This window comes from Rhododendron vialii, chromosome 13a, assembly GCF_030253575.1.
Source record: "Rhododendron vialii isolate Sample 1 chromosome 13a, ASM3025357v1".
Classification (NCBI taxonomy): Eukaryota; Viridiplantae; Streptophyta; class Magnoliopsida; order Ericales; family Ericaceae; genus Rhododendron; species Rhododendron vialii.
The window spans coordinates 20,435,418-20,496,365 of NC_080569.1; the positions used below are offsets into that span (position 1 = coordinate 20,435,418).

General features: G+C 38.0%; 6 protein-coding genes across 11 annotated transcripts; 3 read left to right on the plus strand and 3 right to left on the minus strand.

The window, feature by feature from the left end:
- Positions 1–8,704: 8,704 nt before the first annotated feature.
- LOC131313780 (nudix hydrolase 2) lies at positions 8,705–14,263 on the plus strand. Of its 4 annotated transcripts, none has more exons than XM_058342289.1 (9): positions 8,705–8,952; positions 9,060–9,262; positions 11,427–11,492; positions 11,658–11,795; positions 12,032–12,109; positions 12,199–12,249; positions 12,358–12,392; positions 13,129–13,237; positions 13,898–14,263. In XM_058342289.1, exons 1-9 carry the CDS (start codon positions 8,853–8,855, stop codon positions 14,087–14,089), a joined length of 972 nt encoding a protein of 323 aa, XP_058198272.1. In that variant the 5' UTR covers positions 8,705–8,852; the 3' UTR covers positions 14,090–14,263. The 4 variants fall into 4 exon arrangements, with proteins under 4 accessions (XP_058198272.1, XP_058198270.1, XP_058198271.1 ...); XM_058342290.1 differs by having other exon boundaries at positions 8,813–8,952; positions 9,032–9,262; XM_058342287.1 differs by having other exon boundaries at positions 8,726–8,952; positions 12,199–12,392.
- Positions 14,264–18,588: 4,325 nt separating this feature from the next.
- Positions 18,589–19,877, minus strand: LOC131313970 (uncharacterized). The gene is made up of 3 exons (XM_058342466.1): positions 19,869–19,877; positions 19,537–19,691; positions 18,589–19,381 (listed from the first exon to the last, which is right to left on the minus strand). Exons 1-3 carry the CDS (start codon positions 19,875–19,877, stop codon positions 18,589–18,591), a joined length of 957 nt encoding a protein of 318 aa, XP_058198449.1.
- A 10,807-nt stretch (positions 19,878–30,684) lies between these two features.
- Positions 30,685–32,430, plus strand: LOC131314439 (uncharacterized). The gene is made up of 2 exons (XM_058343062.1): positions 30,685–31,022; positions 31,820–32,430. The coding sequence occupies exons 1-2, from the start codon at positions 30,752–30,754 to the stop codon at positions 32,167–32,169; spliced, it is 621 nt and encodes a 206-aa protein (XP_058199045.1). The 5' UTR covers positions 30,685–30,751; the 3' UTR covers positions 32,170–32,430.
- Positions 32,316–35,109, minus strand: LOC131314440 (acyl carrier protein 3, mitochondrial). 3 transcript variants are annotated; one of them, XM_058343063.1, is made up of 3 exons: positions 34,976–35,109; positions 32,932–33,125; positions 32,316–32,716 (listed from the first exon to the last, which is right to left on the minus strand). In XM_058343063.1, the coding sequence occupies exons 1-3, from the start codon at positions 35,007–35,009 to the stop codon at positions 32,525–32,527; spliced, it is 420 nt and encodes a 139-aa protein (XP_058199046.1). In that variant the 5' UTR covers positions 35,010–35,109; the 3' UTR covers positions 32,316–32,524. The 3 variants fall into 3 exon arrangements, with proteins under 3 accessions (XP_058199046.1, XP_058199049.1, XP_058199048.1); XM_058343066.1 differs by having other exon boundaries at positions 34,956–35,095; XM_058343065.1 differs by lacking the exon at positions 34,976–35,109 and adding an exon at positions 34,748–34,937.
- Positions 35,110–37,435: 2,326 nt separating this feature from the next.
- LOC131312848 (SNF1-related protein kinase regulatory subunit beta-2) lies at positions 37,436–43,203 on the plus strand. Its single transcript, XM_058340843.1, has 4 exons — positions 37,436–37,847; positions 39,017–39,195; positions 39,286–39,448; positions 42,693–43,203. The coding sequence occupies exons 1-4, from the start codon at positions 37,653–37,655 to the stop codon at positions 43,017–43,019; spliced, it is 864 nt and encodes a 287-aa protein (XP_058196826.1). The 5' UTR covers positions 37,436–37,652; the 3' UTR covers positions 43,020–43,203.
- Positions 43,204–44,275: 1,072 nt separating this feature from the next.
- LOC131312847 (oligopeptide transporter 3) lies at positions 44,276–50,294 on the minus strand. Its single transcript, XM_058340842.1, has 6 exons — positions 49,589–50,294; positions 48,093–48,190; positions 46,527–47,096; positions 45,825–46,080; positions 45,517–45,699; positions 44,276–45,212 (listed from the first exon to the last, which is right to left on the minus strand). The coding sequence occupies exons 1-6, from the start codon at positions 50,114–50,116 to the stop codon at positions 44,595–44,597; spliced, it is 2,253 nt and encodes a 750-aa protein (XP_058196825.1). The 5' UTR covers positions 50,117–50,294; the 3' UTR covers positions 44,276–44,594.
- Between the last annotated feature and the right edge of the window lie 10,654 nt (positions 50,295–60,948).

Genomic DNA, 60,948 nt, shown 5'->3' on the forward strand with positions numbered 1-60,948 from the left:
TCCTTTCCTTTCACAACATAACCTTCTGGCTGATGCATATAGATGTCCTTTTCCAAGTCCCCATGAAGGAAAACAGTTTTGACATCTAACTATTCTAAGTGCGAGTTCTCAACAGCCACAATATTAAGAACACATCTAATAGTACAAATCTTCACAACAGGCAAAAAAATTTCAGTGAAGTCGATACCTCGTTTTTGCTCAAAACCCTTCACTACCAACCTTGCCTTGAACCGTTTGCTACCATCAGATTCTTCCTTAATCCTGTAAACTCACTTGTTGTGCAAAGCTCTCTTTTCCTTGGGCAACTGAACTAATTCCCAAGTCTGGTTTGATGAGAGAGAATCCATCTCATCATCCATGGCGTGCTCCCACTCCTCCTTGGTCTCAACCTGCAATGCTTCTTTAAAATATTTTGGTTCACCACTATTTGTTAGCAACAAATAATGTAAAGATGAAAAATAACGTATTGGAGGTTTAGCAACACGTGTAGACCTCCTGGGAGGGGGAGTCTATGGATTTTCCTATGGAATGGATTCGGTATTAATATCCTGAGGCTGCAGGATTTTGCTGTCTGGGATCCCTTTAAACTCTACCAAGTCTAAATTTTCCTCAGCCTCCTCGGGTTGACTGTTCCTATTTCTATACAGAGCAGATTCATTAAATACCACATCCACACTCCTGCATGTTTTCTGATTTTCAAAATCATACAGCCTATAACCATAGCTATCAGTACCATAACCTATGAACATGCACTTACGAGACTTAACATCAAGTTTACCCCTTTCTGCCAGTTCTATATGCATATAAGCAATGCAACCAAAAACTCATAAATGAGATAAATTTACCTTTTTACCTATCCAAACCTCTTCTGGTAATCCACGATTCAAAGGAACTGAAAGTTCCCTGTTGATCAAGTATACGGTCGTATTTACTGCATGAGCCCAAAACTGCTTAGGCAATCCAGCATGTAACCTTATGCTTCTCGCACGCTCTAGGATCGTCCTATTCATGCGTTCAGCAACTCCATTCTGCCTTGGCTTTCTTGGGACCGTTTTTATCCTACGAATCCCTTCCGCAGCGCAATGAGCCTCAAACTCATTGCTACAATACTCGCCACCGTTATCTGATTTCAGGCATTTCAATTTCTTTCCTGTTTCATTCTCAACTAGTGCTCTCCAATTCTTAAAGACACTAAACACATCAGACTTATGTTTAAGAAAATAAACCCATAATTTTCTAGTAGCGTCATCAATGAAAGTAACAAAATAATTAGCACCACCATGAGAGGTTATCTTAAAAGGACCCCACACATCGGTGTGCACAAGCTCCAGCTTCTCTATTTTCAGGATCCTAGCCACCTTCGTAAAGCTGACTTTCCTCTATTTCCCGAGAACACAGTCCTCACAAAACTCCAAGTCCAGCGACTTACAACCTGTGTAGACACCCCAATCTGGGCTTCCAGATTAGTTTACTTTCAATTTTTGATTCTCCGATGATGAAACGGATCAAGAACATCCTGGGAATGATAAGTGCTTGAGCTTTGAGTGTTTGAAAAATCCTTGAACCTAACCTAATCCTAAGCCACTTCAAAAAAGCTAAAAACCCTATTGGCACGCTTTGGTTGAGAGCCCGCGTGCACAGATCAACTTGACAGGTGTTGGTCAATGGTTAAAGCTTGATCGTTAACCAACGCGTGAGTAGGTGGTACACGCGCGCGTTGCTCTCAAACCTGCACGCGCTGGTCAAGCGGACGGGTGGTGGTCAACAGTCAAAGTTTGACCATTGACCCTCGCGCGCCAGGGCTTAACCCTCGCGTGCCAGACTGACTCCATCGCGTGCCGGAGCACAATGCCTGTTCCCACCAACTTTTCTTGAGGTGAAAACTTGGCCACCCATGCAACCTCAGCCAGCCTCGTGGACTGGCTGAATTCCTCTCTTTGCAGCCCATATCTACCTCCTTCTCTCCCTATAAATATCCCATTTGTTCATCCATTTGAAGGGGTTCAAGTTCTTCAAAGGGTTACAAATTTAAAGGTTTTAAAAGGTTCCAAAAATATTCAAAAGATTACACCTTCGGTTACAAAAATTCAAAGGAGTAAGCACAAGTTCTCGTGTTTTTCATCCAATTTCACATTCCTCAAAATACTCAAACAAACACCTCAATCAAGCCTTCAATCATCAAAGCTCAAACACGTTTCAAACTTAATCTAGGTATAGCATACCTACTGTTTTCTGTTCTGATCCTTGAGGGGGGTTGGCAGGGCCAAGGCTGGTAAGCAATATCAGTCCTGGTCCTAAAGCTAGTAGGGTTTTAAAAACCGTTGAGGTTGGAACCAGCGCGCGTCGGTCCCAGTCTCGCGCGTGACACTCTGCAGCCGCGCGCGCAGGATCACGTGGGGATTGATTTCCTACTATTGTACGTCTTTTTGTTTATATAGATCACTCTGCAAGCATGATAATAACCAATTTACTGCTATCATTTGTTAGAAATGCTAGTTTGTAGTTAATTTGCATTTCTGCTGTTATGGAGTACCCATGGGATCATTCTAGACTTGTTTCAGAACCCAGAAATATGTAAACCAAACACTGGTTAAATGGTTCAGACCCTCGTGGGCCAGGGCGCAACCCTCGCGCGCCAGAGCATCTCTGACCAGTGGCTGGTCTTGCACGGATAGCTTGGCTTTAGGCCATTATTTTGTCCCCACATTGTTTATGGGGTGTGTTGTTAAATTGTAGGGCTTTTCAGCCTTTAAAGTGCTTAGAACTGTGTATATTCACTGCCTATAAACTGTTTGGTTTGTCTTGGGTGTGCACTGGTCCTTCCAGAGCTCAGAAGGGGATAAAATACAACCTGTTGGAAGGATATCAACTTGCGCACAATTGTATGGGTTTGTCGCGCGATGGTGGGCTTGCGTGCACGTAGATACATGCATGCAAGTTGGCCACTGCTTGTGTCAAATTCATACAAAGGCACTGTTTTGATATTTTGTCACAGTGTTGGATTTTATCCCATTTTATTTTTCAATATTTCATCCATCCATGTCATTTTAATCACATCCTACAAATTGTTACAGCTTTAATCCCCATTAAACTGTTCCCCCGCCCTAAATGGCTAAAGAATTGATTAATCAAACAGAATCGCAAATGTTTTCGCAAATGCCTAAGTAGATACCGATCTCCAGATTGGGCGAGAAGGGTGCTTTAAAACCCTTCCTCTCGTAACTTGGCTCCTGAACCTAGATATGGTTATGACGAATTGGTGCCTTCACCTTTTTCAAATAAACAGCACAACGAGCGTTTCAAGTTTGGTTCCTTGGGTGTTGAACCTTCAAACCCAAGTGGCGACTCTGAATTGAGCGCTCGTCTGCCAAAAAAGCGTGCTCATCGATCCGCCCTTTTTTCCAGGCACGCTGCCCACAACCCAGTAACTTTTCCTTCGACAACATTACTTTCATCCCCTTTTCGCTCATGTGACCCAGTCTACGATGCCACGTAGTGCAATCAATCTCTTTTGCTGCCACCGCGATGCTACTATATGTACCTGTAGATACATAGAGGGTTCCATCTTTCTTACCACGAGCAAGAGTCAAGGCCCCCTTACTCATCTTCCATGCGTCTGAAGTAAATGATGTAACAATTCCACCCTCTGACAACTGACCCACTGAAATAAGATTCTGTGTTAGACTAGGCACATGTCTAACATTCTTTAATTTCAAAACTGTCCCGTCTGTCTGAGTAATCTATACATCTCCTTTCTCAACTATGCTGCAAGTTTCATCATCGCCCAAATACACTTTGCCGAAATTTCCTTGCACATAATTTTGTAACACATCCATGCGTGTAGTAGCATGGAATGAGGCTTCAGAGTCTACAATCCAAGACTCACTGCGAGAATCCAGCGAACAAATCAAGCAATCATTATCAGACTTATCAGATACATAGGCAGTGTTCTTACCCCTTGATTTTTTTCGTTTTGCTATTTTGCCGGTGCCTTACAATCTCGCCTCCAGTGCCCTTTCTGACCACAGTTAAAGCACTCCTCAGTCTTCGTATCTCCTCCCCGAGATTTATTACGGCCCTTGTTCTTTGAAGCCGCTCTGCCCTTATTTTTGTTCTTGTTGTTTCCCCTATTCGCAGACCTGCTCCTATCCTCTGTACTCAACGTTGAATCCGAAGCAGTATTCTCACCCAATACCCTCCTTCGAGCCTCTTCGCCTAATATCAAACCAGCAACATCCTCCTGTTTTATCTTTTCAGACCCGGAAGAATTGCTTACAGTCATGACAAGTCCGTTCCAACTTTCTGACAAACTTGATAATAAAACAAGAGCTCTAATTTCATCATCGAAATTAATACCCACGAATTCTAGCTGATTCGTGACCGTATTAAATTCGTTGAGATGTTCAGCAACATTAGAATTTTCAGGCATCTTTAGGTTAAACAACTTTTTCATAAGATATACCTTATTCACCGCTGAAGGCTTTTCGTACATCTTTTCTAAGGCTTTGAACAAATCTGATGTAGTCTTTTCTTTGGCAATATTTGACGCGACCGACAATGCGAGAGTTAATTGCACAGTCCCCAAAGCTTTGCGATCCAAAATATCCCAATTTGCTTGTTTTATGCTTTCTGGCTTAACGCCGCTGATCGGATGATATAGATCCTTCTGATATAAAATATCCTCCATCAGCATTTTCCAGAAAGCATAGTTCGTACCACTGAACTTCTCGATCTTGACTTTGTCTTCTGTCTTTGTGTGAAACCCTAAATCTCCTAACCCGGAGCTCTGATACCAGTTGTTGGGAATTCGAGCGCGCAAACCCACAATCAACACACACACAATTGAAGAACAAACCAACGAAGAGAAAACAATCACAAACAGAGAGAAAAGAGACATAGAGATTTTTACGTGGTTCCGACTTGAGCGATGAATTCAATCGTACATCCACGGAGTGCTGGGGTGTTTCACTATGAATGTTTGAATGTTACAGTAGAATGGGGGCTGCCCTTTTGCTTTTATATCATAAGCATGCAATAGACTGAAACCCTAAAAAGGCTGGCCCGCGCGCATCTTGGTTCGCGCTCAGCTTAAATAGATTTCATCCTAACAATTATTGGGAGTCTGATCCGCTTGAGGTCTTCCGTGTGCGCGCAGGCCCAATCCGTTGGGGAGTATCTACAAAGTCCACACCACATCGCCTGAACCCAATATACATTGAATGACCTATATCCACTTAAAAGGCTAAGCCTTGTAAGTGGTGAGTCATCCAATTGTATATTAAGGTCCAACTATTTTTCTATTTATCCAATATGGGACTCAATCTTTCACACATGTCCCAACATATATGCCTTCATTTTATTTTTATTTTTTTTGCCAATATTGTATACATCAGCGGGGATTAGTGGAGTGTTAGTGTGTTAGTTCACAAAGGGTTCAAAGGTTGTTCATAACCCTAAAACCCAACTCCACCTCTTGTGGGGCTCGAACTCCTGCCTCCATTGAAGGAGGAGGTGAACTTTCCACCTATGCTAGCGTGGAAGTTCTATGCCTTCATTTCGTACCCTGCCTTTTCGTACAGGATGCTTCAACAATTACTTGTTGGCATGACAATTGAGAGCAATCTCCAGTTTCCTAGAGTACGGGACCATGGGGTCTAATGCTATTCCTGGTAATTTGGTTAGCAATCTATTATAATCTCAGTATCTGTGAATTCAAATATGACATTTCACCTTTTCAGAAACACTTTTGAAACTCTGCCTAATAAAACCAGTTAATGTGACTTCTCTCGAGTTGAATTTGGTAGTCCATGCAATTCCATCCATCCAAAAGTATTTTTAATTGTTCAAATTTGTTAAAACTCTTATGATGAGTGTTTATTTTTACCGGTAAGAGTCCTTTGTAAAAATTTCTAGAAATAATTATGGACCCAACATACCTTTCTATTGTTGTTGGAATTCACACAAGGCACTGAAGGCAGTATAATTTTGCATGTATAGGGGGAGCGGGAAGTACAGCCATATAGGTGCAACTGATTTTTTGTAATTAGAGAACTATCCCCGTAGTTTTTACATTTCATCCAATGGAACAGTTTAACGAAATTTCCCACCTCTATAACAACCAATAACAACATAATGACCTGCTTTCAATCTTTTGATTACTGTGACATAGCCTTCCATTAATGTCACATTACGAACCCTAACAATGAGCTCTTCCCGTGTAGAAAAATCTTCGTCTAATAATGATTTTAAGCCATTAGACTTAACATTGTCCACTTTGGGCGTTTGTTTTCCACAAAGTTATTATTAAATATTAGAGTACTAATCCTACCATGCAATTAAGGAAGTCACAAGCAAGTACAATATAATATCAATGTGGGTCATGATAGTTTATACTTCCTCCGTCCCAATTTAATACTAGTTTTTTTTATAGTTGTCATTTTTCAATTGATTATATCTTATAGTTTATAATGTTTTATGTGCTTTTAAAAATATTATATTATAGAATACAGTAAATCGAGATCTATCAAATAAGATCTATATTAGATATAAAATTAGAATAGAACGAGTGATTACTAAATTGGGACGCGGGGAATATATAATATCGACCAAATCAAATTAATCCAAAACCAAATCAATAGGCCTACAAGGAGAGCAAACTAGTCTAAAGAAAGTTTTTTTTTTTTTTTTCTAAAGAAAGGTTCATCACAGTACTGTTGGGTGTATAAGGGAAATGACGAGAAGAAATACTCCTATTTTAGAATAAAAATGCTCTAGATTTAGAATTTCAAGCATAAATGGAAGGAAATTACCAGAATCATTTGTATAGTTGAATGACTTGTACAGTTTTGAAATTCCTTCAATATTGCTTGTGGCTGTGAGATTTATTAATTACTATATCATTCAGCTCAGATAAATCTTTATATGTAAATCTCAAAGTTGGTTGCAAGTTATTGTCTTCACCATCATCATCCATGGTAAACTTGTATATAAAAAAGTGTTTTGGAAAGACTTGACAATAAAAATGGGTGGGGATGATGAAGGAAGATTGTGAGAGAGACAAAAATAGGTATAGAAGATGAAAACGAAAGGACTGGTAGAAGTGGAAAATAAAGAACTCTCTCTCTCCCCCCTTGCATGTACACAGGGAAATTTTAGAAGCGAAAAATTTCCTTTTCCCCCGGGCTGAATATGTGAGGTTAGTTCAGTTATTTTGAAATAAGAGAAAAGTGCAGTTGTAAAGTACTTTAGTAACTTCACCTAATAAGAACAAAAAAAAAAAAAAAGGAGTGTACGTAGGTGTAAGAATAGAGAATGCAGAAATTAATTGTATTTTAAATTAATCATTCTTTTAAACGAGAAGAGTCTAAAAAGTAGTAAAATTTTGTAATCAAAATATTCTTTTTCAGAAAGTCTAAAGGTACAGATGAAATATTTGTACCAGTGGGTACAAACCCCTTTCTGGGCCCATTTTGGGTCTAAAAAAATGATCAAAGTCGTTTATTTTGTTTGAAATACTTTGCTTATGGTCCCTACAAAAAATAAACTCAATCCAGTATCAGTAAGAACATTTACGAAATATCCAAACTTTGCTTTAGAATTAGGCTTGATTTCTGGGACAAAGTTGGACGTTTTGTAGGTGTTTTAACTGATATCGAATTGAGCTTATTTTTTACAAGAGCCATAAATAAAGTATTTTAAACAAAATGAGCGGTTCAGATCATTTTTTTAAGACCCAAAACCGGACAAAAATGAGATTTGTACACACTGGTACAGATTTAGCACCACTCTTTTCTTTTTTTTTACTTGTACAAAAGAAGAAAAAGGTTGCACATACTTGTTTTTTTTTTTTTTTGTTTTAGTGTTGTACAATGTCAACCATTTTCAATTTCAATCCAAATTTTTTAAACTTTTCCGCTCGACGAATAATTAAGCCCCGTTCCATAAGGTTCTTATTTTTAGTACGAGACATGCCATCCTCCCATAATACATCACATTTAATTCAAAAAATAAGTACTTATTTAAAAAATATTTATTTATTTTAGCTAGCAGAACCCGGCCTTCATCTAAAAAATAATGATGAAAAATGAAACAGTAAATTATAATAAGTAAATGATATCGGGAAAAAAAAATACTCCCTCCGTCCCATAATTTTTTTTCCGGTCTGCGAAACGAGGATTAAAAAATAATATATTTTTTCTCGAAAAATTTCTAACTTTTTCATAAATTCATGAATATCTAGTAAACTGTTGATTTTATTTTTTGAATTTGTCTTACAAAAATTGTACTCCCTATGTCCTTATTTAATTGTCCACTACGATTTTGCGTTCATTTTCAACGGCTTATATCTCTCAACGTATATTGCTAAAAATATATAATATAGATCTTGTTTGATAGAATTCAATTTTTTTCATAAGACAATGATTTAAAAAATATAAAACATAATATACATGTTGAGAGATATAAGCTGTTGAAAATGAACGCAAAATTGTAATAAACAATTAAATAGGGACAAAAAAAAGTATATTTTTTTCAACAGTGTTACTTGTACATATTTTTGTGCAAGTATTGTGCACATATATTTTTGTCTTACTTCTTCGTTTCGTTTCGTTTTGTTTTGCGGATTGAACAAATGGGAGGAGGAAATGAGTAAACGTAACCAAAAACTTCCTATTCAAGGTAGGAGTAGAAGAAAATTAATCAGTGAAAACAATCGAAAGTAGGGAGAGCTTCTGTGTTGCGTCTCTCTCTCTCTCTCTCTCTCTCTCTCTCTCCACCACAGAAATCCAAACCGGTAAATGTTTTGAATTCCACATACTATACTGTGACTATAGTAGTAATTTGAAGAAAGAAACATGATCCGATCTCTTTCTAAACCTCACTTGCGCTGTTCTACAGCTAGAAGAAGTCATTTCTCTAAACGCCCTTCTCTTCCCTCAAAATCTCTCTCTACAGGTACTAATAACACAACTAGGCCCGCAATCGAATCGATAACATTTGTTAGTTATGCAGAGCTCCTTCACCTTCAATTCAGCTGTACATGTTTCGTAATTTATGTACAGGGGTAAGCAGAATCACGGTTCGATTCGGGAGTGGATTCGGTACAAGATCGATGTCGACCTCTTCGTCGCGTTCGGTGGACCAACTACTGAGTGGTAAGAATGACGACCACGGAGGTGTTATTGTGGAAATGAGCACCGAGCCAGTGGACGCCGTCGTCTACGGTTCTTTACTCAGAGCTTCAATTTTGCATTGGAGGCAAGAGGTAAACATAACAATAACATGTTCCAATTCAACTCCGATTTCTCTACTTTCTAGTGGATGCTTATGTGATTGCAAGTAAAATCCTTACTTGCTCCAGGTCAATTGGGTATGGGCATTGGTAAGAAACAGGTGGAGCTCGTTCCACCGATGAATTAAAGACGACTCGTATTGTATCCAAATGTGTCACCATTAGGGACGTAAGTGGTTCTGTTTTTGTGGAAAAATAAACTGAACCGATTTAATTGATTTTTAATTATTGGGTACTGAAACCGACTGATACTACCAACAAACCACACCGAACCGCATTGTACTGAAGAGGTTTGGTTCGGTGCTGTTTATGGTTTGGACTTTACATAATGGGCCCAATTCCTCAAGTAACTTAACACACTGAAGTAGGGTTTTTATGTTTGCAATCCTTTATATTGTGAGAGTTTTGCATAGAAAGGAGAAACTAAGTTGTTATGTGTAATCGGAAGAGGGGAAGTCAGAAATTGGGAAACTAATTTGGACTGGGAAACTAAACGGAAGAGGGAAAGTCAGAGAGGGAGGCGGTGATTCCGTTGGAATGTAGGGTACTCCCTCCATCCCAAAGTGGGACCTGGGGACCCTGCCAAGCAGGGGTGCTTGGCAAGGGTGCCGAGCACCTCTCGGCCGTCCAAAAGTGTTTTGGACGGCCCAGATGTAAAGGTATCGAACAGATTTAAAAAAAAAAAAAAGGAAAAGGAAAAAGATGTTTTGATCCGGGCCGTTGATTCCGAGATGAACAGCCGGATTGGCCGCTTGGCAGGGTCCCCAGGTCCCCCAAAGTGTTAAGACTTTTTTGGGATAGCATGCCATTTTCAATTGCCAATATCTTTCAATGTGAATTTTAAAAAATATGCAAAATGGATATTGTTTGATAGATTTTAATTAGTTCTATTAGCGGATGAATGGAGGGTTCTTGCTGTGCCCGCTTTAGGCCCTTTTATTGAAGTCTTTGAGGGGGATGGCATTAGATGCTTCAAACGAAGGATTTGGATAGAGGAAACTTGTCATAGAATTGATGTTTCGATTGAGGCTATAAAGATGGAATCAGTGAAGGGGTAGCCTGGTCAACCAGGCAAGACGGAAGAACTTCCTATATGACAGGAAGTTCATTATTTAGTGGTGGGGTGTTCATAGGAAAGAAGGCACCGGATATGGGATCGATCCCTTCCACCATTCCTCCAACAGATGCGGATGAATTAGCTGCTGTTATTCTTTCAACATTTGCAGAGCTAACCCCTGAAGTGACTTCATTCCGTCCAGTCACCTTGGCAGACGAATGATCCAGATAAGGTATCAATTTGAGCACATCAGCCTTTACTTTATCCTAGACCAACCTTCTGGTCTGAATCAACGAATTCGGATGACCAGGCCACTTGTCGAACTCATGGTTAGGGTTCCCATCCCATCGACCTAACTCAGTGAGTCCTTCGACAGGAAAGTCGTTTCGATCCAATCCATTCTTGCTTCATTTTGCTCATTCATGGAGTTGTATTTAGTACCTCTAAGAAATATGATTATCCACCGTTATGAATGTGGGTTGGCTTGGATTACTTAGTGTTGCGTGCCTAGGAGGGCAGCGCGCTTTGGGATGCGGAGGAGAAACAGAGTTTTCAAAATCACATAAAACTTTATAAATCGTAAGATAAGCAATCTAAAATGGTATTTGGGACGGAGGGAGTATTTCATTCTATATGTAGGGATGTTCGGTTGGTTTTTATGGAAAAAATAAACCGAACCATTTTGATTGGTTTTTAATTATTGGGTAGCGAAATCAACCGATACCACCAACAAACCGGTCAAAATCCATTGGTAATTGTAATGGTTTAATTAGTATTTCCTTCATCCCTAGTCACCGTAGTATTGCTGTAGAGTTCTGATTCTGCTCATTGTGGCATCTGGACTATATGCTTCCCCATGAGGTGCTTGATCCAGCATAGCACGTTTTTGTTTGCATTGCAACCTTATTAGGTGGCACTGCTTTGCGGCATCATTGTAATGTTGCTAACGAACCACTTTTTGTAAGGTGCATATGAAACTAAGTTTCCACAACCATATATACACTACCTGCAATGTCTCCTTATGAGTTGTCTGTGTTCACAGTAATGATCAATTCAATAATAGGTGGTGTTGTTTTGCAGGGTAAGAAAGGGGTTTGGATTAAAGTGCCAATAGAGCTTGTAAGCCTTGTTGAACCTGCTGTTAAGGTCAGTGTTTTTGCCTTGCTTCAGTCTTCTTGTCAGTATTCTGTAGAAGTTTGAAATTCATGTTGGATAAATAATGTGGTATATGTTACGGTTATGTATTTGACCCTTAATGTTTACCTGAGATTCTACTGCAGCTTTGGAATGTTATTTCATGCTTCCTTGCAGGAGGGGTTTTATTTCCACCATGCAGAGCCAAAATACTTGATGCTTGTGTACTGGATTCCTGAAACTCCTAGTACTATTCCTGTGAATGCCACTCATCGTGTGGGTATTGGTGGATTTGTCATGAATGAAAAGAAAGAGGTACTTCCTGCCGTTAATTACGTCTGGGTTAAGAATATTGTGGAAGGAGGGGGGGGGGGGGGGTGGGGTGGGGGGTTTGCGTATTGTGACTAATTGGTCTTGTGTAGTGCTGATGTTGCTTGTTTGGAGCCAAAGCAGCATTACTGTGCTGCTATGATCTTCACTTATTTTATTTATTGGGGCCCATGTGACAATGGATTGACCAATTTTAGTTTGCAACTTTTTGTTTTTGTTAGGTGCTAGTTGTCCAAGAAAAGAATGGAATTTTACGTGGAACAGGAGTGTGGAAGTTTCCTACTGGAGTTGTTGAAGAGGTATGTTCAAATGGCAAGTTCTTAATCATTATATAAATGGTGCGTTCTGAAGTTTTCATTTACTAAGCCTTTTCTTTGTTTATCAACAGGGTGAAGATATCTGTGATGCCGCAGTAAGAGAAGTAAAAGAAGAAACGGGAGTGAGTAACAAGATTTTGATTTTGGTTCGCCTAAATTTTGCAATTACACTTCTAGTATGGAAGCACCCATCTATGGTTTTCGTGACTACTGAATTTTGGCTGCTGCAGATTGACACAAAGTTTGTGGAAATATTGGCATTCAGGTGTGAAGTTTGTCTATAATTATGCATTCCCTATTCATTCAAATTGCACTTCTTCGTTCTTCCCTATTTGAGGCTGTACATGTTGTCAGACTGCTTTTCACCATCTCTCCTAAAACCAATTGGTGTTAGGGAGGGCTTGAATTAGGTCTTTTATGGCATTCATTGCACCCGCAAGTATGTTTTTAGAGCAGTCGCAAGGAGTAGCATTGTGTAACCAAATCCATGGGGGCACTCTAGGCCCAACAATCCCTCGCTCACGATGACGCTCCCGCGACTCGAACACATGACTTCTTGGCTCTAATACCACTTGTCAGACCGCTTTTCACCATCTCTCCTAAAACCAATTGGTGTTAGGGAGGGCTTCAATTAAGTCTTATGGCATTCAACATCGTACCCGCAAGTCTGTTTTTAAAGCAATTGCATTGTGTAACCGAATCCACGGGGGCACTCCGGTCCCTACTCATGTCAAATTTCGTATCTGGGATCTTAGTTCAGTTATCACAAAGTCGAAAGTGTGAGTCTCAGATGCAATAATCCGCAAAGGTAAAATATAGTTTTCTTTCCTTGCATCTTAAATTTACCCTGCAGTTGGTTCGTACATGTCCTTGACATGGCATATTGAAGAACTAGGGCACATTTCTCATCCTTATTTCTCTCAAATGCCCTGTGTGGATCCAACTACTTCAAGATTTATTTGTTTCCTTTGTTTTAAACTCTTAATTCACTTGATTCACAGACAGAGCCACAAATCATTCTTTGAGAAGTCAGATTTATTCTTTGTCTGCCTGCTGCAACCCCTTTCCTTCAACATTCAACCGCAGGAGTCAGAGATAGAGGCAGCACAGGTGAATATCAGTCAAATTCGAGGTTTTTGAGGTTACTCATTCAATTTTCTGTGAATAATACCGATGTTTTATCTACAATGATAAATCGAAAGCCTTGTAGCTATATTTATGTGATGAGAATCACACTGCTATCCAACTGCCAAACCAGTTTACTTTTTTCTCTCCCTGGTTGATGTGTATGGTTTTCTTATCACACTGCTAAGGTGATCAAGGAAGATTGATAGCTCTAATAACTTGTATGTACAACAAACCTCTGGTTACTGCACTCGCATAGCTGTTTACTTGTTCATATCTCACTATTTTAAGATGAAGTAAATTGAAAAACCTAGCCACATTTTAAGACAGAATATGGTGTTGACTTCTAAAATCGAACCTTTTCCTAAACCAGAAGCCTTCCAAATGTGATGCATGCCCACTGTTTTCGGTTAGTGTTTGAATTGGTTTTTTTTTGGTGTGGGAAAAGAACTTTCCTGTTTGAGTCATGCCCCAAGGGTTTCAGCCTGTCAGTGACTCAGTATCACCAATGTTGAATCTGTGGGTACTGAAGATAACAACCTACTCACCTACAGTTCTCTCAATTTTCCTTTAACAGTTCAGAAATGAAAATTAAGTGCAATATCTTGTGAAGAGTTGTCAGTATATTTTTCCTACTTCATGCAGTGGATGCCATTCGAAGAATATACAGCTCAACAGTTTGTGCAGAAAAATGAGGTTCTGAAGTATATCAGCGATGTATGCTTATCAAAGAGAGAGGGGAAGTATTCTGGGTTCTCTCCGGTGCCCACAAGTGGTAGTTTTTCTACTACGGAGAGCTACATGTACTTGAACAGGCATTGTCTTAACAGCCCCTAACTGGTTCTAAGTCTGCTATTCTTTTTCTTTTTCTTTCTTTTGGGTGCACTAGGTCCTTGATATTCTGCAGTAGGGGGGGTGGTTATTGTAATTTTAACTGCATATTATTTATTCATATGTACATTGCTCCTCCAGATTAAGGAAGGTATAAGAAATGTGTCTTTTTAAGCTCTAGAGTGAGTGGTGTTCTTGTTTTCGGTATATGCACTGGAGTAACCAGATGCTATGAAATGACAATTTTATCATTTTGCGGAGGAAAAAAAATATTCCGTTGATCCCATCTAGTTGTTTGTGGGAATCTCAGGATGGTAACTCCTGGTTGTGCCAGTTTTGTCTCAATTGTTCACATCTGAGCGGTGTCCTTGTTGGTTTTGAACTTGGAGTGCAAGGAAATCGATTTGGTAGAAGTATCTTTGGGAAGGATTTTTTTGGCTATAAATATAGCTCGATTCTCTCAGTTAGGGTTGGACGTCATCGTAGTTTATTTGGAGATCCCCCATGGGGGGTTCTAGGTAGAAACCTTAGGGTTCTTTGTTAGATCTTTGTAGTTATTTGGTTGCTCTTCTTTGGTGGGCTTGGGAAGATCTTTTGTGTATGTGGCCTCCGCTGAGGACCATTGTCCTTTGGCGAACTTTTTGCCTCTTGGTTGAAACCCTAGTTTCGTGTGAGACTTGATGAGAGTTTTGGTGTGCTTACAATGGCGTTTTGGCGAGAGAACTGTATTTGGGTGGATGAGATAGAAGCAGCAATGATAACCACATTTGGTGACCATGTTTAGGATACCATGTAAGTTATCATTCCTGCATTGGTAGGAAACATGACTGTTGAGGCTTGTTACACCAATACACTAAAATAAAACTCACGTGGTATAAAAAATGTGGTCACCAAGGACAGACGTAGGATTCGAGTGTGGGATGGGCGAACATTACGACAAGATTTAGAACATTTGAGAGGCAATATCTATTAAGTCAATACAAATTGCCACAATATTGTTTCTCCAAAAAATTGCCACAATATTATTAGCAAAATTATCATATAGTATATAGTTTCGATCAACCAATATATATGATTATAGATATACAATCGTATATAATTTACATGCATATGTTATAGCACATTCATATATTTAAAAAGCAAAATGTAGAACCTAGCATTCCATCTCTATGTAACTGCGTCGACGTTCTTTCATAATATAAAATGCATTTATAATACGGAACGGTTCAAGGGACACCCTAAAAAAACACCAATAATCTCAATCTCATAGTTCTCGATCAAGTTTTTATAATCCGAACCGTTCAATGTGTGCAGAATGTGATTTTAAGGGTGCCCGCGAGAAATTAGCAAAAAAAATGACCGGAAAAGGTTTGATTTGAGCAGTTTTTATTTGAACCGTTCAATAAAAAACTGTCCGAAACTGTTCGGATCAAGCTCTTCCCGGTCTTTTTTTTTTGCTGATTTCTCGCAAGTACCCTTAAAATCACGTTCTGATCACATTGAGCGGCTCAGATCATCAAAATTTAATCGGAAACTACGAGGTGTTTTTTTAGGTGTTTTTTTGGGTGTCTCCGGAACCGCCCCGTTTATAATAAATCAACATTACAATGCCCAACAATGTTCTTCTCAATGTAAGTGAGTATAACTCGCAAGAAAATCATTCTCCATCTTATTCCATAGTCTAGTGGATCAACACATTGAATCCTTCCGATAAATAGCAATTCTTTGATTAGCATTTGGGTGGAGTGAACATTGTTGAAATGGTAGCAAGTGAGAGCTAATAGACCAGAAACCCAAAGCAAGTGAATGTTTGATTTCTTATTCGAGATTAAATTCCTTTCGCCGCGTGCGAAAACTATGGGTTTTAGACTATCATCATTTTGAGCCCCACAGTGCGTTAATTTCTGATCTGAACCGTTCATCTTGTAGGGCCCGCAAAGTAATCTTCTCATTCAAAAAATTAGCATCACCGGACATCAATAGATGTATCAAGATTTAAATTTCGGTTAATAAAATGGATGGTCATGGATAGTTTAACATGATAGGACCAGACTGTCCATTTTGTAAACTAAAAATTCAACTTTTGATTGATCTACCGATCTCCAATCAAGCTAAATTTATGCCTAAATATACTACATTATGGGTCCTTACGAGATGAACAGATTAGATTATAACAATAAATGCATAGTGAGGTCCACAATGAGTGGCGATTTTTCCACCATCAATGAAAAGAATTCAATCTCTTCTTATCCACGTGCAAAGGTTGGTATAAAGAGTCCGACTTTGCTGCGATAGTGGAGATCAAAGCAGGGTTGTTGCTCCTTGAGTGGGCAATTAGCAGACGAATACCTAATATTTGTATTATAGAATTGATAGTTTAATTATGGTCCAGGGTCTGTTGAAGCCGGAGCCTCTCTCTCTCTCTCTCTCTCTCTCTCTCTCTCTCTCTCTCTCTCTCTCTCTCTCTCTCTCTCTCTCTCTCTCTCTCTCTCTCTCTCTCTCTCTCTCTCTGGCTTTGTGTGATTTTCATTTGTTGTGTTCTCGTTTTAATGTTGTCAAAGTTGTTTAAGTGTCCAGACTAGTATTAGTCAAGACTGCTCATGATAGAGCTAAAGAAGCCTTGAGGTAATGTTGTAATGTTCTGTAGTACAGTACATCTTATTACAGTACTATATGAGATGAGATGATCTTTCAGTCAAAAAAATTCTGACTTACTATCTACTTTACTCCAATTACAACTAAGATATTCATTAATTTTTTAAGAGAATTTTTTTTAGAAGGATGAATATTAGATTTTCAAATAATCTTAGATGAGTGGGTATTAGATTTTTGACAAAAATATTGGGCAAGAGAACGTATATAGTTTTAAATGTTTTAAAGATTATTACTATAATTCTAAGAAAAATTTGAAACTTGAGTAGGACAGCCATTTAGGCTCATCCGTTCTTGGGTCCTCCGTCCTTGGTGGTCACCATAGTGTTGTTGCTTTTATTCCCAGGTTTAGATCTTAAAAAAAAAACTTCCACTAGGTCCGTAATCCACACCAATGACACACATTAGAAAACAAACAGTATGTATCAACAAGTATAACTTTCAGAAGTATAATATTCTATAAGGAGAGTGATTTTGGCATTCTCCAAATTGATAACCGCACTTTCAAAAAGGAGTGCCAAAATCAATTCCAAAAGCAAAAGAAATTTTTTTTTACTCCAAAGTGTCTAATACTTATCACGGGAAACCGTATGTCATAACGGCCTACGGATGGCAATTGCCAATTTCATCCAAAACCGGCCGTACATGAACCGATCTATCCTATTATGGAGGGAGGTTTTCAAACTTTCCCTATTTGTGGGGCAATTTTGACTTCAAAATTTGAAATAGCCGATTGGTTTCAGACCTACACTAAATCTATGAAAGTGTTCATGATAAAATCTAGACAGTTCTGTCCAGATTTTGTCATGGACATTTTCATGAATCCAGTGTCATTATTATTATTTTTTTTTTGCAAAGATCACTATATTAAGGAAGTTAACGACGAATTACATCATTCGCAAGCAAAGGAGACAAACCAGGCGGAATACAACCTATAAGATTAAGCAAAACTCCTACTTAGACAAGAAGAAGCAAACCAGTGGGCAACAATATTTTTTTGGCCAAATTTTCGTAGTCGTCCATCTAGTTTTACGGTTGTCTCAATTTCATCCCTCTAGTTTCAATTGTCTCAATTTCGTCCCCGTAGTTTATTTTATGTTCTAAATTGATAAAATCGTTAACACCGTTAATAAAATTAACTATGATTAAAAAATTAAGTGCTCCAATTTTCAATCCGGTTGAACCGGTGCGAAGATCTTATTTTTTTTGATCATTTTATCTTGGATGGTCGTAATGAATTTTTGGCTCTAAGGCCTTTCAACGAGCACCCGAAAACTTCTTATTTAGTTTCAGGGCTTTCTTAGGGTGCTTATTGAAAGGCCTTAGAGCCAAAAAACTATTATGACCATGTAAGATAAAATGATCAGAAAATTAAGATCTTCGCACCGGTTCAACCGGATTGAAAATTGGAGCACTTAATTTTTTAATCATATTTTTTCCGTTAGTTTTATTAACGGTGTTAACGATTTTACCAATTTGAAACGTAAAACAAACTAGAGGGACGAAATTGAGACAATTGAAACTAGATGGACGAAATTGAGATAACCGTAAAACTAGATGGACAACTACAAAAATTTGCCCTAGTTTTTTCCCTATTACACCAAACAAAGGACCATCTTCTTGACTGAGCCCAAGCTTTAATGTCTTCCACCACCGAGCAGATTTCCCAAGCACAAGAGCGATTGTTGTCATTGATGTATTTAATAAGCTCCTGACAATTTGACTCAAAGATAACTTTAGGGTAATTCATTTCCATGGCAGTGCTACAAGCAATTCTAAGTGCCCAAGCTTCAATTGAGACAGCCGAAGAGACAACCCCTCTTCCAGCACGCCATACATGAGCTTTTCCACCACTATCTCTCACGATTACTGTAACGCTCCGAGCAGACCACTGGCCCAGTACCCTGATTTTGATCCATAGGCCCGCCAAAGGCAGCTAGGCTGCGGGAGGAATTGAATGCTCCGTCACAGTTAAATTTAATAATAGAAGGATGGGGAGGGGACCAAATAACATCTCTAGCAGGTTTAGGGATTTTCTCCACTGGCTTTTTGAAAAGAGCAGATAGGTAATCACAATTAGCCATCCTAGCTTTCTCAATTATATCGACAGGATTAGGAAGCTTACCCGAGAAAACGAAGGAGTTCCTAGCTTTCCAAATGGCCCAAAAAATCTGAAAGATTGCAGCTGCTTCCTCAGGAAGGGTTTCTTTAGCCAGGTAACCACACAGAAGATCCTCCATCCATTTATCAGCCGAGTGAATGGGTGAGTCCAAAATCCAAAAAGCCTTGCCACATCCAAACCAAACTGCTCTCGTCCATGGGCAGTGAAAGAGAATATGCTCAATGGATTCCTTCTCAGAATTGCATAACAAACAAGTAGGGGATGGGGAGCATTTACGCTTGAAAAGATTGGCCTTGCTAGCCACCCAATTCTTGACCACCTTCCACATAAAGTGGCAGATTTTAGGGGCAGTAGGAACATCCCAGAGTTTGTTCCACAAAGATTTGGGTGGAGAGTAAGAAGTGGATGCTTGAGAGGGCTTAGAAAGTGCAACCTTTTTTATCCCTTGGTGATTTCCCAACTTCACATAATACTTTCCAGATTTGTTGAACTTCCAAATTCGCTTGTCTTTCGCCTTGGAGATACTGATAGGAATAGAGGAGATAGCAATAGATTCAGCTTCTAAGATACATTGTCTGAGTTTGTCCACTTCCCAAGTTTGGTTTGCTTAGTCTATAAAGTCTGCCACTTTTTTCCAGCTACAATTTGGAGGACGGTGACTTGTAACTTTGTTATCAACCAGATTATGGATCCACTTATCCTCCCAAAAGTTAATTGCTTCACCATTCCCCACGTTCCATCGCACTCCTTCCTGTAATAATTTCCTTCCTTCCAATAGGCTGCACTAAATCCGAGATGGAGAGGATCCCCTACGGGCTTCCCAGCAGTTATTATCTGCAAAATATATCCCCTTTAGAACCCTAGCCCTCAGGGCCTTGGGGTTTCCATTGATTCTCCAGAATTGTTTAGCCAAGAGTGCATCATTGAATGTTGCAAAATCCTTGAAGCCTAGTCCACCATCCCCTTTTGGTACATTCAACTTGTTCCAAGCACCCCAGTAAATACCATTACCTGTGTCATTATTCCTCCACCAAAATTTACTAATGGCAGCATTGAGTCTCGAACAAAGAGAATGAGGGGCCTTGAAACACATAAAAGGATATACTGGCATGGTTTGAATCACAGACTTGATCAACACCTCTTTTCCTGCATGATTAAGTTGAGAATCTCCCCAACTTTGGATTTTTCCCGTGATACGATCTTCAATAAAGCTCAGAGATTCCTTCTTGGATCTTCCCAAACAGTAGGAAGTCCAAGGTATGTAGCCTTAGGCTCCATCTCCTCCATTTCCAAAATTCCTTTAATCTCATCTTTCAACTCAGGAGAGCTATTTGCCGAAAAACAAAGGCTAGATTTCTGAGTATTAATGGCCAATCCTGAGGCTTCACTAAAGCAAGAAGCTATAGTTTTAAAATTAGAACACACCACTGAATCAGCTTCAAGAAAAATCATCGAGTCATCAGCAAAAAACAGATGAGAAACCATAGGGCACTTGCGTTTTATCCTAATACCTCTTAATGATTTGTTTTGGAATCCAGTGTCATGGATCCTATCATTTTCGTTTGATTTGGGTTTGGTAAAAGAAAGTACGTGCACACCAAATGCAAACCCGACCCAAACCCAAAACAAAACCAACAATACCCCAGGGTCATTGATTCATTGGTGTCGATTACCTACCTGGTGAAAGTTATCCTAAAAAATCACCATGACATTGATTTACACAAGGGAATTGGTTTTGGCACTCCCCAATTTGATAACCGCACTCCCCAGGGGATGCCAAAATCAATCCCTTTTGCTTTTATGTGGGTTGGAGAAGTCTGGATTTCCCACAAGAATTTTTCCTACAAAAATCCTACCTAAATGCAAAACTACGTCGTTTTATGCATATGTTTGATTTCATTAGCTTCCTTCGTAATGTCCGAAATATTTCAATTCAAAATACTTTAACAATCTCTTTTCATTTTTATCATCTTAACAAAGTCTCCTCTTCTATTTAGTAATGATCAACTTATTATATTATGTACTACTGATTGTAAATAAGTAAATGGAGACTTCTACTTGACACATCAATTTTACATCTTTTCATCTACCTGTTTATCCTTTTGTCTTCTTTCTGTTCAAAATGTTTTGCAATTTTTCTGCCGATGACATTTTTTTTTTTGTTGGGTAAGGTAAAATTGTATTAGAAAACCCAATTACACAAAGTCAAGGGCATACCCCAAGCAAAACAACACCAAACAAAGAAACATCAAGCAAAGCTTGAAAAAAGAACAGCACAAATCAAGACAACATCTAAACAAAACATTTACATGCTACCAAAGACTCTAGCAGGGACATTCCATAGGGAACAAAGAGCCATGTTAGGCGCTAACTTTTTAACTCCTCTCTAGAAGCTAACACATGCTCGGATATCAGTTCTCACTTTGATCTCCAACTGTTGAGCTGTACTCCTATAGCCTTTAAAGATTTTGCTATTCCTTTCTTCCCAAACATGGTACAAGAGAGCAGTCAAAGCAACCTTTGGTAGCAAGCAGGAAAACTGAGAACCCTTGTTGACTAGAATCATCTAATCCATAATTTGGGGCAGTCCATTGAATGGGCAAGTAGGCTTCAAGTCTTTTTGCAAGGATTGCCAAAGTTGAGAAGAGAAAGAACATTGAAAGAAAAGCTGCGCATGGTTTTCTACAGCAACAGAACACAGCACACACTGGACGTTGCTTAAACTCCGAACCTCGCCTTCCAATAAGGTTGAAACACCCCAAGCGTAGGGCTAGGTCGTCGATAGCATAATATCCGGAAGTCCGGGATCGTACCCACAGAGAATCGAAATATAGCTAGTTTGGATTGTAGGTTTATATGGTAGAGTGCAGCGTTCAAGACGGCCAACTTGGTTTTGCTTAGAATTGGTGAAAATTGCCCGGGCAATTTTGCTAGGAAAAAGCTTAGTTAACTTAAAATAGGCAAGTCTAAGGATCTTCTAACCCTTGACAAAGGAGATTACCGGTTCTCGGTATAACTCAGGCGAGAGTCACGACCGCGTGCTCACGCCCGGAGAATTTAACTTTTATGACTACGTTTAATGAAAGATGTGATTAAACGGAGGCGGACCAACTTGTTTGACGAATTTATCGAACACATAGGAGGCCACGAGCCCTCAGGGAACCGCTCGCCAAGACCGCTTGGCAAACGCCTCACCAAGTAGTTAACACCCCTTTGCTTGGACCAAAAATGCAAGTTAAGTTCTATTCCGTAAATCATGCTTTTAAGCCATAATATTTGAGAACCAAATAATCACCTAAGTCCTCGGGAAAGATTATCCCAAGACTTGGCCAAACGACTACTCACACATACTTAAAGCATAAACCAAAGCATAGAAGTAAGACATGAATTTTAACCGATAGAAATGAAAATAAAGTTGATTTTATAAAGGATCTAGTCCGCGGCTACAACATTAATAAACGAGAAAACATTAAACGACAAATACCTTGAGGAGTTCTTGAAGAAATTAGCTAGAAAAGCTTGAAAGCCATTAATGGAGTTCTAGAAAATTAAAAGACTTAAAGTGGAAAGTGACAAGAAGATCAAGATGAGAGAGAGAGAGACCCTATTTATACAAGGTGGTCTCTCTCTCACAAAATATCCCAAGAAAATATCCCAAAAGTAACCAAAAGTGGAAAACATTCCAAAAGAAGAAAGTAGAAAAAAACAGCAAAATCGTGCTGCAATCTGCAGTATGAACCGGTACTGGCCAAATCCCAGTACCGGTTCATAGGTCTTCAAAAGCTGGAAAACTTCAACTCTGGACATCATGAACCGGTACTGGCCAAATCCCAGTACCGGTTCATAGGAGGCAGAACTTCAGATTTTTCCTGCTTTGGCCCCGACAGCCCGACAGCGACCCGACACCCTCTTTGGCTTAGATTAATCACCCGACGGGCTTTGCGGAACATTACTTCACTGCCTCGAGCCCTAGAATACTTCCGACTACGATCCTTGGCGTTAAGAACCGCCTTAGCACCGCGTATTACCTGAGGCAACCAAAGCAAACCCTTACGTGCAAAATGAGATACAAATGATATCTAAGGGAATCAAAATGCTACAAATTAGGGAACTAAAGCGCCAAGATTATACAATCTTGGTTGCTCATCAGACGTCAATAGCCATACCCCCCACTTAAGAAGTCTATCCTTAATAGCAAGCCTCCCCAGATTTGCTAGCCACAGTATGATGGACCAACGAGGTATAAAATGCTTAAACCAAATGATGTTAGATGTTGCCTTCGAATTTCATTCCAAGCTGACTTGATAGAGAACTTGTTATCAGGTGTGAGATTCCAAATAACTGTGTCCTCTTGAGATGGATGAAGGATAAAAGTAGGAGGGGTGGCCCTCAAGATGTCCCTATTCACAGCATTTCGACACCTTGGCCATTGCCAAGAGTGATTAGCAATTATGGTATCAACTTTAGCATGGAGATTTCTTCCCAAATTGTATTCAACTTTGGACCCAAACTTGGCAATAAGAGGGCTAATTGGATGCCAGTTATCCAACCATAAAAATGTATTTTGTCCATTTTCCACCACATTAATTATCCAAGGATGAACTAGGGATCTCAGATTAAATAATTTCCGGATTGTCCAAGAGGTAGAAGCAGGAATAGGGATGTTCCAAAGATAATGATCTTTGATTATGTACGTGTGAATCTATTTCACCCACAAAGTGTCTGCTTTGAAGGCAATAGCCCATAAGTGGTTGGCCATAGTAGCCTTATTCCAATCTTTAAGGACTCGAAACCCCAATCCACCTTCATCTTTGGGAGAACAGACATCATCCCATGTCACTTTAGCACCACTAGACTTCATTTGAATTCCAGTCCAGAAAAAAGATCCCAACAAAGCTTCAATTTTATTAAGGATCTTCTGAGGAAGCATAAAAATGGTGCTCCAATAAATTTAGACACTATAGAGGACAGATTGAATGAGTTGGGCACGACCTCCATAAGATAAGGATTTATTAATCCATGACTAAATTCTAGCCACAATTTTGTCCAATAACTCTTGACAGTTTGATGTACGAAGTCTAGAAGTAATGAGGGGGACTCCAAGATACCTAACAAGAAGGCTCCCTTCTGGAATAGCTAAAATTTGCCGAAGATCATCTTTGCCTCATTAGAGACCCCAGCAAAATAAGCACAACTATTTTGGAGATTAGGTTGTAGTCCAGAAATAGAGTAAAAATCATGCAACATCTTACTAACAACCTGAAAAGAAGAGGAATCTGCCCCACACATTATGAACAGATCATCAACAAAAGTTAAATGAGACAAGAGGAGAGCTCCGCACTTTGGGTGGTAGGAGAAATCCCCTTGACGAATTCTAAACTGAAGTAAAGGAGAGAATCCCTCCATGACTAAAAGAACCAAAAATGGATCAGTAATTATTAGAGAACCCCTCTTACGATGACATTTTGTTTCTTCCCACATCTATAATGGATCACTAATTATTAGAGAAAAGAACCAAAAATCAAATGACAGAGAAGAATTCATGTTTTTAGTGATTATTTTATACACTACCCACATCGATGATCTATAGGACACTCTATTAAATCACCAAAACTCTTTCATGCAATTAAAGAAATTCAATGAAAAGTACATGCATAGCTAAGAACCACGAAGAAAATGAAATGGACCACAAGTGCCTTATCATAGAAGCTTTATTCCAATCTTTTTATCTTCTAATTATGACCCAAGCCACCCCCACTTTTTTGGAACACAAATGGCATTCCACTTTGGCCCCTGAATGTTTCAATTTCTCAATATCATGTAGAACCCTTTGGCTCCTGAATGTTTCAATTCCTCAATGTCATGTAGAACCCTTTGAGGTAAAATAAACATTGAAGACCAATAAACTTTCATACTAAGACCAAACCACGCCCTAGGTGATTGCTTCAACTCATAAAGAGACTACCTTATTTTTTGAAGTCAAAGACCAGAAGCTACGCGCAAATTCTCATTGGATCTGGGTTCTCTTATCTACTTAATTTTTTTAAAATCAAAATGAAATATTTTTGCATTTCATTAGGATTCTTGTACGGGATTTTTTTTTGTAGAGGATCCAGACTCGGGTTGGAGGGTTTTGACAAAACTTGTGGCTATTCACCCAAAAATAAATAAAAACAAAACAAACTTGTGGCCTTTACTAGGGGATTGCCAATTTAAAATACAACAGAAACAGTACAACTTGGCCATCTTCAAGAATTTGGGTGAATAAGGTATTTGCCATTTCAAATCCACAATAATCAATACAAGTTGTTGATCCAAGTTCCAACCCACCCACATGGATTGTTCTTTCTTTTTGTCCAAGTAACAAACAAAAATTCGGGATTAACCCGAAAGGGGTTGGTCTGCTGGTCTTGGCTTGGGGCCTTTGGCCTCAGGTTTGCTCCCTATTAAGGTTTTAGGTTCGATTCTCCTTACCCTAATTTTTGGGGCCAACTCACTTCAGGTGTAAACGTGGAAAGGGTTGTGGGAGAGGCTATACGGATTAATTTGTGGTACGTGCATGCTGCTGGCCCAGAACACTTTGCATTACCAAAAATAAAGCAAAATTCGAGCATTATTTTGATGCAGATAATTGTCCAAAATGTTACTCCTACATAAGATGTGATGTTTACCAAGTGAAGATGTATTTGGATATGAAAAATGTAGATGGGGGGGATAATTGGGGAAGGCTTGAAAACAGGGTGAAAAGTCCATGTTCACCGCCAACGCAGTAAAAAGCATCATTGCTTGGAAGCTTTCTGAGACATTGATGTTAACAAAAGGGGTCTGGCCCAAAATAGCATGAGAAAGCAAATAAGTATTTGTCTTTCATGAGATTTCATGTTTGAATTAAACGGAAGCCAAACATTACAATTCTTGGGTCACTAGAAGATTTGTCTAGTCAATAACTTCAGAGTCTTGGAATTAGTCAAGGTGCACACAAACCGTTATCGAAAGAAAAAAAAAAACCAGAGACATTGATGTGAAACGGCAACTACCCAACTGCAGTTTAACTTTCCCTCTGGCTTCCCCTCTTTCTTATACGGTCGCCGGTCGGTAGTCGTTAGCTTAGTATTAAGGCCAATACACCCCTACACATGTCAACTACATTTTCTTTTTCTTTTTTGGGTATGAGTGTCAACTACTTTGTCTAATGACCCAAATGCCCTAACTACGTCTTAGTTTTGTTGTTTTCAATGTTAAATTTTGAGAAATCAAATATATTATTTGTTTAGCCGTTTTTATTAAATGGTACCATACTTAGTCTCATATTTATAAATAATTACATAAAGAGTTCATCAAACTGTATCCTTTTTTGGCACATGTACTGTGTAGCTAGTAGTCATTTTCTCGAGCTCCATTTTTTTGTCTCTTGATTCAAGAAAGGATCCGGCACTGATCAACAAAGAAGAAAAAACTATATGCGGTAGAGAAATTGAACCTATTAGTCAAGTTGAAGGGTGTTATAGAAATGTAAGACTTATGAAGGTGGTACATGAAAAATGCACTAGACTTTGTAAAATCAAAAGGTGGGTAGCCTTTTGTTGTCTCTCCATTCCATCTTAGTGCGTCATGTTAAAAAGACAAAAAATCTTATTGCGTTGACACAAAGTCTAGAGCAATAAAAAGATGCTAAGCCATTTTCATTGCTGCAACAATCTTTCTCCAAGTGAAAAGGGAACAAGGCTTAATTTTTTTTGCATTTATCGTCTGAGGATTTTACATTCCAATAGCAGCCACCCCGCCTCTTTCTCCCATTTTCATGCTCGTTTCTTTCTTTGCTTAGTAATCTTGATAGGTTCTGCAATTTCTACAAGTGCTTTGGTCGCATTCTCCCGCCATACGAGTGGGAAAACAAGCAAATCAAATTGGATATTTCCTCGTTGATCTTCCTTCCCATTTCCATGCAATTCTAAACTTGGGCAAACATTGTGTGGTTAAAGTTCTTCGGCTCCCGAAGGACTCATTCTGTCACCCAGCTTTTACTGGGAACCAAACAGAACTGAAATTGTCTTCATCTAGCTAGGAACGGCTTCCGTATTTGTCACGGCTGGGAGTTTAAACTTGACACCAAAACCTTCACAAGGGCGCACAAAGAAAGACGACAGGTGACAGAAAAGGTGCTATGTAAAAGCCTAGTACTGCATAGAAGATTGAGAGATGGCCGCAGCTCATTTGAGTTGATATATAGGCGTGTCGTGATCCTGCCTTACCTATCCGTCGTGTATATTTGTGCAGGGAGAGAGGATAATGTTCTCTACATAGACAGCTATGAGTGAGACTATAAACAAGGACTTCCATCAAAATATAATTCTGTATTACAGGTGTAAAATTGATTCCAAAACTATTACATTCAAAATGCAAATTGTTATACAGATATTGCAAATAGGTACATATATACTAAGATCCTTAGTGCATTTTAAAATCAGAATTGCAAACAACTAGTGACCAGAATTTATGAATCCTATCAGGAATGGAGGGGAGGCGGTGGGGACAAGAATAGCAGGAACAGCACCCGACGACTAATGGATCTCGTGCCTTTACCCCTGTAACTGGCAATGAATTTGGCAATAAGTGAGTCTTCCTCTAGACCTCCCTAGTCTTGTGCACGTTTTTAGCAACATTGGCATAGAAAGTACGCTTATAATCAGGGATCTCAATGGCGAATTCTTGCTCAAAGGTCATAATTACTAGCTCCACTCTGTTCATGCTGTCAAGACACAAAGGAACTAATAATTTATGTATAATTGGCTTACCTTCAATGAGAGAGATTAGTCACATATATTTAAACTACCAAACTGACATGAAAAGATAAGGAAAAAAAACACATAGGAAAACACAGTAAGGCCAAAACAAGTAGGCTGACATTAAAGGCTTATGATCGGCGATTTACAAATCACGGGATTCCTAATTTATTCTTATTCCAACAGACACAAGTCCTTCTTGAAATCAGCTGTTTCGGTAGCCTATTGAAGGTTGATCAATAGAAATCAGGAAACTGTTGGTCCTGGCTAAATAAAGCTTTCACCAATTGAAACGGATGTAGTCCTCGTGAAAATGTTCAGCCATGCAATTTGGCCTTAAAATAGTCCCGTATAAATCTCATGTAAAGTAAAGGAAAAAGATGCAACGAGAAGATAAATACCAAATTATTACCCTGGTGGCCTCAATCATATCAAACTTTTTGAGCAGGCTTATGACTTGAGCCATTATCTGATCATGGCTAGAATTTGTAACTGCGGAAAGCTGTTAGCTCAGTCCGTTCAGTGCATTCGCATCTTGAGCATGGAACCATTGTTTCTTAGACACCCTAACCCTCAAATAACTCAAAGTCGAGTTCCTTTTAATTTGCATTTAACCAGGGATGACGATAAAGGAAGTAGAAAATAATTTAGACTGCATTGAAGATGATCCATCCTTCTAAATTTTCAAGAAAACATAAGTTGTATCAATAGAGTAGTCAGTGTTGAAAAAAAAATTGGCGCAAAAGAGGTGGAAAAGCAATAGAATCTGTCACCCGCCCTTAATTTGAAAAACATATCTTTTAGTCTTGTAAAACACAGTTGTTGCTGAAGTGCTGCATTACAAGACTCCCTCTACCTCCGTAGGAAGAAATGATTTGGGGTATTAACTACTGCAGGAGTAAGTTTGTAGGCTGTACCATTTTCAAACTAGGGTTTGCTGCTTCCATTTACCATCTCTGGGGTGAGAGAAACGACAGGATTTTCAAGCAGAAAGGTGAGGAGTTGAAGGTGAGTTTCGGTCAGATTGTGGAGAATGTTCGAGCTTGTTTGTGTGGTTAGCACAACGTAGATCACTCTGTGGTTAATGTTAGGCTTATGGAGTCTTGGAAAGTTTCTAAGTTTGTGTTCAAACTGTGTAATTTGTGGCTTTCTTGTTTTCTTTGGTCTTCTGTTCCTAGTTGTTGGGCAGAAGTCCTTGGTGTTTGTTGGGGGTTCAAGGGTACGCCCTTGCCTGTGTTTTCCATCTTAATTTGGTTGGTTATAATACTCAGCTTTCCACACAAAAAAGGAAGAAAACAAAAAAACTTGGGAACTGTTCTCAGTATTGTTTGCTACTCCATGCAGTACTGGATGCCGTTCTAAAAATATACAGCTCAATGGTTCCTACAAAAAATTAAGCTTGCAAGTATACCAGCGATATATGCTTATCAAAAAGATCAGAGGGGAGTTATTTTGGGTTCTCAACAGTGCCCAGCCACGACTGCTAAATAAAGAGCTACTTGTACTTGAACAGGCATTGTCCTAACAGCCCCTAATTGGTTCGCATCCCATGATATTGTGCGAGAGGCGTTCTTGTTCTGTAATTTTGACTGCATATTGTTTTATCACACGTACATTGCCCCTCCTGGCCAGTAGAAGGAAGGTGAAAGAAATGTGTCTATTTTTATTTTTTTTGGGGGCATTTGCACTACGGCATTCAGATTCTATGAAATGGATATGCGAAAAACGTAGATGACTTGGGTTAATTAACTGTTCCAAAACTCTTGCTTTTGAGGTTAAGCGCATGTTACAACTCAAAAGTAGTAGTTTTAGCGTGGTTTGGAGGCAGCATCACTCTTACGGTTCTTCAAACAAAAGATGCTTTTACATTCCCATTCTGGTTACCCTCCCAGCTTATGAGATAAGATTTCTATCTTGACAATTGGATTCATAGTCATGCTTTTAGGTGGGCTGACGGGTTTTAACCAAACTTGTGGCCTTAATAAGGGCTTTGCCAATTTAAAATCCAACCAAAAAAAAACAATACAACTTGGCCATTTTTTTTTCCCCAATTTGGCCATTTTTCCCAATTGAGGTGATGCACTTCGCTATGCATAGGCATAGCTGATCCAACCTACCCACTTGGATGGTTACTTCAATATTCTCATGATCGAATGCATGCTTTTTTGTTACAAAAGATGTTTACCAACTTTGAGGATGTATATGGATATGCCATATGTAGATGGGGGATGGTTGGGGAAGGCTTGAAAATAGAGTGAAAAGTCTGCCAAGCCAATTAAACGTGTCATTGCTGCAAACTTCGATAAACAGAGACACTGATTTTTATAGAATAAAGTAGTATATAAACTCCAAAACAGAGAGAGAGAGAGAGAGAGAGAGAGAGAGAGAGAGAGAGAGAGAGAGAGAGAGTACGCAAAGACTAAAGACGATGGTGAGTAGGCAACCAACCTGGCTATACTACCGTTTAACTTCCCAACAATACTTTCTTATACAGTCGGTTGTCCTTAATTGGCTGAGTATTAAGACAAATACACCCCTCACGCAACTTCGAAATTGCCTTAGTCGCCTTTGGATGACATGTTAACTACTTTTGTCTAACGACTCAAATGCCTGTAAATTAATCTAGGTATTAGTTTTGTTGTCGTTATTAGTGAATTTTGACAAATAAAATATGTAGTTTTGTCACTGTTTTATATTTGCTAATTTAGTTAAGCGGTAGCATATATAGTTAGTTTATCATCTTTGCAAAAAAAAAATTTGCATAAAGAATTATGCAAGATGCATGTATCACCTTGTACCACGTTTATGGTGAAATATAATGAGAATAAAACCTACTATTATAGAGCAGTCATTTCTCGAGTTCCATTTTTCCTATCGATTCACCGAAAATTTGGCATCATTTAGAAGAAAAAAAACATATAAAACCATTAAGAGTGGAGTAATTGAAAGTATTAGTCAAGTTGAAGGGCATTATAGTAATCTCAAATTTATCAAAGGGCACACGAACCATGCACTAGATTTTATAAAACCCGAAGGTGGTAGCTTTTCGTTGTCTCCCGATTCCATCTTGTTGCTTAAACACAAAGTCCTCCAGAGCAAACGCAAATTAAGATGCTGAGCCATTTTCACGGCTGCAACAATCTGGTGACTATGATCATGACCTTCATACCAATCTTTTTCTTCTTCTTGTTCGGATCATCTCCGGCTGCAGCAGCCGGACGTGAGATTAACCCTTTGGTGGAAATATCTAGCAGAGAGGACTTGATGCAAATGGCTGGATATGGAGAGGAAAGGCTCTCCACCGTCCTCATATCGGGTACAGTTTTTTGTCATGAGACTTGCCTGGGGGAGAAAGCTCAAATTGATCCCCGTCCCGTTTCAGGTTCGTTAATGTCCTATTTCATTGATGACTTCCGTTGCACAAGATCTTGTCTGAATTAATGCCGGAAAAAGAATCTTAATTGGAACATAGATTTCGTGAGGCCGAGCAAAAAAAAACATAAGAGTTCATGAGTGTACTGATTCGCAAAGCAACTCATTCATGCTTGTTGAGGCTCAGAGAGAGAGAGAGAGAGAGAGAGATCATAGTGTAAAGTGTTTTCTTGACTCTTGTCTATCGATTTCACTGGTTAGAGATGAGCGTGGTTAAACATCAGAATTGTTCCAATCATGGTGGATTTTTTAATTTTTAATTTTTGCCAAGTCCAATCATGGTTAGGAATTAGGACTTACTTAAGGTTTTGATCTCACTTGGTTCAAAACTTTGGCACGGTAAGTTAACAGAAGAAAAAATAATCTGGTTTGGTGATAGCACTAAAATTAAGAAAGCTACAAAAACACTGCAAACGAAAATGCCATGGGCGAGGAAGGACTAAATTAGTTATCATAGAGATATATAGCTAAAAAATGAGTCATTTACTGAAATGAATTGAGCATATGCTTAAAGAAACAATGAAAAAATGATTCATACAGCAGGCTCCAAGTGAACGAGGAACACGGCATAGTAGTTTTGGTTTGTTACATGAGACGTATTATTCCTTTCACCAAATTCTGGATTTCCAAGCTTACATGCCAATAACGTCGACCCTCCACTGCCTCTTTCCCCCAATTATGGTTTTCCAATTTCTTCCTCTCTACTGGTTCATATAGTAATCCTGATAGGTTTTCCAATCTTTACAGGTGCTTTGGTCGCTGTCTCGTGCCATACAAGTGGAAAAACAAGCAAATCAAATTGGGTAGAAGTCAGTACAGATGAATTTGGAGATTTCCTCATTGATCTTCCTTCCCACCTCCATGCAATTCCAAACTTAGGCAAAAGATGTGTAGTCAAAGTTCTTCGGCTCCCAAAGCACTCGCTCTGTCACCCAGCTTTTACCGGGAACCAAACTGAATTGAAATTGTCATCATCTAGGAACGGCATCCGTACTTACACGGCTGAAAGTTTAAACTTGACACCAAAACCTTCAGAAGGATGCATAAAGGAGACACCGAAGCAAAAGGTGCCATCTGACCACCCTACTGATGTGTAAGATTGAAAAATGGCCACAGCTCAATTGGATGGCGCTCTAGTCACAACATTTGAGTTGATAGGCGTGATCCTGCCTTATCTACCAGTCATGTAAATATGTGTACAGAGAGAGAGAGAGAGAGAGAGAGAGAGAGAGAGAGAGAGAGATTACATGGAAAGCTATGAGTGACTACAACTAAGCACTTTCAAAAAAGATGTAATTCTGTATCAGATGTATTATAATTGTTCCCTGAATATTACATTCAAAATGCACGTTGTTCTACTGAGATTGAAAATAGGTAAACATATACCAAGATCCTTGGTGCATTCTAAAATCAGAACTGTAAACAACCAATAACCAGAATCTAGGAATCCAATCAAGAATTCTCCATATTTTTCTGCTGAGCTTCAGATATGATGTACTTAGCAACATCAGCACAGCAAGTAAGCCTATCTGCTTTCTCATCAGGGATCTCAATCGAGAATTCTTGCTCGAAAGCCATAACTAGCTCCACTCTGTCCAGGCTGTCAAGACACAAGTCCTTCTGGAAATCAGCTGCTTCCGTAACCTAATCACAGTTCAACAGATATCAGGATCAATAAGTCAGCACTGTTGATCTTGCCCAAACAAGGCCTTGCCAACTGCATTCTAGACAGTCCTAGTGACAATATTCAGCATAATAATCTAACTGTAGAACATAGTACCAATCATATCCTACCAACATATGTGTGAAGTTACTAAAATATACTCCTACTAGAGAAGGAAAAAGAAAAAAATTATTACCTTGGTGGCATCAATCTTGTCAAATTTCTTGACCAAGCCGATGACTTGAGTCATTATCTGATCATGGCTGGTACTTTTAAATGTGCAAAGCTGTCGGCTCAATCTGTTCAGCGCATTCACATCTTGAGTAGGGAACACCCTAACCCTCAAATGACACAAAATCATGTTCCTTGTACTTTGCATTTTAACCCGAGCTGATAACAAAGGAAATACAAAACAATTTCAGACTGCATTGAAGAAAAATCCATCCTTCTCAAGTTTCACGAAAACATAAGTTGCAGCAATAGAGCAGTTAATGTGGAAAAGAAAAGGGGAAAAGGATTGATGCAAAAGAGTTGGAAAAACAGTACAATCGAAAAGTTTCTTTTTGAGTCCAGTAAATTTATACCTTGAAAACTGTTAATGTTATAGCTATTTACAAGGCATGCAAGAAAAGTTGTTGTGCATTAGCATCAAAACACAAAGAACCCAATTGCCTTGCAAAAGTCAACGTACATTAATCTGGGCTCTATTCTAAACATAATTGAGTAGCAAAATGCAAATAATACAATGCAAATAATACAAGGACAGTCATCTTTTTTATAAGCAAATACAAGGACAGCCATCGTTCAATAAAAGTGGGATTAGTAGCAATAAAAGAAATTGCAACTTGCTAGCAATAAAACAACTTTCTACTTGAAGAGCAAAAAACATGGCACAGAACCATTGTTTCCCTGTTGGAAAAACAATTGATTAACACCATCTTTGAAGACATCCAAGGCCTTTGATCAACTGTCTATATCACTGCACATTCCCTCCATCCCTTCTTCATTTATCTCTATGCCACAGAATTACAGGTAAATAGTATGCTAATTGTTGTAATCATGTTCAATAGACACAGCCCAGAAGATCTGATGACAAGCCAAATTTTCTGATATCACGACTAAAATGAACGTACAAGACTGAAGTATATGTACTAACACTCTCCCACCCAACCAATATGGTTTGAATGTGTCACGGTAAGAGTACCCTTATAAGTGACAGACTCAGTAAAACGACATCTCATAGAAAGATTTACGTAGTTGCAAGACTAAGGGAAGAGTACAGCATAAACAGATATTAAAATGGATAGGTTGCCAGAGACTGACCGGTCAATAACAGGCGCGTTATGACTCATGCCCTCTTCCGATTTTCAGCAGAATTAATTTTTTGGTCTTTAAGGGCAGCATTTGCAAGTTTACAACTGAATATACTAGTTCTCGCCCATAAGTACATAACACAGACAATAACCCCCTAACCATACAAAATTTAGTTTCAACAGCTCCTGAAGGGGTTTTATAGAGATAAAGTTAAGGGTGAGCATATGCTAATTGTTGTAAAATCATGTTTAATATACACCGCCCAGAAGACCTCTGATGACAAGCCAAATTCTCGGATATCACGACTAAAATGAATTTACAAGACTAAAGTATCTACACGGTAAGAGTACCCTTATGAGTGACAAACCCAGTAAAACGACGTCTCATAGAAAGATTCACACAGTTGCAAGACTAGGGGCAGCATAAGCAGATATTAAAATCGATAGGTTGCCAAAGACTGGCTGGTCGATGACAGGCGCGTTAAGGACATATCTCGTGCCCTCTTCCGATTTTCAGCAGAATAATTTTTTTGTGGCATCATTTGCAACCGGATATACTAATTCTCGCACATATCACAAACACTAACACCCTAACCTCACGAAATACTGTTTCAACAGCTCCTGAACTGGGGTTTTACAGAGATAAAGTTAAGGGTGAGGATTTCTCTCACATTTTGCCATGTACCGTACATACCTAACCTCTCATTTGCTGATTGCCAAACCATAAACTTCAACATAGCTTATCGATCATATCTGATGCAAATGATTAGCATCATATCAATATGAAGAGGGATTTCAACAGTAACAATATTAGTATTAACCCAGAATGTAAAATGGAGATTCATGCGTAGTTTGTAAGGAAGGAAGAAGGGACAGAGAACGAAGCAACTAGAAAATAGTTACTCACCCCAAGTATCTCTTCTATACCTTCGTTTTCTTTCAGCACAGAAGAAGGCTGCATTCTAGGTGTTTGCTCTATTGTCTCAAAGTAGGAGGTATTATAATCCCACTTGGGTCTACTTCAGTTTGCCCCTACGCGGGAGGAAAATGGGATAGCCCATCGTGAGATCCAAACAGAATGGCCTATATGAGCCCATTTGAACCCAATTGATGTTGGCTTCTCTTCCTCTTAAGTAAATTAATGGGTACTGATTTTTGTTTGGACCCAAAAAATGCGAATGATAACAAGAGGAGTGTAAAAATATTCCAAATCCACTTGATTTTTTTGAACATCCTTCCAAATTCATTTGATCATTCCTTCTATGGCGATTGCCCCTTTGTAATTATAGAAAAAAAACAGATGTTCCACGGTATTCAGATTATTTCCTTTTATCTCCTTTTTGTTCTTATGTAATAATCACATTCCAATTTGCTATTAGTTTTCACACTCTTATGCAAATTATAAGTTTGTAACCTAGTCAACGTTTGTAAATTTTAAGGCAAATTTCATTATCATACGATGTAGAAAACTTTAGAAACAACAAATAGTACTCTTATGCAAATTATAAGTTCGTAACCTAGTCAACGTTTGTAAATTTTAAGACAAATTTCATTATCATACGATGTAGAAAACTTTAGAAACAACAAATAGTAGTGTTAAACATTTTGAGAAAATTTTAGAACATACCTGGAAGGGTCTACATAGATGGTCCCTCAGGCACAACACGCGTGGTTTGAACCTAATATTGGGTCATCTTAACTATGTGAATAGAATACAGTATCTTGAAAGATTAAAAAAAAAAAGGTGAATAGTTTTAAAATTAAACAGCGAGATGAATGCACTCAGGCTACCGAGACGAACTTAACAATTTTGTGCGGATCACCTATTTAACAAGATAAGTAAAATGAACAATTCAAATTAATTAAAGGGTGTGTTTTTGCTAAATTAAATGGACTAAAACTCAAGTTTTCACTGATTTTTAGGCACGTCATTCTTCTCACATATACTATCAACTAAGATATCTTTTAATGAAAATAACTTGACTATTGTCATAATTTGTGGTAAATTTAGTTTAGCGGAAAAGCACCCTAAGTAATTAAATCCGGGATGGGCTAGGAAATGGACTTTTTTTTCGAAAATTTTATAATTGGGCCATAAGCCCATCATTGAAATTGACTTTCTCAAAAATGATGACGTAACCTTCACATTAAACCCGCACAGGATTGGGCCACCACATTACCATCACTCCATATTCATCGGAAGCCTACTTTTTTGTACATCTACATCATGATTAATCATCATTCTTTCTTTTGTTAGTGTTCTTAATCAAACCTAATAGCCCAATTGATGAATTCTTTATACTTACCTACTTGTGGTTTCAATTACTTGTGTTTTCAATGACAATACTACTTAAGATAGGACATAAAACGTATGACAATACTACTTAAGATAGGACATAAAACGTAATAGTCGGGAGCATATTTAATTTATCGTATAAAAATAATTTTTGCACTTCCGATTTTTATAACCACACTTTAATATTTGTCTTTTTAGAGTTTAAATAAATTTTGAAGTGTGATTATCAAAAGTTGAGTGCCAAATTATCTCAAAAAACTAACTACTATATACGAGCATTCATTAGTTTTAAAGATTGTACAATGATACATAAATGTAAAACTTATGAAATAAATTAGGTCTAACAGTACGTTAACTTGTAGACTTTATTTACACCTTAACCATTGCTTATCTAGACGCTTGTTAGCATGATTAGTGATACAAAAAATATTTCACTTGATTTTCACACTTAAATTTTATACAAAATTTTCAATTGTGTATACTCTGTATGTACTCTCAATATTTTTTTGGGTGCAAAAATGGAAATATAGGTATTGCTGTCAGATTATACCACTATTTGTATGAGATCACATCACAACTATATTGAGACCAAAGCTAAAGTTTCACCTGTGAATGGTGTAATGAGTATTGTTTACTTGAGTCTTGTCCAATCAAGTTCTGACTTTTCACCACTTAAACCACCTCCTTACTAGTATTTAATATCATTATTTCTATCATAAAGGTAACACCTTTCTTGGTGTGAACGACTCTTATGCAGTCATTTCACACCAAAGAAGCTACCAAGCAAAGGAAAAAAAATGGTCACCCTAATTTTCTTCTTTTCACATCCCAGATTTCATTATACAATAATCTTAATTGAAGCTTTTTCACTTTTCATGTTTTATATTATAGAATTTGTATGCGAATCGTGTGTGTCTGGGCGTTAAGTACTTATATATACTGTAACTTAATAAAATATTACTCCAACTTACCATGATTATTATTATTGAAAAGAACATCAATATTAGTAAAATGCATCTTCTTTTTTTGGTAAGTAACAAATATTAAATGCATCTTGATATTTCGTAAAGTATAATACTCCGTATTACATTTCTGATTTCTCTTACATCCTATATTTATTATTCACCGTCTCTATTGGATAGTATCTATAAAATAATCAAGTCCGGTACTATTTAACCAACAAAAGCCAAGCTAATACTCCTATTAAACTCATTGGTCTATTATTACACTGGAATATAGATTCTGGGTGGGTTCTTTTCTTCTTCTTGTTCTAGTATTGGGTAGAGAGGGGTGAATAAATTTGGAGTGATGGGAAATGTCAATGGCAGAGAAGATGGAAGCACAGGTGGTGGTGGTGGTTCATCTGGGGTGGATGAGGACGGTGGTGCACCGGATGAAATGGGTGGTGCACCACCTCCTCACGGCGACGGTGGTGAGTTGATGGGTCAGTCCCCACCTTCTAGCCCTAGGGCTGCTCAATCCCCTTTGATGTTCACTCCTCAGGTCTGTTCTTTCTCATCTTTTTTTTTCCCCCTGTACCCATCTCGGATTGTAAAGATCTCTTCTTTCTGGTCCTGATTTAGGATTATTAGAATCTCATTTCTGGGGTTTTTTGAAATGGGTTTTATTTATTGGATGACATGTGAATTTTCTCCTTTGGATGGTGAGGAATGATGAGATAAGAAAGGGGAGCCCTGTCTCATCAAATCTCACAATTTTTGGCGAGATTGGATGAGAAAGGAGAAGGGCCAATAAAAAAAAATTATTTTTTGTACTTTTCTCACCGTTTCTCACAAAATGCTGAATCCAAATGAGTGATGTCACAAGAAACTATAACCTTTTCCTTTATTTTCTCATGAAACCCCTCCATCCAAAGGTTAGTTTGTCAATTGGTAGTTGCGACTTTCAATAGTGATTGGATCTGTGTAGGTGCTGCAGCTTTGATGAACCGAGTGATATTGCGAAATTCTATTTTTGGGGATGATTGTTTTGTTTCCTGTAATTGACTGTGTGTTCCCCCTACTTGTTTGATGGGTGTCCGAAGAGGAGTTGTTATTTGTTGTTCACTGGAAATGGAGAAAAGCAAAGCTTGTAACATATTCCTGGGCTGTTCCTGTGACTTTAATGCTTGTGGATTTGATCAGAAAATTGATGTTTGAGAGGTTAGATTTGATCAGTTTAAGGAGTTATAAGGACCAAGTGCGAATATGCAGCCTTTGGAATATCTCCAACAGAATTTTTGAGACTGCTCTCTACTAAAGTTTTGTTTGGTTGTTAGTAGCTTGTAATTGGGTTTAAGTTGTATAGGTTTTGATTTGTGGGCTCATGCCCTTTTATTTTTTGGATGGTTGGTTATAAAATGTGCCATTTACCAAAAAAAAAAAAGTGCGAATATGGAGACGAAATGCTGAAAGCTGTATTTTTGTTTGCTGGGAGCAAAGTTGTTTACAAAAAACTACAGGGCTGAATGTTCTGTGTTTAATGAGCTTCATGTAACGCAAATTTGAGTATAAGCTGAGCATAATCTCCATATCTGTTATGCTGTTGATTTGTACCATGCTCAGTGCCTCCTCGATGTTTCCTGCTGTGACTTGTGAAGTGCCTGCTGTCTGTTTTTAGGAAAATGCACAAAGGAGTTGCTAGTTTAATCTTTTGTTCTTATGATTTCTTAGGTCCCGGTGCTGCCATTACAAAGACCTGATGAGCTGCACGTCCCAAGCTATTCGTGGATGCAGACTTCCACAAATTATGAAGACATAGTTAGTGAACAAGGAATTCCCACAATGATTACATGGAGCTACGACGGGAAGGAAGTTGCTGTTGAGGGTTCATGGGATAATTGGAAGACAAGGTGAAAATTGTTTTTTTCTTTTTTGGTTTTCTAAATTCATTTGGGCCTTGTAACTGTAATCTGATATACAATTCGCCCCCTTTTGATCAGAAAGCCTTTGCAGAGATCAGGGAAGGATTTCACCATTATGAAAGTGCTTCCATCAGGGGTTTACCAGTACAGGTTTATTGTTGATGGACAATGGAGGTATGCACCTGACATGCCTTGGGACCAGGATGAAACAGGCAACGCTTACAACATTTTGGACTTGCAGGTAATCTCCAGCTTTCTGTAGAAGTATGGACTTGAGAAGATATGTTTGAGAACGTAGTGCGTGTTACATGGTTCTTGGATGGATTAATAACTCCTGATTAGCGTGTAACTACTGCTAGTGGAGACAATTAGGACTGGAATGCTGGATTTGTTCTAAATATTCCTAAGATATTATCGGGAAAATATTTGCCAACTTTTTCGTTGAAGTCGATTCAGGAATGTGCTTCCGGTAGTGTTGCACAAGCAAATTTTTCTTGCAAAAGGCTGGCTCTACCTTAGGTCAAATACTTGCTTGTTGTCATTTCTTTCTTCTTTTTTATGAAATCGGGTTGTCACTCTATTATGCCATTTCCATCACCTTGTTATGCCCATGTTGCTCGTTTTTCTTGGATGAAGTTGCTCCTCCTTTCTTTGTGGTGTTTCTTCTCTGCATACGTTCAAGATATTCTAGACAATTATTCTCTATCTCTGGTTAGTGGTTACACTGGTTGTACAGTCGTACTTCTAGCTTCTCCTAGATATTCTAGAAACGAAAAGAGCTGGAAAACTTAATGAAGGCTCCCGGAATAAGCTATCTATATTGCTAAAATACATACATTTAAATTCATACGGTTTCAGGGGGTATGACTTGAAAAATTAGAAGTCCAAGATGGAAAACTAAAAAGTGGACAGCTTTCTAGGTGTAATTGCCCAAAACTGTAGTGGCTTGAGTCTGATGTGTCATACATTCAGGTGCGTATTTTTACTTCTGTGCAATGACTACAAATAGCATGACAGTTGTTATTAGCTACCACATCATGTAGGCATCTAGCCGTTTCAATTAGCTAGGAATTGGCAGCCGCAGGCAGCACACTACCTGTCCTTTACTTGCCCAGGGCTCTGTTCTATGAGTTGAGCTAAATCTGGTTAAGGTGGATGATGGTTTCCAGGTCTGAATTACAGCATGGATCGAGTATTTGGATGTTGGTCCTAAGAACGAAAGGTACATTGGGAAGAATATCTATAGGAAAGTGGTCAATTAATGGTCGGATTTCAAGCTGAATGTTACCATTCCTTTAACAATGCAAAGTGCTGGTACTTCGTTATTTGGAAGGTTAAGCAGATACGTGCTTCTATTGTATTGCGGGCACCTGATTTTGGTAACATTTTCTGCAAATATTTGCCGCAATAAGGAAATTAACCCATTTAGGAATGCAACTGCAGACTTCCCTGGGTCACATCAGTCAATCCAGGCTACATGTGTTGCAGTACTTAGCAACAAGAGGGCCAGGTTGGTCTTTTGAACCTAGGATCCTGATATCCATCACAGGACCCTAATTGGGAGCTTTGTATTAAGGCTACACTATATTGAGTGTGACTATGTAAGAATGCAAAGTAATTGCAAACCTTACACTCTTCTACGTGTTTCCCAGGGCAATTGGGTATTTCCTGTATCCCAATAACATCAAATGACTGATGTCTACTCCTCTAAAATGGTTAACTTTGTTGCTAGAAGAAAAGGTTATGTCTGGTGGCATCTTGCCACGACCAGTAAAAATTGGATGGAAGACTCTGGCATACCTTTGTAAGAAACTGGCTATACATGTGATTCCCCTGGTGATTACGTTTATGTTTTTTTATCAGTAATTTAGGTCCCATTGACAGCTACTACTATTTTGCTAATTTGTGCCGCTGTTCTGTCATACATTCTCCTATAGTATTGTACGTGTTTAGGGGCACAAATTTGTGTGCATACTGAACTCAACAAGTGTCATTTGATGGAAGGATCTTTATAACTCGTGATATCATTTATTATGAGGTCCTAGAGTCCCTCTAGCCTAGTATGGTAATTCCGTTTGAGAAACATCAAATACTTGATTGAGTGCTCTTGGCAAGCAAGCACGGCAGAAATTAGAAAGTTACAAGCAATGACCGCAGAAGGTTCAAGTGGCTACGTCACATGCATGTTGCTTTCGAAAATATGTGCGTATGAAATTTGGCGCTTGCCTCATTTATTGCCTCTAAAATTGGTGGAAGCTATGGCTAGTATTTGGCAGTTTGTTCTCCGAATCTCTGCAAATTAATGGATGGGAAGCGCATTGTGATGTCAACAACAGAATTTCAATTCCTAGATGTGCAGTGTATAAGCCCTGGATTTCATCTCGAACCCCGAAGTCTGTTCTAAGCATGAGCTTTATGGGAATGCGGGAAAGAATTGATTTTCTGGGGCTGCAGTGTTCAAGCGTGACAATGGTTTTTCTGGGTTTGCCAGCTTAACCCTAGCGAGATGGAGCTCGCTCCATAGTGGCCTTGCAGTTTTTGAGTTATGTTTCTGCAGTCCAGATCTAAGTGCAACGTATTTCTCTCTTTTGGTATGCGAAGGCAGAAGGCCTGCTTTGGCTGAATAAGCCAGTTGACTTTCTTTTTCTTTTTTTTCTGTTCTTTTTTGGCTTGTTTTTGTCTTTATTCAAAAAATTTGAGTTTTGATCATAATTTTTGTCTTTTTCGATTCCTCTCATCGAGACGAACCAATAATCAAGAAAAATTTGACACGAAACTAACAAATGCAGAAAAAAAAATTGAATAAAGTAAAAAATAAGCCAACTGGCTTATTAAGACAAACCAAGCCGAAATAGCCTGAGATCATCCTAGAGGGATACCTAAAGAGAGAATTCTTCATTGTGCTTGGAGATTTAGCTTAGATCTATGGGTGCTTGAGGGTTATTGGAGATCTCGAAGGGTTACTTCATCTTCTCCCTTTGAAGTTTAAGCCCTTCGGTGGATTCTGACAGAACTGTGGCGGATTTTAAAGGTTAGAGTCATGGATTCAAGGTGGCATCAGTCAAGGTCCCAGGTAGGTTCGATTTTGAAGGCATGGTTTGTTCATATGGATTCATGCAGTGTAGATCATGCTCAAGGGAGCAATGCGCATGGATTTTGCAAGAGCAACTTAAGTCCATTGGTTGGGATTCAAAGTATCCACAAAGTTGATATAGTGTTTGATATTCAGACCAGGTCCAGTGGTTTTTCTCTTTTGGGGGTTTCCACGTGAAAAAATAGTGTTTCTCTTCCATTGTGTGCTTAAATTATTATCTACTTGTGATGACTGATGGATGTCGTTATATTTCTGGATAATTTAGCATTAGATCGTTGATTGTGAGTTGTTGGTAGAATTGCCGTTAGGTATTTTATAAATAGCTTAAGCTATTCCGTTGTGTTGAATCGACCGTATTGCGAAGTGACTCAGTTATGGATGTATTTTGCAGGATTATGTCCCAGAAGACATTGAAAGCATTTCTGGTTTTGAATCTCCTCAGTCACCAGAATCGAGCTATAACAACTTCCAACCTGGTTCAGAGGATTATGCAAAGGAGCCACCATTGGTTCCTCCACATCTACAATCGACTTTGCTCAATGTTCCATCATCCTACATGGAGATTCCACCTCCCTTTTCAAGACCTCAACATGTGGTGCTTAACCATCTTTACATGCAAAAAGGAAGGAGTAGCCCTTCTGTGGTGGCACTTGGTTCAACAAATCGGTTTCTAGCTAAATATGTGACAGTAGTGTTGTACAAGTCCATTCAAAGGTAAAAATTTGCAATACATCTGAGTGGACGGAAGTTTTTACCATTGTTATGTAAGTGATGAAACTACTGAAGGCCAATGTTATTCTGGAGGCTTATATGAACCCAAGGGAAAAAAGCCGCTAAGTAGACTTTGGAGTTTTATGCGACAAATTACAAATGATTGATAACGACCATTGGGCTGACAGGAATTAGATGTTTTCCCACTGTGCTGTTCAGCTCATCATTCACTATACTTATTTCAAAAGAAGAAACTTGTGTAACGGTGCAATGCTGAATTAACTGACATGTGATTTATGTGCAATTGGCAATGGTGAAGCCGTCAAAGAACAGTTTCTTATTGTTCTTGGTTATTTCAACCCTGTGGTGGTGGTACATCGAATGGTACAATAACTGCTTGTTTCATCAGTTTCTTTTGGGAACTACTAGTATTCTGGTCAGTACTTCCTGGAGTTTTCCTATCGTATCCCTGAGATAAAATCGATAGCAGAAGATAATTCATCACAATCTCGTTTTGATCCGATGGTTACTGGTCATGTGCATATTAAGGGTGTAGAAACAGGTATGTGACATAGGTTGTATCCAGTATTTCCCTTACTCGTGATTTTCTGGACAACTCCTGAATTAGGTTCATCAGAAGTACAAACACTGCATTGAAATGAAACTGTTTTTTGCTTCTATAGCACAAATCTTCTCCAATATGTTGTTTTGCATTGAGTTCCATTTGGGGATTGGACTGGCCGGTTTTCTACAATCTTGTCCATCAAAGTTGGTTGATTTGATGAAGTTTGCTAGGCATGTGCAAGTGCTTCTGCTTTGTTTTATCAGCGTTGAATTTCAGACAAATGGAACTGTGGAACATGCGAAGAACAAGAAAATGCGACTTAAGGCAGGTCTGAGGGGTTCTCAAGTCCTCTGTACCTATTTTGCCTTCCTGGTTATGGACAATGTGAAAATGTTCTCAATCTTTCAAGATTTTTGCATGATCTTAATGGTCGAAAATGCACGGATGCGCCGGTAAAGGTAATGCATGAGTATGAAGATTTGAGCTTGTCTGAGGGGAACACATATACTCAATCCTGCCGAACTGTTCTAAATTTTAGGCAAGAGACAAAGGCTAGATATGTAAACCATGGATCCAAAATAAATTGGTTCCAGCTTCTCGAGCCAATTGCTTGAATCCTGGCACACACAGGTGGCATTTCACATAAAGCCCAAAGAGTAGACAAGTTAGAAGGCAAAAGCAAAACCAACAAATTATGGAAATCAAAACATCCAAAATTTCTGGCAGATGCAGCATATAAACATTTTAGTAGTCATAGGTGTCTCACTAGCACAACAAAATTCCAGGACGAATCATGATGGGAAAACAATCTCCACATCCAATAAGGATGCATTTACAATAACGCTAGTGAACAGCAACTTGTTATTCGAATTATGGCAGATTCTCTGTAACCAGCTCTACGATTTCAATTCTTTAATTTCTAAACTGCAACTATTCTGTTAAGGAATGCATTTTCTTACTTGACCATGAATCTTCAAACACCCAACATTTAAGTTGCATGGCTAGTTCACAAAGTTGCTACTTGAAAACTGGACACCCTTCAACCACAATCCCAGGTGCAATTGGGCACGTGGCTAGAGGACAATGGTCTAGCTCAGTCCCCCACCACTTCAAATTCCGGCCTTCATTCTGCAGAGCAAAGAACAACAGAACCCCCATGAAAGCTGTGCCAGCATCCAATGCTGCAGACAGAACATAGTTATATTTCTGCCACCACCCCTTTCGGTACTTGAACACAAAATAGTTGAAGATCGTTCCAGTGATGAGCCAACTAGCGATATTGGTCGGAGTCGCCGGCGGCATTCCGGCAAATCCGTATGATATAACGGGTATGTTAATCAAGGGAATCCATTTCTTCTCAGGGAAGATTTTGCTGAGTATCCAAACAGGTACTGGTAAAACAGCTCCGATGAGGAATAACCATACCAAGTTCCTGTACAACCCTCCAGGTCCAAACAGGCGGGCTGGCCCAATTAGGCCCCATATTACTGAGGCGTCAAAGGTGACTCGGAACTTAGGGCATGTCCATGGGCTATCTGGATGTTGAGATTCAATATCACAGATGTTTTCGATGTTCCCCAACATCCACCATGAAACTGCAAGGTTTACTGTACCAGCAACAAGCGTTCCCACCAGCTGGAGAAAAAGAAAGGGAAGAATAAACATATTTTTGTGAGGGAATAGTACCCTTATAGGCTGGATTTAATATCCGATGGTGGGTTTTTGGTGGTTTGACCAGATTCATCCAACCATAGGATTGAGGAAGTTAGGAGTAAGTGGGATTTTGTTTAGGTAGATAGTAACACATAAGATATGAGAATGGATTAAAATACTTGGAAGAATTTGTACTATATGACTAATCCTACGCTTATAACATTCATTAAACGTGGCCTTAAAGAGATTTGATATAGTAGTGCACAAGATTGTTAGAAGTGCTGACCTGAGCCATGTACATGCTACGTGGCGGGATTTTCATGTAGTGACCAAGCTTAAGATCAGATAGGAAAGATAGAGCATGAATGGTGCTAATTCGCCCGTAAATCTTGAAAATCAAGTTTGCAATGGGTTTCCCTGGCAGGATATACCCAAAGATGAACTGGGCAATGATATCATACCCAGGTTGCTGCATTATAGTCCACATAACTAGAAGACATTAGGATGGATCAAAAAAAAAAAACTAGAAGACATTAGGATACGTTCTGCAATTTGCTCTAGGAAAGACTAGAGATAAGCAGTGAGGCTTATTACCTGGTTGGTTGTAGCTTGAATAACTCCTATGGGAAGGGTAACAATAAAAGCCAAGGCAAAGGCGAAGAGCATTCCCCACCATGGCAGCTGCACATCTTCCTTCCACACAAAGGACATTAGCAGAGATAGGGCAATACTTCCTATCAATAAGATGAGATACCACCATTGTGGTACTTCTTTATAAGTCTTCATGAGTTTTGCATGGATGTCCAATTTGACGTTCTTCACTGCCGACTTGCTTTGTTTCCAGATATCACTAGACAATAAATGACCAATTATAGTTTTGTCAATTTGAGGCTAAAGCAAGAGACATTCATGTTTGAAGGGTCTATATTGACCTACTTCCTCTAAAAATTAAAAGGAAAAAAAAAAATCAGGTAGTTTAAAGAATGAAAACTTCTTAATGATGACGTCGTTAAGTAAAAATATCATTTTGCACCTCAAACATGACGAACTCTTGCATTTACAACTATTTCTACTTTTGTTGTTGATAATACATAAACAATAGCAAAACAAGAAGTTATTGGTGATTTCCTTTTTCCTAAAATAAGTAACATTAAGTAATGGGCATCAATATAACAACCCTAATTTAGTAAAAATGGGAAAAAAAATTACGCAAAAGGGGAATTGGTGGATACGAAAGAAAATCTCAAGCTTTCTCAAGGTTCTGGGGTTGACATCTCTGAGTGAGAAGCAGCATACCTGCCGTGAAACAAGGCCACATGAACAAGCGTTGCTGAAAATCTTGCAAATCCTGATCCAATTGAAAGGGCAAACAGAGGGCTAAGATAGAGCTTCCCATAACTCTCATAAGCGGGAATATTGAGGTCGTACTGTGGAGTCAAGATCTTGGTGGTATCGTATTTGTGCCCACTAGACGTGAACAGCTGACTAGAAAATAGGGGGAATCTCTGGGCATCAAATGTATTGAACTTCCAGTAACACAGAGGCACAATTATGTATACAAACATGATAAAGCCAACTCCTATATTGAGAATGGAAAACCAAGGTGTCACCAATGGGCTGCCGTGATAGGCAGAAATCCCAGCCCAATCAAGGGTGAAGGCACCGACCCCAAGTCCATGGTAACCAGAACCAACTTGCTGAGCTGTTATACTATGAGGCCACGCCCAGCAAACCCACGAGAAGAATGTCAAGATTGGGAATAAATAGCCTGGAAAAGCGTAATAGGCAAAGCTTGCAGCAAAGAAAACAAGGAAAAACCGCATCCTGGTCATGCCTTGTGTTTTTATATCCTTTTCATGGAGGGCTCTGTCACAAAAAAGACACTAATGTCATGTAAGTTCAGCCAATGAATCAGAAAAAGGAGGAAACACTACAAGTTTCACATGGTTGTCTATTTAATTCATGTCCGCGTCACTGAATGAATTTGGTGGGTAGAAGAGGTCACTTTGGCTTTGCAAGTGCTCCTTTGTAAGACAGAGAATTCAAATTCTCCATTTTTCATGTGCACACCTTAATTAATTCTGGGGGAATAATTCAAAATCTCCATTGAAATCATTAACTGATATAAGAAAAGATTTCCATTCCATTCTTTTACATTCCTCTAGAAAATGGTTTTGTGGTCTTGAAAGAGAATATTGTACGCACTAAGCAGGACAGCCCATGAAATAAATTCTCATCCAGTAAACTTTTCTACACGCTGGCTTTGACGTCAAACATATCAACTTCTTTTTGAGTTAAGAGATTCACTCTCTTTCTCAAGAAAGATTAGTTACAACGCACAATATTAATATGTTATGTTTTCAAAAGCAACTAAACATAGGTCACGCTGGAGAATATTTGTGCTACAATTCCATGTTTCCAAAAACAAATGAAAGTAGAGAACAGAAGAACTCCAATCTGTACTGAAAAGAATCAATCACCCTCCGCCTCCCATTACACATGATATGCGACAACTTAGAAGGGAGCATCTTTGCAAATGACGAACTTTTAAACATGTGCCTTGTCTTAACTGAATTCTATGAATGTAAAGAATGGTATAAGGGAAAAAGAAATTGTACTTTAAGAATTTTTAACGTTGGGCCAGAGAATAAGAGTTCAGAAAAAAAGTTGTTGCTGCACACGTATGTAGTCAAATTGAATTCAACTGATCCCTACACAATCGAGGAAATTCATACACTGGCAATATTATTCGCGTTGCGGTTTTCTCTACATAAATTTCAGTGTAGTAATAATCCTAATGAGTAGAGATCATAAGCACCAACAGGACACATAAACATTAGAGAGTAAAAAGGTGAGACAGACCTAAAAAGAGAAACCTGAGCAACATTTGACGGCCACCACATTTCAACAGGATCTACCAGGTATCTCCTCAACATTCCAGCCCATCCATATCCCACTATCTGCAAGCCAATCATGCCAAGTCAAAATATGTAATGGGGAAGTAGATAGCGGGGTACAACGAGTAATTATTGGGTCCTCCTAGAGCATGGCCAACTGGCGCTTGAGGGCCCCTTACCACCACAAAATCATGCGGGGTCCACAAACGCTGGGTATAACAAGGGCCACTTTGGAGAGTAGAATGGCCAGTCCAATATCCATCAGAGAAGACTGGCCTATCCACTTTGCTTTTGTGGGACTGCCATAGGACCTTTTTTTATGATTCGAGCCATTCAATTTTTGGGTCCCGTGTATATTCACCATGAAATTAGATTAATCCGAGAGAGTCGTAACTACATGAGTTCAACCTATATTTTTGTTTTTAAAAAAGGACGAAAAGCATGAAACTTTTTTCATGAACGTTCTAAATCCGAACGAAGGATATTATCAAAGTAAGCCAATGGTGGGGCCATGGAAGTAAACTGGACTGGTCTGATCTTCTTTCCCAACTACAGAGAAGCTTCTCTGGAGTGGACTCCCCAGAAAATAAATCTCCACAAAACATTGCCACCAACAATATAAATTCGTCCCTATAAATTGGATCACCTACATGAATTTCTTTTTATCATTCTGCATTGTCAAGGATTATATATTCAGTTAAATTCCAAAACTCACCAGCACGAGTTTCAGGTCAATATTAATAGTTGCTTCATGTTGCCTAAATATTTTTTGATTAACTCCCCCCGTCTTAAAAGAATTTGAAAATAAAATCAAACTTCTTATTAATTATTTAGCTTGAGAGAGAGAGAGAGAGAGAATGAATGAATGAATTCTGATTTAAAGTTACTTTTCAAATATATTCACGAGTCGCGAAATTAGTTTTCATTACATGGGATAATACACTTTCCTATTTAGCGGAGTACAAAATTTTATAAGGAAATACTAATTGAACATAAAAATAGGGAGTTTTGACTCTCAACTTTTAATTTTTCTTTTTTCAGATTTCTAAATGGATAAGCAGTTATTCTTTCGATACTTGCCTTTTTTTCCAGAGAAAAAAGTTGAATTAAATTCAATGCTATACTATCGATGACCAAATCATTTAATCTCCAACCAGATGAAAATCGTTAATTAAAATATAAAACCGAAGAGAAAAAACCACATGTACAATACATAAAAGAAAAAAATACTACCTAACACGATAACAACTTCCTCAGTTGATCCTTAATATAAAAGTCTATAAAAACAATAATTTAGGAAAGACAGGCTGGCACAGAAATATATTTATTCATCGCCAATAACAATAACAAGAATATCATAAACTAATCAAAAAAGGAAAATCAAATCAAATAAACTCAAAAGACCCAAATAGAATTTTAAAAAAAGAAATCCAAAGGAAAAGGAATTATTACACAAGTTACCTGTGTGGTCAGAACAAGAAGAAGCGCACACAAGAAGTTCAAGCTCTGCTTATAATAGGCCTTCATAACCGTGATGGCCCCAATCGAGTACGCATCACCCCCACCGAAAGAAACCCCACAATTCGCGATCACGGTGACGATCACGTGCTCCTTCATGTTGAACGGACCCGGGTTCAGGCTGAAGGTCCGGCCCATGAACCCGAACTTTCTGTCGGGCAGGGTCGCCGCCATGAACTTGCCCGCGGGCAGGGCCGCGATTTGCATGAGGATGGCGGAGATGGTGAGGGGCTGGGTCCGGTAAATGAAGAAGGTGTTGAGGAATATGAGGATTGTGCAGGAGGCCAGGCCGAGGAACCACGACCGGAAGGTCATGACGGGGAGGGAAGGGTCGTCGGTTTCCGGTACCACTAAAGCGACCTCTTCGACCGAGCACCGGTCGTGGTTTGGGGTATGGCCGTTGAGTTTCTCGGGGTCGCTGTGGTGATGGGGGGCGGCGGCGGGGGGAAGGTGGTCGGCTTTGGAGGCCATTTTGGTGGTGGCGTGTCTGTGTGAGGAGTAGGGGTTATGTTTTTTGGAGGGGAGAATGAGCGGTGATATATAAGAGTGTGAGTGAGGGGAAGTGGAATGACTTTAATACCCTTATATGGAGTTGGATGCCAAAAAAGGCTCCGTCAGAGTCGGAGACTCAACGCGAGTCCCGTTGGCAAATGTAACAGTAGGATGCGTTGACTGGCATGACTTTATGCCTTTCAAAACAAAAAAGGCCTGCACTGCACCATTCAAATACCTACTCACAAATTTGAACTATTTGTAGTTCATCGACGAAATGACCTGCACTATCCAAACAGTCGGATTGACCATTTTACACGGCTATAGTACGCTCGCACTATAGCATCTCAAAATTAAACTTTTAAAGACCCTTTGATCAAAAGATTTTTGTTTGGTAATCTTATATGCATTATTTTTAATTTTTTTTATAGTATATTTATATTTTCTCGAGAACCTAGTCAAGACGAATGATATGATATATAGATTTGACACCAACCTAAAAACAAAGAAAGAGAAAACAATAAATGAAAAACTAGACAGATAAGTCAAAAAAAGTAGGCTGACATTTCCCCTGGTGAATAATTTTTGAGAAACAATTTGTTGCAATCAAATTGTTAGCTGTTTCTGGTAGTGAATAAGTTATTGAGAAATATTAAGTTATTTTTTGAGAAATGTTAAGTTATTTTTGGTAGTGAATAAGTTGTAGATGAGTATGTTAGTGAAAAATTTGTTAAGAAAGAAATTGTTGTTGACAAATTATTAATTAGTGTGAACAACAAGTTAAAATGTCAAAATTTGTTGATTAGTGAAAATAAGATGCTAAAATAGCCTACATTTTATTATCAAAAACTTAGTGGAAACTCCCGGCTAGAGGGGCATAATAGTGACTCAAAGTACTATAATGGCTTCATACACATCCAATATTGTATAATGTACTTTCGAGTTTCGACTAATTTATTAGGTACTTTCGGAGTGCCAGGTAGCATTGATCCATCAGAGTATCAAGTTATATCGTCACGTAGCACTTCAGGTCAATGAATTATCGATGAATTCATTTCAACCTATACGATATGAGTCATTCCTCTTGTTAGTAAAAGTTATACTTGACATCTCACCTGTAAAATTCGTCGGTACGTGATTTGTTGAGAGTATGGCCATAATGCTTCGGGAGCATCGAATAAGTACTCCTTCCATCCCAATTTAAGTTTTCATTACAGTTCTGCGTGCCATTTTCAATTGTTTATATCTCTTAACAATTTGTGCACAGATTTTATTGTGGGGCCCACCACGGGTCCCACACGAATCATCCGAGCCGTTCATTAAATGTAAAACACTTTTTCAAGGGACCCCATGAAAAATAAGCTCAATCCGATACCTATAAGTGCTCGATCCAACCACATAACTTTTCATTAACCGGAAATCTGAATGAAAAGTTAGATGGTTGGATGAAGCACCTATAGGTATTGGATTGAGCCTATTTTTTACGGGAACCTTTGAAAAACTGTTTTACATTTAATGAACGGCTCGGATGATTTGTGTGGGACCCGTGGTGGGCCCCACAAAAAAATCTGTGCACAATCTGTGCACAGACTGCTGTGTGTGTAGCAGCTCTCATATATTTATCGACCATTGTTTGAGTTGAGTTTTGTTCACCTTTCACTTATCTTCCATCTTATTGGTTAAAATGATGTGAATCTCACCACAAAGTGATGTCATGTTTACCAAAAAGTGTATTGCAGGGGTGAGACCTACACCATCTCAATCAATAAAAGGGCTCTTTTTAGGAGTGTGAACAATTCTATTTCCTGTTCGAAAAGGATGGTGAACAAAATTGCACTCCCATTGTTTTGGATCTAGCTATAGCAGTCATCGTTTTTTGTTGTAGCACTTGTTTTCATATTTATTATTAGGTCTTGCTATTGTCAGCCCACTAGGTTGACAATAAACACATTAAAAAATAAGAAAAACACGTATTTTTGTGTACTTTTAATACTCTTTAATACACATTCACATACTTACTATTGTCAGCTCATTGAACTGATTTTGGAATTTTCTATATAAATTATCCACGAACTATGGGTATATATGGATGAAGGTTGTACCCATAGCAACAGATTCTTTGTAGGGCTCACTCTAGTGTCCCACAAAATTGATACGAGCCATTCAAATTTTTTTAGTAGTCTTGTAAAGAATTAGCTTACTCGGATAAGTTTTAAACTTTAATGAACAGTTGAGATAAATTGTGTTGGACTTAGCTGTGGGCCCACAATTCACCTGTACCCATAGTCGGATCATAAAATTGTTGATCAACTGACGTATCAGTGACCGTTTAGCGACTAAAACAACGTTATAATCAGTGGTACTACTGTTAAACAAGGGTAATTTGGTCAGTGCAGGAGGTTATTAGCTCAAAGCAAAAACGAATGATGGCAGTGGTGAACAGGTGGGTAGCACCTTTAATCCAGAGCGTGATGTCACGTGCCATAAGGCGTCTGACACACTTGCGTATCCACATAAGGTCATCCAGCTGGCAGAAATGTGGTCTTTTCACGTGTGACCCACCTTGAGACCTCCACGTAGGATAAAGTGAACTTCCCATAAGTAACTGCGAATTCGACGCCGTTAACTACATTATTCCCTTATACTCCTAGTAGGTAGGGATGGCAATCTCGGCCGCCTCACCTCGCCTCGCCCCATTCCCCGCCCCAAATGAATTGGGGATTCGGGGATTTTTCGGGAATCGGGTAGAGAATGGGGATAATTTTAAAAAAAAAATGGGAAACGGGTAGGGGATGGGTATGAGTCTGTCCCCGTCCCGCCCCGTCCCGTTTGTGTGTATATATATATATATATATATATATATATATATATATATATATATATATATAATAAGTTATATACATAAATGAAAATTATATAAGAGTACTATATATACATAAGTGAGAAAGAAAAAAAGAAATTAAATCTTACTATCAATGAACATAGAAGTAATTGAATTCACTCACCACGGATAGAAGATTAGTAGAAAAAAGAGCTCAAATTGATAGTTCTAATCGGATAAATATTGTTCACGTCTGATAAATATTGTTCACGTCGAAAACTCATGAAATAGCGTCGTGTTGAGAGACTAAGAAACAAAGCTTTAAAGAGCTTTGCGTGTGTTGTTTGTTCTTGGCGTCTTGCTGCAGGAGGGATATCGGATTAAGAATACCGGTTTTGCCTGTAGTTTCAGTTGGATCCCCAATTCCTCACGGGAATTCCCGTTCCCCGTTTGGGGAGGGGATGGAGGGTAAAAATAATTCTCCTGTGGGGATCGGGGAAGGGATGAGGATCGATTTGAATTTGGAAATAGTGGTATCCACTCCCTACTCGTCCCATTGCCAACCCTACCAGTAGAATGATGTTTTTGAGTAAGGTGTCTCGTCCGCGTAACGGTGCCGTTAGGATGGAGCCGGATAGTGGCCACATGGGACGAAAAGCACGTGCTTTTGTTGTGTCGTTTGTGGAAATTCCCAATGTTTTGTGGCAATAATTGATTGGCACGGAAAACTTTTTAATAAGTCAAACATGGAATGATGATTAAAGGCCGTAGAGGCTTTTAGTTGCCGTTCCGTTTTCTTTTTTATTTTTTTAAAAAAAAAGATAATTTTAAACTTAAATATAATAAAAATAATTTTTAATTTTTAATTTTTTTTTGCATCATTTAAAAGATGTCAACGAGATCTATCAAACAAAATTCATATTGGTAGAAAAATTATTTACATAAATACATAATTTTTAAGCTTGAAATTATTTTTCTTTTTTAAAAATTCATTTTTTTAGAAAACAGAAACGGGACCAAGGCATAGATGCCCGTGATTTGCCTCGTTGTCAGTAGATGGATGGATTTATGTTGGATTTTGTATTAGAGGAGCATCAATAACCAAATTTCAAGATTACTACTAGTATTAGAGCATCCATAATGTAATACGTAATTAAAATTAAAAAATTATTAAAGTTAATAATGTGTGCTTAAAAAGTGCTCATATTATAATAATCAAAGTTAGAAACTTTCTAATCAATAATTAAATTTGAGCATTTGAATAATCAAAAGTAATAATGTGTGACTTCACATTGTTAACTTTAGTAACCCTTTAAATGAATAATTAAAAGATGACGTAAAAAATTTTGATTATTCACTTTTTGATTATTACAGTGTGGATGCTCTTAGATCATCCACTGTGTAATAAAAAATCAATTGTTTTTAAAGTTAACAATGTTGGTGAAAAAAATGACTCACAATGGTATAATCAAATTAAACAATATTCTTAGAAATAATCAAATTTTGAATTTTGGATAACCAAAACCAACAATCTTTTTCAATAATTAAAATTTGTGGACCCCATATCATATAAGTTAACTAGTTTCAAAATTTGTATACACACGTGTTTCAATTGATATTTTATTCTTTTTTTCTCCGCCTACTCTATATCTTTTCACTTCACCCACAAATTATTTCTCTTTCTTTTCCTCCTAAAGTGAATCTCATATCTCTCGATTATCTACAATTCAACTCATCATCGCCGGATTAAGGTATTTCACTATTTTTTTCCGTTTCTATTCCCCCAAAAAAAAAAAAATAATAATAATCATCATCATCTCATAGTAGGAGAGAAAAAGTCACTAATTCTTTCCCAAAATTAAAACGTAAATGGAGGAAAGTGAATGACAAAAAACAGAGGGGGAGAGTGTGGAATTGTAATGGATCCTTTATTATTTTGGTTATGAACTAGAAGTTACCACTACCCCCCTCCCCCCCAAAAAAAAAAAAAATCAAAGTAGGAGAGAAGAAAGTCACTAATTTTTTTCCAAAATTAAAACGTAAATGGAGAGAAGTGAATGACAGAAAACAGAGAGGGAGAGAGAGAGAACACCACAAGAAAAATGAAAATTGGTGACGAAAAAGTGGCGATGAAATTTAATTTCGTCACTAAACGAGTATATTTGGTGACGAAAAAATAAATTCGTCACTGTTTTGACAACTTCTATGACGAAATAATTTCGTCACCAATTATACCTATTTAGTGACGAAAAAAGTATTTTCATCACCAAAGGTACCCATTTGGCGACAAAATACATTTTTCGTCGCCGAAAGCTTAAAAAATGTGACGAAATTATTTTTTGTCGCCAAGTTAAGCATTCGGTGACAAAAAATATATTTCGTCGCCAAATGAGACCAATCTAGTAACGAAATACTTTTTTCATCACAAAATGCTTAACTTTGTTAATGAAAAATAATTTCGTCACCATTTTAATGCTTTCAGTGACGAAAAATATATTTCGTTGCCAAATGGGTATCTTTCATGACGAAATTTATGAATTGCGCTTTGTCACTAAATATATTTCGGACATAACTATTTACTAAAAACTCCAATTGAGATAATTCAAATTGGGTTTGAACAATAACTCAATTGTCTACAACTTTCATGTTTATCAAAATTGCTAATTTTAAATATCTAATATATGTTATATATTAGATATTTCAAATATTTACTGAAAAGTGTATATTGTGTAGTTGGTTGGAGCTTACATGAAAAACTCTAAGGATTCGGGTTCAAAACTCAGCAGGAGCAAGAAAGAATGATTTTTTTCCCATATGAAAACGTTTTTTGCAACTAAAAATTTTGTCACTGATTTCTTATATTAGTGACGAAAATTTTCATCACTGATGTGACCCATCTGTGACAAATTTTTTCGTTGCCAAAAAGCACAATTAAGCGAGGAAAAAAAATTTGTCACCAATTATTCACTTTTTGATGACAAAATATTTCGTCATCAAAAGGCACTATAGGTGACAAAAAAAAGATTTCGTCACTAGGTTGGAACCCTCAACAACCTTTAGTAGACAAATTTTTTTCGTCACCTATATTATTTGTGACGAAAAACATGCAATTTGTGACGATTTTTGTTCGTCACCCAATGTAATTTTTCTTTTAGTGGAAAGTGAAATTGTAATAAACCCCTTACTTTGATTATGGACTAGAAGTGACAATTGTAATGCTCAATATTGTTAAGCTTAATAACCTCTTAAGTAAATAATTAAAAGCTGACGTGTCAACTTTTAGTCATCCGTTTTTTATTATACCACTGTGGATTGCCTTATCTAAGGTTTTAGGGGATCCTAGTAGAAGACACATGTTTTCCACCATTAGAAATTTTCTTCTTTTTTAAACTCAAACTATAGAGTACTTCAAGTATCATAAAAGATATAAAAAAAAAAAAAAAACCCAAATACTAGCTAAAAATTTAGGATAGTGATAAAGCCAAAACTGTTTTTATTGGTATCAAAACTCCAATACATAAAAATCTTGTACACTGCATATGGTATAAGTCTTTTGTGCACTAGAGTTTTGGCAATTATCATTTCCCAAAATTTAACATCTTGCACCATATAATATAACCCATATATACAGTGGAGGCTTAGAGGGAAGGTTTTTGTTTAGAAAACTTTTGTTATAAGATATTGTGTGGTATTTGCACCACTTTCGAAAGTTCTCAATAGCGTTTTTGTTATCTAAATTAAAATGAGTCAAAAAATTATAATCCAGTCATATAATTTGGTACAATAATACGGTACTCCCTTCGTAAATAAAGAATGTCCAGTTTCTCTATTGACATCTCTCATAAAAACTTTTATTTATCACATAATTCTATCAGACAAAGTATTTACAATTATATACAAAATATTATGAATTATAAAATATACACAACTTTTTGAATAATATAAATACTAAAATACAAATATTAAAAACAACCCGAATGGTTGAAAGCATGTAGTGTAATATTTGAAAAGAGTGTAAAAGTGTGAAAATTTATTGAAAATTGTAAAATGCATTAAAATAAGTATATATATGTATATTTTTTGTCATTTTCTTAGCTTACTGATAGCTCAGGCTTGTCAATAGAAGGACCCATAAAAAAAATAAAAAGCTCGACTATAGGTACAACAATTGGTGTACACCAAATGTTGGGCTGTTTGGGACAAATCTTTCACACAAATGAGCAGAGCCGTTCAAAAATGTTTAAAATATTTTTTTTGAAAAGTTTTGTAAGAAATCAATTCAGTCAAAAATTGACAAACGCTTAATTAATTTCATTCAAACATTGATTTTGCGAATTTAAAAATTAAAAATCAACAGAATTGATCAAATTCGATATCCGAATTAAGCAAATTTTTTAGGGTCACTTTTTAAGTTGTGCTCGTGCTGTGGGGCCACGGATGATTGGTATTTTGAAGGACAAGATAGTTTCCGAAAGCACAAGAATGTAAAGTGATGAATTACTAACAGCGTCCAATTAGTTGTTCGATTCTTGATTAATGTTCGATTCTTGGTATCAAAAAATTTTAACCTCCTAATTCCAGTCTGAAAGGCCTATCCTTTGACCAAAATTGAGAGGAGACGGACCTCAAGGTATGTGTAATTTAGCTTGAACATTTAGGTTCCGTTTCTGGAAAAAAAGATTCTTATTTTTTGAGAAGATAATTTTAAGTTTAAAAATTATAAGTTTATTATAATTTAAAAATATGCAATATAAATTTTGTTTGAAAGATCTCGATAAGATCTTTTATACAATGCAAAAAAAATTAAATTCTTTTTTTATTTACATTATTTTTAAGTTTGAAAATATAAATAAATTGTTTATTTTTTAAAAAGATATATAAAATGAGGTCTTAATAACAAAAATGGTACTCATGGGGTCCACATTTTGACTTTTAGTAAACCAAAAAAGGACACAGAAGTGGCCACACAATTGGACGGGCGGAGGGCTGCATACCGATCGTTAGCAATCGGATATTTTTGTGGTGGGTCCGAGGTTGCGTCGACGGTTGACGCTGGTCACTGAGAGAGCAGCCCACCCACCCACCATCATGCACACTGGTCTTGGAGATAGAATTACCCCACTACCCCATCTTCTATAGTACGGTACTATCCATAGTTCTGAATACCGTTTCGGACAGGGTACCGGTTTTTCTACTGGTACGGTACGTACCGGTACCGGTCAGGTACCGGGTACCGTTTCGGATTTACCGCAAGTACAATATATATAATAATTATATATAATTATAATTCAAAAAAATTCCCCATATCATGAAATTCATCATAAAATATCTATATTAAGACAACAAAATTCACCATTTGGAGTCCAAAATCAAACATTGCAAGTGTATAAATCGCGCAGAAAAATTCTATTAACAATAATACTTGTCATAAGACGTTGTTACTGATTCACGATCATAATAAATAAATTGTTGTTGTTGGGATTTTGGTGTGAAGTCACAAAACATTGTGTTTGCCTTTTTGTCCCACATTGCTTAGTTACAAAACTCTTTTCCACCTTAAAAGACTTTGCACACTAGTGAGCTTGTGAATGAAAATCCAAGGAGAAGTCTCGCGCGCTCGGGAAAACAGACCATGGCCGAATGCAATTTGAAAAAATTGATTCGGAAACCAATTAACCGGGTGCGCGTCACGGGTTATTCGCGCGCAGGGGGGTTGCAAATCCGGGATTTTGAGCCTCGCGCACGTACTATAGACAAACCCATGTTTTGCTAAAATTCTGAAACCTTTTTTAATTGACGTTCCAGAAAAAAAAAAAAACAAAACCAAATTTTTTTTTGCCCTTTTTAACGTTCCAGAAAACACAGGAAAAAAAAAAAAAAAACTGCAACATTCCGGACGGAATTCCCGGTATTTGTTTTCCGGCCGGTATTTCCCGAAACGGCCGGTACCGAGCGGTACCGACCGGTATTTGGCCCGGAACGGTATTGGGGTGTTAGGTTACCGGTTTTCTTCGATTCCGGTACGTACCGGCCGGTACCGGCCGGTACGGAACGGGATTGATAACTATGGTACTATCAACTATGTGGAAGGAATTGGCACCTCACCTGATCAGAATAAAACAACATAAACAATTATTCTACCATCAGAAAAAACTTACACAAATTCATTCATATTCACATTGAAGTCTATATACACGACATCTCCGGTGTCAATGGTAGAGTCAGAAATCCTGTTCAAAGGGGTACCTTTTCACAACAAACTAAAAAAATTCACAATAAAATATAACAAAGAAATACTGAGCACAAAAATTTAAATATTCTCTATTAGACACAATAGCTTATAATATATGTATTCAAAAGCTTCAAAACATAAGCATAAAAGCCTAAATATTTGTTGCCAATTTTTTTAACAATTAACCCTGACAAGTTTTTAATCATGAGAAATTATCACTAAATAGCAGATTGCATGTCTAAAATCAATGTATTGAGTTGATTAGAGAGTATCATGAGCTCTACCGAAGAAAACTCTTTTGGATAAAAGTCAACAAGGTAAATCAAATTTTTTTTTTTCAAAAAACTAGAAAATGAGTTGGATGGATTCAAATATGCCACAAAAAGTAACAATTCGATATTTTCCTCGGTGAAACGGGCATTTAATTCTTGAAGGAGTTCATTGATTTAGTTGGAAACTCATATAACATAATAAACAATAAAACCAAGTACCCAAAAATTTAAATTCTTCCAAAATCTTTTGAATAGGTGTGAAAAAAAAGTAGGTGAAAAAATTTTGAGGGGTCACGGACTCACAACCCATGCTCCATCCGCCCCCGTTAGTGTGTGTCAGACCCCTCAAAAGATATGAGAGTGTGTGTAAAGTATTTGTGTGAGTGTGTATGAAGGATCCAGAAATTTCTTATAGAGGGGGGTTACCCTTCATAATCGGCTCTACACATTTAAAAGCTCTAGGCGAACTCGCATCAATTTTTATTATTCAATCCGAAAATGAGTACATATACATATCACATATTTTTTTTTGTTGGTGGTGGTTAATTTTATGCTTGTCAAAAACTAAACAAAATGTAAAATATTAAAGAAAATAAGCATTTCTTTGCTTTTACGTGAAACGAATAGTTCTAATAATTGATTTGTGTAACAAATAGTGTCATTATAATGGGTTTTGTGGTATCAATACTCTATTATAAGTTAATTTTTCTATGGGTTCCAAATAGTGTCATTATAATGGGTTTTGTCATTTTGTGGTACCAATACTCTATTATAAGTTTAAAATTGGAGCGCCTAAAAAGTGGAGCGCGAATATTAATTTTCTAATTTTTCTATGGGATCCAAGTCTCGACACAGTAAAAATTTTGTGAAGAGGTTTTTTTTTAAAAAAAAAACAATTTAAACTCTAAAATGAGAATCAGGCGCTGCAGGGAGTCGAACTTGGGTCAAACCTATGAAATTTGTTGCCTTACCACTGGGATACTACAGCCAATTGACTAGATTTCGAGCTATTAAATATAGGGGAGAATTTTACATAAGTCCACTATAGCAGTTTCCAAACCCATCTAGTCCACTTCTAAGTTTTATAACCGCTTAAGTCTACTAGCCTATTATTAGGGATTAAATGAACCCGGCAAGACCAATATACCCCTAATTTTAAAAAACATTTTGCCCCGTCTCATCCATTTCAAAATTCTTCCAATTCAAAAAATTATAAAACCCCACCCCCGCCCCCCCCCCCCATTTTCATATGTTTCATCCCTTTTCAAAAGAAAGGCCTAGTTCCCAGCCAGTCGGTTCGTCTTCGAACACTCGATCGGTGAGAAGCACTCGATTGCCGTCGCTGTCCTCAAGCACTCAAATACCGGCGTCGTCTTCGTCGCCGTTGTCAAGCACTCGATTGCCGTCGTCACTCCAACAACGAGATCAACAGACGAAAAGCAAAGATCAGCCCACGTCCCAGACTTCCTCCGTCGTCGATCGTCGA

Excerpts from the sequence above, each read along its gene's own strand:
- LOC131314439 (XM_058343062.1), top strand. The coding sequence starts at position 30,752 with ATGCTGAGCCATTTTCACGGCTGCAACAATCTGGTGACTATGATCATG. Across the intron at positions 31,023-31,819 it reads TGATCCCCGTCCCGTTTCAG|GTGCTTTGGTCGCTGTCTCG; the intron begins GTTCGTTAATGT and ends CAATCTTTACAG.
- LOC131313970 (XM_058342466.1), bottom strand. Across the intron at positions 19,382-19,536 it reads ATAAGTGGATCCATAATCTG|TATCTCCAAGGCGAAAGACA; the intron begins GTTGATAACAAA and ends TATTCCTATCAG.
- LOC131312848 (XM_058340843.1), top strand. The coding sequence starts at position 37,653 with ATGGGAAATGTCAATGGCAGAGAAGATGGAAGCACAGGTGGTGGTGGT. Across the intron at positions 37,848-39,016 it reads CTTTGATGTTCACTCCTCAG|GTCCCGGTGCTGCCATTACA; the intron begins GTCTGTTCTTTC and ends ATGATTTCTTAG. Across the intron at positions 39,196-39,285 it reads TGGGATAATTGGAAGACAAG|AAAGCCTTTGCAGAGATCAG; the intron begins GTGAAAATTGTT and ends CCTTTTGATCAG.
- LOC131314440 (XM_058343063.1), bottom strand. The coding sequence starts at position 35,009 with ATGCAGCCTTCTTCTGTGCTGAAAGAAAACGAAG. Across the intron at positions 33,126-34,975 it reads TGTGCTGAAAGAAAACGAAG|CTCGGGTTAAAATGCAAAGT; the intron begins GTATAGAAGAGA and ends CTTTGTTATCAG. Across the intron at positions 32,717-32,931 it reads ACAAGATTGATGCCACCAAG|GTTACGGAAGCAGCTGATTT; the intron begins GTAATAATTTTT and ends AACTGTGATTAG.
- LOC131312847 (XM_058340842.1), bottom strand. The coding sequence starts at position 50,116 with ATGGCCTCCAAAGCCGACCACCTTCCCCCCGCCGCCGCCCCCCATCAC. Across the intron at positions 48,191-49,588 it reads TTCTTGTTCTGACCACACAG|ATAGTGGGATATGGATGGGC; the intron begins GTAACTTGTGTA and ends ATTGGCTTGCAG. Across the intron at positions 47,097-48,092 it reads GCTCAGGTTTCTCTTTTTAG|AGCCCTCCATGAAAAGGATA; the intron begins GTCTGTCTCACC and ends TTTTTGTGACAG.
- LOC131313780 (XM_058342287.1), top strand. The coding sequence starts at position 8,853 with ATGATCCGATCTCTTTCTAAACCTCACTTGCGCTGTTCTACAGCTAGA. Across the intron at positions 9,263-11,426 it reads TTTTGCATTGGAGGCAAGAG|GGTAAGAAAGGGGTTTGGAT; the intron begins GTAAACATAACA and ends GTTGTTTTGCAG. Across the intron at positions 13,238-13,897 it reads CAGAGATAGAGGCAGCACAG|TGGATGCCATTCGAAGAATA; the intron begins GTGAATATCAGT and ends TACTTCATGCAG.